The sequence below is a fragment of the Ruditapes philippinarum genome, unplaced genomic scaffold (genome assembly GCF_026571515.1).
Source record: "Ruditapes philippinarum isolate M1 unplaced genomic scaffold, ASM2657151v2 ctg818_1_1_1_1, whole genome shotgun sequence".
Lineage (NCBI taxonomy): Eukaryota > Metazoa > Mollusca > Bivalvia > Venerida > Veneridae > Ruditapes > Ruditapes philippinarum.
Window position 1 is genome coordinate 146,459 of NW_026855621.1, and position 72,089 is coordinate 218,547.

The window sequence follows — 72,089 nt, forward strand, 5'->3', positions numbered from 1 at the left end:
AATTCCATATCCCACTGCAACTCCAACTCCCGATTAAGGCGATTTTGGAGTGTGACTGATTGATTTGCAGATGTCAGACCATTGCATATTGCAGTATTGTTTGCAAACAAGCAGACCTCTTGCCATAACTTGTCTGACAATGTAAGAAGGAAAATATATTAACAATGTATTTTGCATTTCTAAAACTTTCGAGAATTCAAAATATTATATACATTAAAAGTGAAAATGTTTACCCAAAGATGGTCTTTTCCTGTACACGCGTTTCACTTTTATTACTTTTTCCAGAGACATAGAGATATCACGCATGCTTGCTAAACTTAAAACATGTAGCAAGTAAAACTTAACAACCGGATATCAAAATCTGTAAAATAATACATTTTCTGAAGGCTTTTGCATTTGTCTATGGCTACAGGTAAAAACATTTACGGTTCCCATTTAAATAACTGATACCTCAATTTTTGTTAAAAAATATTTATATGAGGAAAAAACTTTTTCAAGGTCAATACATTCATCTAGTCAAAGACGAATAATTTATCAAATCTTTTTCATTAAAATTATACAATTTTAATTTAAGATTTAAGTGTTTAACAAAAGGAAATGATTGAAATAAATACATCTAAAACTCAATAAAAACGCCAAGAATTATTTTCTCAAAATCAAATTAAATTATTGTTATTTTTTTTTTAATATAAACCAAGGAGTTGATCATGAATAAGGAGTTGATAAGAACCTGGGAAATATGAGGAATATTTGCGTATGGACACGACCTTGGTGAGAATTGTCTGCATCCTTTTCAGATTTATCCAGATGAATATAGCAATAATTATGACTTGATACTCACATATGTTATTTAAATTTCGATATTTAAAAAAAACCGTAACAGATCTATGTGGTGTATTTTGGTACAATATCCGATATTGTGGGTTTAATATCATTGTTGTTATCAAGAATTTCATTGGATTATACAAATTTATTACGCTCATTCCGATTGGCTAGAAAAGTAATCAGCTAACAATGGCTGCCTCCACAAATTTCTCATCACCGTCAACAATCTGGGTATTTATTTGGCCTGATTAAAAAGACAACTGTTATAAATATTCCTTTAAATGCTTTGAAAGCTTATATGATTTCAAAATGATAATTATGTTTGGATAATCAGTACCTTTTGTTATGTAAACACGTCTTGTGGAACTGTTTTCTATTGAAACTTTCTACTTTCACTTTGATTAATTTCAAATAAATGTGAGAAGTAGACAATTTAAAATATCTCGATGAGGAGCACGATAAAGTATAATGTTTTTCAGCTTGAGTTTTCGAAAAAAAAAATTCTGAGCAATTAATTTCAACAGTCGGGTTTTCGTTCCAGAAAACTTAACAGGCAAATTATGTCCTAGGTTAGACCCCTATTTATTAATATGAAACAGGCAAAGCCTCAAAGCGAGTTGGAATTTCTGTTACTGTAAAATAGTTTAAAATAATCATTCATTCTTATTTTACATTTTCCGTTTTAAAATTGTCATTCGGCATTTTATACACTGCTTCCGTTTATTCTGGTTCCCCCTTTCTATTATGGTTCCCATAGAAGTGCACAGGACACCAGTCTACACTTCTGTTTTTAATCAGATTACATTGGCTTTTATCATTATCTTGTAATTCGAAAAGTTGCGATGTGTCAATTTGGTACTCCTGACGAAAGTTTTCAAAACCATCACTTTCTAGCAGGTACTCACGTTACTGTAAAGCTGGCTTTGTGAGCAGGCCCTTTGGGCCAGCTCGTCGAGCTTGCTATCATACATCTATTGACAGTTTCTGAATTAGTATATGACAGGCTATTCTTATACGTGTATCTCACTGTATAAAACATATAATGGTGCCTCATATTTACGGGGTACTTAACTGTTTAACATAGAAAACAAAAGTAAGAAGAATAAAATTCTGGAAAATATGTTGAATAATGTAGGAAAGACATGTCAGTTACATCGTAGTTTATTCTTTTTAATGTTTGCATGTAAGCAATTATGTACACAACATGGCAATAAACACCCATCTGCTGCCTAGTGAGTAAATTACATTTAAACAGTTTCAAAAGCAAAACCAATAGTAATCTTTATTTTTAGTGTATCTATACCTAGCCTTGTTTGAAAGTGGGAATTTTCTCTTTGGCATTTATCAAATATCTCAATGGTTGTTTAACAAAGACAATTGTCTTAAAAGGTACAAAAACTGAATGTAAAATGTTGAAATAATTGACTTTGCTCTTAATCTGAATAAAATAATAAGTTTTCTGAGTTGTATATGTTACATTTCAATAAAAATACAACAAGAGAGCGAAAGTAAAACTCCTGGCAGGTTCATGAAGTCTATGAGGCAGTTAAGACTGTTAATGCCTATTACCTTGGAAATATGAGTACCACGGAAATATGAGGCACCAGTATATGTAAGATGATCTGACTTGTGGTAGGTTTAACTGTAAATATAAATACCTTTACTGTCAAACAATGTGTTGAAGTATATATACTGAGACAAAGCTAAGATCACAAGCTTTTCATTGGTGTAATAAATTTTAAAATTAGATATTAAATAACCCCAAAGTAACGGTTTGAAAATGGCTAAACTTGCATTGTTTAAGCATTAGAGATATTGAATTTAGTCGAAGATAAGGGAAAGTCAAACAACTTATATTTTTTCACTCGATATACATCAGTTATTTAAGTAGTTCATATAGAGACTGTCAATGGGTGTATATATAAAGTAAAAAAGGAATGAACATTATATATATATCCTAGTTTGTCAGTAGCCTTTTGGCATTGGTCATTAATTTTTTTTGTTTGTTAATTTATTAAATGATTCCAAAACTTTATAGCGAGCTCGACAAGCTGGGCTCTTCGCTCGTAAAGCGAGCTTTACGGTAACGCGAGTACCTGCTAGAAAGTGATGGTTTTGAAAACTTTAGTCCCAAGTAACGAATCGACACATCGCAAATTTTTGAATTGCAACTTTTCGAATTGCAAGGTAACAATAAAAGCCAATGTACTCTGATTGAAAACGGAAGCGTAGACTGGTGTCCTGCGCACTTATATGGGAACCATAATAGAAATGGGGACCGAAAGCAGTGTATAAAATACCGAATGACAATTTCAAAACGGAAAATATAAAATAAAAATGAACTATTATTTTTTACTGTTTTATGTTAAAAGAAAATCGAGCTCGCTTTGAGGCTTTGCCTTTTTCATATTAAGTCACATTTTTGTTTTAATTTAGATGCACATGTAAATTTTGGATCAGATCCATTACAAAAGCTAACCAGAATAACATACATTGACCGCAGTTTTTATCCTTCTCTACACCGGTCCGGTAAACAGACCGTTCCCAGTCATCACAAGACCCGTCCCAGTTCGTACACGGACCTGGCCCAATTACATTTAAGTTATCTTTTCCCGCAAGTATTCTATATAAATACCATTCAAAATCATGCAAAATATTTTTTTAAAAATTTAACTCCCAATATAAGTGGCTTATACACAAGGTTCCTGAATCTGTAAACATTTCTAACAAAATTTGTTTTGACAGCCATTTTAATGTGGCTTGAGTTATTTTCAAGTTGTGATAATTACGAGGGTCAGCCGAAATGAATGAGAGTTTCCTTATTACGTAAAAACTACAAGTTTGACCTACATTGTACAAAATCTCTTCATAGTCCCTCAACATAATCTCCTGTGGATGCAGTGGTTGACTCCCGTCTTTTTGGCAGATCCCGGCTGTAAGTAAGGGAGATTATTTATATAGAATATCTGATTAGATGCAAGAGAGATTCCAGGCACAATGCCCAGAGGACACCTGAAAACTTCAACAGACTGGAATAATGCTCAACATGAAACCCTTCTTTACTACTCATTGTGACCTGTTGTCCAAGAAAGACATGCTCTGTTTTTGAGAGTTACTCCCCTTATACTATAGAAATGCAGGTTATAGAGGAGATTTTCACTGTTGACCAATTTGACCATGTCAAGGGGTATGACTGTTCTGATTGACAGATTAAAAAATGTCAGCATCTATCATAAAGAGTTGGGCTTGACAGACAGGAACTCTTTTCTGTTTGCATTAATCTGTTTATCCACAATTTAATAAAATAATAAAAATAACAAGGTTTTACTACATCAAAAACATGTGAAGGGACAAACTCATAATATCTTTTACTAAGCTAAATAAGTAAATATCCTTTAAAAGTTGTACAAAATTATGAAAGCAGGATAATATTGTTCTAAATGCAGTTAAATTTTACATGACTGACTGTCACTATAAGTCAGTCATCACTGATAACTATGAATATGGAATTTGCGTTTCACTTTTGGCATTTTTACTTGTGTATCTAAATAATTAAAACATGTATAATTCCTTTAAATTTTTCTCTCTTTTTTTTCAGTCAAGATTTCAACTTGCCTATGGAAGACCCCTAAATCAAAGATGCCTGGAACTAGAACAACTCATTAATAATTCAAGCAATAAAGTATGTTTGTGATGTATTTATTTCCTACATATCTACTACGAAATGTATATTATATGTGGAACACTAATTTCCATGGTTTTCGTGGATAGGCCAATCCTATATAAACCTATGATCCAACAAAATTTCATTTCATCTGCTGTAAGATTATTTTGCATCACATTATTTATATTTTACCTGTTGAAAAAATAAACAGTTCACGAGGGTAACAATCCACAAAATTGTTCTTTGTGACAAAACCATGAAATTTTATGCCCACAAAATAGATGTAATCAGGATCTTGGCAAATGTGGGTTTTTCTATGCTTATCCCCTGGTACAAACAAACTTTTACCATTTATAGCTTCACGGTGCACTACCCAGTCACAATAGATAAATTAACCTGTTGTGCTTATTTCAAGGCAGTAACTATAAAAGTTTGTTTGTACCCCCTGATAAGCTGGGAAAACCCCCAAAATATTCTTTATTCCGGAGTAAATCTATTAAGTGATTTCACAGTTATGCACATATTTAATATATTCACTAATGTTTATATTTAATTATTGATTAACATCTGTATTTTATTTATATAATTTATATCAACTCTTTAAAACTCTTTATAAGCAAAATAAATTTAATTTAATAAATTAATATAACAGATTGATCTATCAAATGTAAATATGGAGCTGATGAAGTGTATACAATTTTCACTGAGAGAAAAGATAAATGTGCATCAGTTTACCATATTTTGAAATAATCTACCATATACATGTAACATGCTAAACATCTTAATTTGACTTGTCATTATTTCAATCTGGACTATGTAATTCGTCATTTTCAGGGAAAATTTCAGAATATGTATTGACTGAATAGAGCTTATGTTTTTCGGTCTTTGTCTGTACTGGAGCCTAAATTAATGTTTGATTATTATTTGTTTTTTTAGGACTTAAGCAGTATACTGCCAGGATTATTAGAGAATATATTTGGATCAGGTACCGAGCCAGGATGGTCTTTGGATACAATAACAAAATCACAACCACACAGTGATTTTGATGGTGTATTTAGGTTTTTAGGTCCAGAGGGACCCCTGATGAAACTTGTTTGTCACCTTCAGACAGATCCCTACCTGATGTACGAATTTCCCTTTGCCAGTCTACCTGTAAGTAGTTTATTCCAGTAGAAAATTGTGTTTTTGTTTCATAAAGAAAGCAATTTATTTAAAGTCAGTTGACAAAATGTTAAATAGTATGCATATACATGTATATGTTCAGTGATGGCTCACAGAACATAACCATGTTTTTGGGTCATAACAACGTCCAAACAAAACAAAAACAAGAAGTAAAATAAAATATTGAAATTCTTAAGTCATCACAGTGACAGTAATTTCACTTGGGTATGTATTTTTATTACCCTTTATATGTGCCATATATGATAAAGGATTAATACAAAGCTGTCCAGTTAGCTCAATTGGTAGTGTGGACTGTGAATCAGGCGACCCAGGTTTGATTCCCAGATTGCGCAGGTCTCATTTGTTGACTTGTGACTGATTATGAAATCCTTTTTCCATCATTCGCACTGTACCATTGCTTTGGCAAGAACTTAAGTATATTAGTTCCTTGCCAAAGTGAAGGTACAAGGTTCTTATTTACACAGCTGCCATTTTTATTCTTTCATGTGAGGAAGCTATCTAGCTAGCTTACGGAACGTCGGTGGTTCTACTCAGGTGCCCGTTTGTGCCTGAAATAATGCACTAAAGAGCACCTGAGGTCTTTCTCCACCAGTAAAGCTGGAACGTCGCTATATGACCTATTCTGTGTCGGTGTGACGTAAAACCGAATCAAACAAACAAACATCATGCACAGTATGATTTTTCACAAATAGGATTTTATCGAGAATAGAACAAATCAGATGACAGATATTGACACTACATCAATATATTGTGTAAAATCTTTCTATTTTTCACTTCATACCTACATGAATTAAGTAGAACAGATGTTCTGTACATATAATTATGATATGTATTGTTTATAAATGCTCACTGTATTCCCGTAATCACTGCATGCTTTTTTTCTGACTATCTTTAGTCTGTCTGTTTTGGCAGACAGTTGAGCTATTAGGCCACCCTTAATAATATATATGTTTGCTATTGCCGACCCAGAGTTATAAGGAGTGGGTCGGTAGGTAGGCTTTTTTTTTTTTTTTTTTTGATATATGATTTTTACGGAACGTAAGTTAATACGCTAAGTACGTTGTAGCAGATTATGGAAATTTGGACTACATTATCATCATCGGCAACGACAAAACTGACATGTAAAAGACAGTCAAAAAATCAAAAACATGTTCACTTGTAATCATAACATGAAATAAAAAGATGACTATGTGGACATAAATTCAAGCATGGTTAAATTACCGATGTGATAAACTTATCCTGCGTAAATATTCCCGTACGACCTGGAAAATTATAGTGGATCACCGGGACATTTCGTTCTCTAGGGTGATCATTACTCAATTTATTACACGTCTGTAAAAAATAACACACGCAAGATTTGTCTCCTATAATTTCTGAATGGCGGATATTTGCACCCCTGTTTAAAAAATGTTAAAATATTTAATTGTTAGTTACCCAAAATTATCGCCGATTGTTGAAATTCCATAGCGCTAAAAGACACAAAAACACTCACGCAAAAAGTAGCATCCATAAATAAAAGGAATTTGTGTGTGTTTGTGTTTGTTTACCCTCGCCACCGGAAAGAGACCATATGGGCGAGCATATACTTCATTTATAATCATTAAAAAAATGGGGATCTGATGTTTATTATACTTGTTATTATATCCGTACATGTGTTTATGTGCATACCATATCCCCCATGACAGGGTTGTCTCTACGTACAACCTCTGCCATGGGAGGAAGATGGGGCAATCCCATACTAAGTTTGAGAAATCTAAAATTTATTAATTAAAAGCACTTAATTTAAAATCGGCCAAGACGTTTATATAGATTACCGTCTTTTATAACAGGACTAATATTTATTTAATATAACTAAAAATTTTTAGAAATTTACTTATAATTGTAGAGTTCGCATACTTATGTGCGAGAAGGCATGTCAGGAACGTTTTCTGACCATTTCAATGTGGGCTGACTGTTGTTTATGTTGGTTTCTATTTACATGTTATAAACCGTATACATTGGGATGCATATAATTAATAACATGTTTGTAATTAGCAGAGTTTGTTTTAAATTTTGTAAATTTTGTAAGTTCTACCGAACACCCGCTTTATAAAGTTAATTTTGATTGGTTTAGAGAGGATTGCCTCCTTTGTTCTCATTGGTCTAAAATTTCTTCTATCTAAATAAGGAGGTCAATCCGATTTTCTTGAAAATTCTGCAAGTTTTTGTGTTGACCTATTTCGACAAGTTTGTCGCGAGGACTGGATAGAAATTTGCGGGTGCCCGTTGCATCCAATGTATACGTGTTTTTACCAACTTTATTTCAAAATTAAAACAGATATGATAATTAAAATGTGGTGGAAACAGCCTTATCTATTTATCACTGTCTCATGGTCTATGAATTATTATGCATCTAGATATCACACATAATAATTAATCTTCTATTACTTAAACAATTCATAGAAGAATAAGAAAAAATCTAAGTCCCAAATATGGCTAATAATAATAACTTGGTTACCCATAATGTGATGAGATAGTCTTTATGTAACATATTTAAGAAAATCTCATGCTTGAGTGAACCCGTGATAAACGTATTGCTCCATATGGGGGCACGGGTTCACGTTTACTAGTATTAAGGATACTAGTTTATATATACAGGAATAAAAAAGATAGATAATAAATAATAAAGGAATATAATGTTTCCATTGTTAAATAATAAATACAAAATTTACACACGAAATGACCTCTGACAAATGACTGGTCGGCACTTCTGAAGAATCTGTGAATCTTTGATGTTTACACACCTGTAGTTGTTGCCGAATCATCAAAGAAGTGCCGACACTCAATTGACTTCCACCTCTTTTATATATCAGAAAAAAAACAGTCATTTCTTTTTGTCAAGGAATGATTACACATGTTTAATTATTGCTCAAGTAAAAAAAATGTTGGATATTTATTGTGTCAATTATTGACATATTATAAATCGTAAGTGCATTTTGACATGGAGTTTAATTGGACGTATGTATATCTGTGATTTTGATTATGATATTTTATTTACATTTTTTATGATCTTGAAGTGCAATATTTGTGTCTGCTATCAAAACAATAAAGCATATGAAAGGACCACAGCTTCCAAAAATTTATTTTCTCTGTCAATTTTATGACAGAATCCCCGCTGCTACCATAAATGTTTTATTGCATGGGCTAAGTATTTAATCTGTGTCGGCAGTCATTAACAAACGAACATGTACCCAAAGCACATTAAAATTACCACATGGTAAACTCGTGACCATATAAATGCTTTACAAATATTCATTAATTGAACAAACATTAATTTTAATCCCGTTTCCACACCTTTATTTGATACGTTCTATTATTAGTTAATTCAACTTAATTGCCGCGCGCATGCAGTACTGCGTGACGTAAGGAAAATATCCTTACCTGGTTGGTCGCTATTTATGTGAATACTTTAAATAGTAACACCATAATTTTATGCACAGAATGGCCTCATGAATGATCACTCGTTACTTTACATATTTAATGTGTGACTTTCCTCCGATTTTTTTTTGTTTTCAAGGGAATTTTTTGGGTCAAATGCCCTGGCTGATTTGGCCGAAATAAAAAAAAAAATGATTTTTTTAAGCTGAAAAAAACTTTTGAGTCGGGGCATTTTCGCCGGGTCGGCCGGCAATAGCAAACAGATAATTTTTTAAGAGTGGCCTTATGATCACTGTACCATCATCTTTGTTGTTGTCGTGCAAAATGAAGCCTATTATTCAAACATTTTTAGCTTGTCTGTTTCAAAGTAAAAGTTGCGCTATTATGATATGATTGTAACAGTGCTTTTTGTTGTTGTCATGCAAAAACTTTTATGCAGTCTCATTAAAATCATATCATTGTTACCTAGCGAGGGATATTGGAGCGACAGTTAGTATATGATTTTAACTTTAATGTAGCCTGTTACTTAACATTTTTAAAGATTCCAACATTAAACTTGGTATACTTATATATCTAATGACAAGATGCAGTTGTTAGACAAGGGGAATATTTCTTAAAGCTATATTTTCAGAGTTTTATGCACCTGTTAACTTTGAATTTTTGTCAAAATTACTTATTAAGCTGAATGATATCATAACTATTAAAGATATCAACATGAAAGTTAGAAGACTTGATTATTATGATGATGCACAGGCATAAGGAAATTTGGACCATGTGCAGTTTTAAATGTAAAATTGAACTTTGATATCTGCTGACCTAGATTTTAATGAAGTGACCTATTTTCTTGACCTGGAAATGATTCATACTTGGACAAACAACAAGTGTGACTTGAATAACTAATTTTTTTTTTCCTAAAAAGATTTGTTGAAAACATTTTATTTGTTTGCTTTTACAAAAAGTAAAAAAGTCAAGCGCTCTACAGTGGCTGTTGTTCAGTTAAATTAAAGTGGTGATAAGTTTTATTTGCTCATTGATACTAGGAGGTAGTTAGCGATTATTTATGAGGAAAGTCAAAGAACTGGAGTTATGAATTTTTTATTACTTTTTTTTTCATTATCTCTAGGGAATTGTAAATTTGTTATGAAAACTTTAATTTGATGTTCACAGAATCCAACAAGACATATGGTTGAAGAAGGAAGTTTGCCGATGTTTTATGTGAATAAACTACAGTTTCAGAGTTACTCTAAACCCATCCTTATGTTAGGTAAGGTTTTGTTTTTTACATATTAGGTTTGACTTTAATTGTTTTGTATAGAGGTGAATATCCCTTTCTGCCTTGGTGATTTGTAATCCAAAATTCTTAAGCTATTCATATCTGCATATGAAATGAAACTAATAATATTAAGGAAACCTCTGTGGCCTAGTGGGTTGTGTCACTGATTTCTGTAGCCAAGTGGTTTGTGTCACTTATTTCAGAATTCTATCATTTGAGAAAACTATACAACTAGGTAACAGAAGGTTGATGGTTCTAGTCCGGTGTAAGTTTTTGCATGAATTAATATGTGAACTTCTCTAATAAAACTGTACAGTTGCTATAATTATGTTATGGTTTGTCTAAAAAACAAAAAACAAATTCATATATAATTATATAATGATAATGTTTGGTAAGTTATAGTTGAAAAAGAAACAGATTGATATTAGTGCATGTCAGATTATGAACACATGAAAAAAGCTTTTATGCTGATAAGTTAACAATCTCTTAGAAATTGACAAAAAAAAAATGAATAAATCTGTCATATTTTCTATATCTTTATTACAATGATTGGAGTGATGCAGAGTTTGTCAGTATTAGTGAGACTGTTAATCTGTTTAAAGGTGTAACAATAATTGTTACTGCACCAGTTAACATAATGATCATATTTTTTCAGGGGCATTTGAGCTATACATGTTTCACTTCTCAGTGACCCTGGTATCAAAACAGTGGCAGATGAAATCTCTCAACTGGAACAACATGACAGAAGTTGTCTACCCTTGCCTCCTTGACAAATATCTTGACTATTTTTTACCCCTCAATAAAAAGAGTCTTCCAAAATTCCCACAGTCCATCAGTACACCAGTTCGAAGTCCCATGATGCAACAAACACCAACAAGGTAATACACATATGAGCCACATCTTGACAAAACCAACCTAATGGGTTTGCGACCAGCATGGATCCAGACCAGCCTGCGCATCCGCGCAGTCTGATCAGGATCCATGCTGTTCGCTAACTGTTTCTCTACTTGTTATATGTTATATTGCAAATAGCATGGATCCTGATCAGACTGCGCGGATGCACAGCTGGTCTGGATCCATGCTGGTCGCAAACCCATTATGTTGGTTTTGTCATGGCACGGCTCATATGTCAGTCTTTGTGAAGCACATATTAAAAGTTATCTATACAAGTTCATAAAAAAATGAAAGATGAAATTACTTAATAATGTATCTGCCAGTTGTAATCACACCCATACCCCAGAAGGGGAATACCCAAGAATTTTACTTTGATTTTCAACCACTGGTGAAGGCCCCCTTTCAGGTTCATCAGATCATTAAGTCAGGCATTTTGTAGACAAAACAAAATCACAGTATGTCTGGGCAGTGAAAATCCTGTTCATTTACCCCACCCATCTCTGGGGATTGGATGAGCATGGTTACAATTGATAATTTTTCCAGCCCTTCTCCAGGGATGGGTGGGGCATGGTTACAATTGATCATTTTCCCAGGGATGGATGGATCATTGTAACAAACTTACAATTGATTACTTTAACTACTCTTGTCCAGGGATGGGCAGATGATGGTAATAGTTGATCATTTTAATCACCCTTCTCCATTGATGGGTGGAGCATGATTACAGTGGGCTGGTGCATGATTTGCATAGAAATATTTAAGAAAATTTAAGCACTTATAAGGTAAATAAAATGTCTTGTAGTATAACTAGACTGATATGATGGCTAATTCATTTGAGTGAATTGTTTGTGAAAATTTTTTAAAATTAAGTACAGGCTATTCAAATTCAAATCAAAAGCAGAGCAAATGATCAAGATGAATTGATACATTGTTCAAAAGAAATATTGTAGCGGATCATAGATACTTAATATTAGGGCTAGTAAAAATGTAAATACTAGGGAACATAAGAGCAAATATTGGTTTTTATCCAAAAGTGGTCAGAGAGGTTGATTTCCCATATGTATATTTGGGGATCCGTATTGTGGCTGTTTTTTACCCAATAAGTGACCAAATTTAGTTTATGCATGTTATATATTTTTTAAGTGTACAAATGTATGTCTTTAACTTTTTTTTCTCTCTGTGTTTTTTTTTAAGCCAGAAACATTCCCTGGAAGGGGTCACAGAAAAGGTCAAGGGTTTTTTGGGGGTTTTCTGAAGGCAAATTTTTAATGAACAAAACCCCACACAAAAGTTCCCCCGTTACTAAAAAATTGAGGGAGACTTTTGGGTGGTCTGCCCCCTTTTTTTTAGGTGAATAATTAACATATGTTATTACATTTTCAACTTACATAATGTATTTGCATGTACATGTATTAGAATAAATATAACAAATATAGTTTTCACTTTACATATATAAGATAAATAATATTTGGTGTTGTGACATTTTTTGACAGGTCTATAAGTAATTAAGATTGGGGCTTTTTCCTCAATATTTTGCAGGGTCCTGAAACACAGAAATGTTGGAATTCAATACACACAAGTAGTCTTTCATTATGTTTGACATATAACACAGGATAGTTGATAAATACAGAATATTGAATACCCAAATAGATTTTTGTATTTCTTATGTCGAAAAATAACTGTATTTTCTCTAGAAAAGATATAGGTATATAATAAATGTCTTTATTAAACCCTAGCATTTACATTACTCAAATTAAAAAATAGGTTTTTATTAAGATATTTCCTAACTTCTATAATATTATATCCATAAAAGTCCAAATATAATTCAAAATACTCAAATAAAGACTCAAATTAAGTTCAGATTCTTATAAATGAATTTTTATATTGATTTTTAAGAAAAGGAGATTTACGACTGGTTGCCATGATAATTAACTTGCGAAAATGTCCTTGATTCCGTAGACAATGAAACATTTTTAGGAGCGTACATTGTTACAGTGTACATGCACTTATGATTTTTATTGAAGGTAGGTTTGAAGGTCTGCAAATTTTAAAAACTTACCAGGAACATTTAATTTAAATTTTGTATGTAGTTTTATACCATTTAGATATTGCTGCCCTGTTAGTGCGTCATTTATAAATTGTATAAATGAAAAAGCCAAACCTCAAAGCATCATCCCTCTATCATGATAACTTTAATGAAAATTTTAAAAAATGTCTGAAAAGTGAAAAGTAAACTATTAAGAATGTCATAAAGTAAGAAATTTACTCTTTGGAAACAGCATTTGCAATCAAAGTAAATTACCGAAAAGAGGTCAAAATATGCAAAAGTTATGCAGTAATAATATGGTAAGATTTACTGTAAATCAGTCATTAATAGCACATATCACATTATACTATAGCTTGAAAATTAAGATTTTTTTTTTACTTTTCTTAAAATTTTAGTATTTTTATTTTACTTTCCTTAAAATATTAGTATAATTTCTTAACTTTGATTTTCTTGAAGTAATTTTGCTCATCTGGAGGCATGCAGCTTTCAGTTATATAATGTAGGGTTTGATGCTGTTTATTATTTTCTTCCTGATTTTGATTATTTATTGTTTTCCTTCCGCAGAATTGTTAATATTATATAATATAGAAATAGTCAAATTTATACCCTTGATCCTGGAATAACAAGTTATTTTGGTGAAATATGGTAAACATAATATTAGGAGAGGCTGTGTTATTTGTTTTATGAAAATAATGCAGGGGTGGTCTTAAATTTATCCCCAATAATGTATAATTTTACTGTTGAAACTGGTAGGGAACTAATAAGTGGTTCATGCAACACCAGTTGCTTGACATAGTTTGTAGAAAAAAATAGTTTACAAACATTATTAAAAAATGAATGTAACACAAGAAATAGAAAACATGTGATATGAAATACACCAAGCATGATTTCAATAATGGGTGGAAAATATTGTTTATTTTGTAAGATTGTTCATCAAATGAAGACAGTATATTGTATTAGTTTTACATGTTTTAATGGGTTATCATATACATGTACATTTGTAAGCATATATAACCTAAGTTGAAAAGAAATGGTTATATAGGAAATAATCATTTACACACAGCCATATAACCTGTCAAGAGTCTTTATAAGGAATTAAAAATGCTAGTGGGGTGAGACGTCAAGTCTCTTCTGTAAAAAATAGTGCAAATGGTGATACAAGCATGAAATGATTAGGATACCTTGGACTATGTACATGTCAAAAGTGAAGTGAGTCTAAAAATTTCTCCACTCATTCAAGATGGCAACCCTTTTTCAAAATGGCTGCCATGTGACTTTGATGTAAATTAGTCTTACATTGGACAAAGCAGTGCTTTTTGCTATAGTTTTCATTTTATGTTGCAAATAATGCTTATGCATGTATTTTTTTAAATGCCTTCTGTGATTAAAAAAATGTAGCTGTTTATATAAATCATATGAACATTTGATATTATCCAATGAATATCTGTGATAATATAAATCTGCAGTATTTTAATAGCAGGACTTATACATGTACATTTTACATGTGATTTATAAAGTGTTATTTTAATTTAACAGATTTTGGCAGAGTTCTGGTTGAATCAAAATACCCTAGACATTGAGAAGGGTATATCACCACAAAATTTGGTAAGTTACATTTTATTTTAGAAATGATACAAATAACATAAAATGCAGATATTTCTATTTTGTTTTCGCATACCAGTAAAGTTATGTTAGTTATCAGCTGATACTCTGGGAAAAAAAGATAATGCTAATTTTCATTTTTAAACGTCAAAGGTAAATTTGGTCACATGGACAATTAGTGTAAAATCCTTGGAGGCTCAATTACTTGAAAACAATAAGCCTACTTAGGCTTGTGAATCTTTGTAGGGACATTGCTCACACCTGTAGGTCTTGTGATCATTAGTTCAAAGGTGAAGGTCATATTGATATTAAGTGTTTGCATAATCACTTGATAAACCTTAGTTTGTGAAAATTGGTAGTGTCATTGCTGATGGCAAGTTGATTTTGAAGTCATTAAGCCAAAGGTCAAGGGCAGTGAAACTTGTGAAAAAAATTTTGTACAATCATTAACTTGTTCTGGTTGTTTTTCTTCTATTTTTCAATTGAGTCCACATTTTATATTGTCCATCTTACGACAGCACCTACCACGGGCTTACAGTGCCTAAACACGCCAAGCTCGTGAATTTTATTTGATTTTGAATCTAAATATCTGAATACTTTCTAAATATCTGAATACTTTATTGTAGAACTAACATTGGTTTTAAACCTTGAATCTATTTGAAATTTGAATGCTTTATTGTAGAACATATATTTATGTTTTGAACCTATGAATTTGAAAACTTTATTGTTGAACAAATATTGGTTTTCAACCTATATATATATATATAAACTTTTATTGTAGAGTAAATATTTATTGGGATACTTTATTTTAGAATAACTCATGGTCTAGTTCCCATGTGTCAGACTCATTTATGACATTTTATGTGAGTATAAAAGTACTTGTGCATTTTGTATAGCAAGCTGTTACTAGATACTATATATTTGCATATCATTTATAGTTTTGTTTATTCTATAAATTTGTTTGTTTTTAAAGTGCATTGAATTCTGATTTTGAAAGCTGCATGTTTAGGAGATGGAAGGAAATAGATTATTGTGAAAAATGTACATATTGTAAATTCGAAAACCTTGAAGCATTTTGCTTAAGGGCTGAAAGATATTCTTTTTGTTTGTGATAAACTTTTGGAAAGCCTATGAAATGCCTCTGCTCAATATTTGAAAATATAGTAAAAATATATCTCAAAATAAATCATTAACTGATGCATAATTACCTCAATGGCCAAGAGTAGGATAAAATCAGATAATTTTTTATACATTGTTGAGTGCAATACTGAATTTTATTGTACAAGTACACAACAGTCAAACCTATATCGGACAAGGAGCCAGTATAATATGAATATGATATGGACTTTTTTGGACTGGAAAAATTTAAAATATTACAATGCAAAATTGATAAGACTGACTCTAATAATGATTTAATAATGCTTAAGCCTATAGCATTTTTCCTTTTCGAATAACAGGAATGTAACAATCATCTTGTGTTTGTAGCATGATGTACAAAATAACTAAATTTAGTTTAAGTCATATGAATCATCTCTTCAATCACAATATACTATACATTACTTTTACATTCCACAGACAGCTTATATATGGCTTTATAATACTGCACGTTTGTAAACGTCGCTTTTCATTTGATAATTGTTACGTTTATATAGTTTTACATACACAGCTGCTGTCGATTTATGAAAAAATCTCAGTTTTATTCTCTAAAGAGAAAAGGATTTAGTTTGCTGTATTTATACCCCCGCACAACAAAGTTGTAAGGGGGGTATACTGGAATCAGCTTGTCCGTCCGGCCGTCCGGCGGTTTTTTCTTGTCCGCCCAATAACTTAAGATTCCTTTGACCCTTAGTCTTCATATTTTGCATGGAGGTTAGTCATGATTAGTAGATGACCCCTATTGATTTTGAGGTCACTAGGTCAAAGGTCAAGGTCACAGGGGCCTTGACTTCAAAAAGCTTGTCCGCCCAATAACTTAAGATTCCTTTGACCTACAGTCGTCATATTTGGCATGGAGGTTAGTCATGATTAGTAGATGACCCCTTTTGATTTTGAGGTCACCAGGTCAAAGGTCAAGGTCACAGGGACCTTGACTTCAAAAAGTTTGTTCGCCCAATAACTTAAGATTCCTTTGACCCACAGTCTTCATATTTGGCATGGATGTTGATCATGATTAGTAGATGACCCCTTTTGATTTTGAGGTCACTGGATCAAAGGTCAAGGTCATAGGGATTTTGACTTCAAAAAGTTTGTCCACCCATTAACTTACGATTCCTTTGACCCACAGTCTTCATATTTGGCATGGAGGCTAGTCATGATTAGTAGATGACCCCTTGAGGTCACCAGGTCAAAGGTCAAGGTCATAGGGGCCTTGACTTCAAAAAGCTTGTCCGCCCAATAACTTAAGATTCCTTTGACCCTTAGTCTTCATATTTGGCATGGATGTTAGTCATGATTAGTAGATGACCCCTATTGACTTTGAGGTCACCAGGTCAAAGGTCAAGGTCATAGGGGCCTTGACTTCAAAAAGCTTGTCAGCCCTATAAATAACTTAAGATTCCTTTGACCCTTAGTCTTCATATTTGGCATGGAGGTTAGTCATGATTAGTAGATGACCCCTATTGACTTTGAGGTCACCAGGTCAAAGGTCAAGGTCACAGGGGCCTTGACTTCAAAAAGCTTGTCCGCCCCAATAACTAAGATTCCTTTGACCCACAGTCTTCATATTTGGAATGGAGGTTAGTCATGATTAGTAGATGACCCCTATTGATTTTGAGGTCACCAGGTCAAAGGTTCAGGTCACAGGGACTTTGACTTCAAAAAGTTTGTCTGCCCAATAACTTTAGATTCCTTTGACCCACAGGCATGGATGTTGAATCATGATTAGTAGATGACCCCTTTTGATTTTGAGGTCACTGGATCAAAGGTCAAGGTCATAGGGATTTTGACTTCAAAAAGTTTGTCCACCCATTAACTTATGCTTCCTTTGACCCACAGTCTTCATATTTGGCATGGATGTTGATCATGACTATAAGGTGACCCCTATTTATTTTGAGGTCACTGGGTCAAAGGTCAAGGTCACAGGGACCTTGACAAAAAAAGCTTTTCTTCTCAATTGCTAAAGAATGTCCTGTCCGAAATGTATTGATTTTGACATTTTCACATTTGAAGCATGTAGAATACATAACTTAGCAATGCACTGGCTTAGTAACCTCAGATTTGACAGGGAGATTGTTCTTGAGCTCTAAATGGCCACTGTTGATTCTGACAAAGTGGTATGCGGGGGTATTCACGCCATGATAGTGGCAGTTCTAGTTTATATATATCTGTTATGAATATTCCTGACAAGTAAATTAATATGGTTGTTTGAAATATAATACCTGAGCCGCTATTTCCAGACAATCTTTTCTATAGGGCCATATACTAGTAACCTATCAAAATTCTTAATAACTAGTATTATACACTTTTTTCATTATATTTCATAGACAGGGATTTTGCTTTTTTTCTCTATTTTCTTGTATTATTATATCACTTGATTGACAAAAGAAATTTTGATCTTGTCATTTCTGATCACAGACTGCACTGTTCACTATTGTACTTATATCTGTACTTATTTTGAAATTTTCCCTAAAAATGATGAATGGTTTGTCCAGATTGAAAGATGGACTAGTCCATTTAAGATATTTAATGTGGTTAGCTTAAATCTCATATATATATTCTTTATTTGAGTCTCATCCATACATAATATAAAACAATTCAATGACATAATTTTACAAAGTAAAAGTTATTTATGTACGGCCATTCTTATCAGAATTACAAGAGACTATAAAAATTTTTAATCTAATGGAAGGGAGGCAACTCTTGCAAGAATGTCCAATGTTACTTACAGAGTTACCTCTCTTCTCATTCCATATTCATATGCATGTTACAATTTAAAATTGCTAAAATAAGAAACTATTGCTAATCTTGTTCTAAAATACTTAAAATGTTTTCTGGTAATTTTTTGCTTTACAGTAAAAATCCTTAAAATGTTCTCTTCCTTAAACCCGTAAAATTACACTGAATAGCAATAGATTCTTAAACTATAAAATCATGTAAATAAAATTATTTCGCATCATTGGAAAGATAAAAACCTATACAAGTAAAATAAAACATTATTCACATTTAAGTGACTTTACATATAATGTATTTGCCTAAAAATAAAATAAAAACGATCAGTTTACTAATTATTAACTATGAGTATGTTTACCATTTCAAGAGACTCGAGAGTTTACAATTACCCTTGTCTAATGATTAAAAGTATTAAAATATTACATTAACCATAAAATCAGGCTTATAAATACCCTGATTAGTACAATTTCTCAAATAATATAATGTAAGACTCTCAGTTTGTTGGATAAAAAGTTTAGCAATTTACATTAACATTATAAGAGACAGTTTCTCATGAATATAACCAGTTAGTTCTACTTTTAAGAATATTGAAATAGGATTTTGCAGCACACTTTACAATTTCAGTATTGGAAAAAATGAACGACAATTTATTATCATCAGACAGCCTTAAAAATTGATCATTTACATTTTCTGCTTTGGCAAATAAATCTTTCCTAATATCCTCATACCTTGGACAATATAAAATAACATGTTTCTCATCTTCAATTCCAGTTTTACAGATTGGACAGATTCTTTGGTTCAAAGCTAACCTTTCATATCTCATACCAGAAACGTTTAATGTATAAAACACTTTTCTGGATTTGTTAACTTGTGTATGTACATATTTGTTAAATGAAATTCTTCAGTATATATAAAAGGGAATTTTTCTAGAAATCTGATTGAACCTAGGAAATGCAGACTTCAATGCATATGAGATATTACTTTTGAAATGTTCTTTTAATTACCTTATTGTTTCCTAATTGGTGTTTCCCAGGCAGAGTAAGTTTCTCTAAAGTGGGTTGCTGATTTTAACCACTAAAATATGATTGTCGTTCAAGGAAGCCATTTAAATTATCAAGATTACTGCCCATGGATATATCAAGTAACAGTCATTGTACTGTAAAACCCAAGATTAACTTGTAAATAAGTAATACAGTCAAGTTACTGCTTTGTTATATGGTAGAAAATAAGAGAAATCATTTTTTATAATAATTTTTGAGAGTTTTCTGGAGTTACAATGAGTCCAACCCCTTTATTTATGATGAGAAAATATTTATTGTAAATAACTGACATCATAGGCACAAACATGGTGGCACTCATTAGCTTTGTTAATGTTGAAACATTAAGTGGTTTGCATTTTTTCATATAACAGTAAATATTGGATATCCTTTCATGCTGAAATTTTGCATACCATATAAAAAATTCTGCATTGCATTCCTGTTTAATCCTTCAATTGCTGAATTTGTGTAGTGAATTTGCCCAGCTTGTATTTGGAGCAGCCCATTTAAAGTTTAATGGATTTTATATTTTAAAAATTTTAAATAAAGAAATTGAGGTACCAACAGTATAAAGCCTTTCAGTGGACATACAGGCTGGCCTGGCTCTATACTGGTGGCAATCACTTTTTGAAGTCAAGTGTTGTGGTGATATTTCCTTCAGTAAAAATACTGGGGGACCCTTTTTAGGATGGGAAATGCTAATTGGAAATAATACGGTAATCATTTTTAGGTTCCTTTTTATTTACAATGTTTATAAGTTGTTATTTTGTTATTTGTTTTAGATTTAAAGGGACTCCACTGAGGTTTTTGACATGATGCGACTGTAAATAATTTTTGGAGATTAATGTTCCAATTTATGATTTAGGTCTAAACCAAAAATTTGCGAGCATAATTTATTGTCATTGCTCACTTGGTTTTTCTTTTTTGTTTATTCTAATTGTAAAAATGACTAAAAACTGAAAGGCGTTGCAACGCTTTACACTCATAATGGGCTAAGAAAATCAAAAAAATATGATTTTCAATTTATTTCTGTATGTCATAATTATCTTTTGCAAACCTTTCTGTTTTAATTCCCTAAGCTGACCTACATGTATGTAAGAAATTTAAATTTTACTTTTTAGGCTTTTGGACCTCAGTGGAGTTCCATTCTGTTTTGAGCCTTAAGTAGCTTTCATGTGGAATGGCAAATATTCTTTTATCCATAACCACAGTATACATGTACTTGGTTATTTTTTCATTATATAGACAGAATATTTGAAACACAGAATATATGAAATAGAAAATAAACTTTATGATTATTTCTATACAATAATTTATTTCCTTATTCAATGAATCACATATACATATTATGTGAAGTTTGTTACAATTATTTCATGAAGCTGAAGTTCAGATAGTTTTCATGAAAAATTTTATAACGATCTTGAGTACAGTGGTGCTTCTGGGAAAGTCTTAAATTGTCAGAACTTTACATAATGTGTAGTTATGGCAAAGTTTTTAAGTAATTAATTTGGTGTGATTTAGCCTGTTCTTGGTAGGTTTGGTGTGATTTAGCCTAATCTTGGAGGTTTTAGTGTGATTGAGCCTATTCATGTCAGTTTTGGTGTGATTGTGTCTGTTCATGGCAGGTGGATGTGATTTAACCTATTTATTGAGGTTTAGTGTTTTTGGGCTGTTCATGGCAAGTTTGGTGTGATTGAACGTATTCATTTAGGTTTGTTGTGAGCCTATTTGGTTTGGTGTGTTTGCGTCTGTTCATGGCGGGTTTGTTTGATTTAGCCTATACCTGACAGGCTTGGTGTGATTGAACCTGTTCATTGGCAGGTTTGTCTTGATTAGCTTATTACCTGACAGGCTTGGTGTGATTGAACCTGTTCATGGCAGGTTTGTTTGATTTAGCTTATACCTGACAGGCTTGGTGTGATTGAACCTGTTCATGGCAGGTTTTTGTTTGATTTTAGCCTTATACCTGACAGGCTTGGTGTGATTGGAACCTGTTTGTGTCAAGTTTCTTGTGATTGAGCCTATTCATGACAGGTTTGGTGTGATTGTGCCTATTTCTGGCAGGTTTGGTGTGATTGAGCCTGTTTATGGCAGGTACTGAAGTGCAAGCTTCTGTTCATTTATGGTCATTTAACTTCAAATATAAGAAGCTCTTGTATAAGAAACTTTTTATAATGTGGATGCACCTTGATGAGTTCTACCAGGTCAAAATGTTAATGGTTAAGGTCATTCAACATTGAAATGTAACAAGTTTAGCACCCTTTAACACTATGTTTGTATATAATGCAAATGACACCACATCACTCTTGCGCCATGGTTTATGTGATAAATTTAGATAATGAACCTCAATGAATTTGCATATTTTGATATTCTGAAGTTAGTAATAGCACTAGTGCTATATTTAATGTAAAGCAAATTGAAACAATAGAAAAGAGTTATATTTCTGTGTAAGCCTTAAAACAGCTGCAGAAATTTCAAGACCTTAGTAATTATACATTTTATTTCCTCCAATTATTTTAGGGGTTCAACATTTATTTTCAAAGGAGCAAGTCTAACTGAAAAACAGGAGTGGCAAACTATAAACCTGCTAGAACCAAAAGTGAATAGCCTTTACCACAAATAGTAATTAGAGCTAGATGAACTGAATATCCTGTCAGTCTGGCAAGGCTGAATAATTTTGGCTAACCTGAACTTTGCATTTTAATCTTGATATCCCTGAAAATGATAACAAACTATTCCAAAAATGAAAGCTGGAGAAGTCCATTTAAGAAATTCAACAGGTTAATTTTGAAAAATATGTAAGTGATTTTGAGATTACTAGTGAGTTTGTTCACCTTACTAACTGGGAGAGCACTTACATTAAATCAATATATTTAAATTATATCAATGTATTTAATAATGAAGGAAAGGTTATAATTATTTTTTCCTGTTCCGATCCTGAAGTTAATAGACTTTTAAAAGGTGATAATTATTTTTTCCTGTTCCTATCCTTAAGGCAATAAACTTTGATCATTTGATTGACCCTTAGGGTAGACTTTAAGGATTGTTTTGTGTCCTCAGTTTGTTTGTCTGTTTGTCTATCTGTCTGACTGACTTGAAATATTATTCTTACAATAACTTAATACATGTACATGTAGTTATATACTTTTGTTTGTTGAAACTTTGTATAGTAATAGTTGGGTAGTATCGTGAATATACATGTACACAATTTATTGTGTCGCCTCTACGGAGTAGTGGCGACATATAGGGATCACTTCTCCGTCGTCTTTCTGTCCGTCTGTCTGTCCGTCACAAAACTTGTCCGGACTACTCCTCATTAACAACTGGTGCAATTTCATCCAAACTTTACAGGAATGATCAGTACCAAGTCTAGTTGTGCATATTGTCAGCATTTTCCGGTTCAATGATTTTTGGCAGAGTTATGGCCCTTTAATAATTTTTAGCTCGACTATTCGATAAGAATAAGTAGAGCTATTGCAGTCACCCAAGCGTCGGCGTCGGCGTAACCACTTACGTTAAAGTTTTTGTAATAGTTCAAATATTTTCAAAGTCCATAGACATATGGCTTTGAAACTTTGCACACTTGTTCACCATCATGACCCCAACCTGTAGACAGGAGGAGGTAACTCTATCAAGCATTTTGACAGAATTATGCCCCTTTTTCGACTTAGAATTTACGTTAAAGTTTTTGTAATAGTTCAAATATTTTCAAAGTCCATTGACATATGGCTTTGAAACTTTGCACACTTGTTCACCATCATGACCCCAACCTGGAAACAGGAGAGGTAACTCTATCAAGCATTTTGACAGAATTATGCCCCTTTTTCGACTTAGAATTTACGTTAAAGTTTTTGTAATAGTTCAAATATTTTCAAAGTCCATTGACATATGGCTTTGAAACTTTGCACACTTGTTCACCATCATGACCCCAACCTGGAAACAGGAGGAGGTAACTCTATCAAGCATTTTGACAGAATTATGCCCCTTTTTCGACTTAGAATTTACGTTTAAAGTTTTTGTAATAGTTCAAATATTTTCAAAGTCCATTGACATATGGCTTTGAAACTTTGCACACTTGTTCACCATCATGACCCCAACCTGGAAACAGGAGGAGGTAACTCTATCAAGCATTTTGACAGAATTATGCCCCTTTTTTGACTTAGAATTTACGTTAAAGTTTTTGTAATAGTTCAAATATTTTCAAAGTCCATTGACATATGGCTTTGAAACTTTGCACACTTGTTCACCATCATGACCCCAACCTGTAAACAGGAGGAGGTAACTCTATCAAGCATTTTGACAGAATTATGCCCCTTTTTCGACTTAGAATTTACGTTAAAGTTTTTGTAATAGTTCAAATATTTTCAAAGTCCATTGACATATGGCTTTGAAACTTTGCACACTTGTTCACCATCATGACCCCAACCTGTAAACAGGAGGAGGTAACTCTATCAAGCATTTTTTTACTATTAAGCACTAAGAATAGTCTAGCGTTGCTGTCCTACCGACAGCTCTTGTTAATTTTAAAGTTTGTCCGGACTACTTCTCTTATACCACTAAAGCAATTTCAATGAAACTTTACAGGATTGATCTGTAGCTCAAGTCCTTGCGCATATTGCACAGGTTTTCCGGTTGAATGATTTTTGGCCGAGTTTTGGCCCCTTAATAAAAAAGGTGTATTTTTCTGTGTGTTGCCAGATACACAAAAGCTTTTCCGGACTACTCCTCATAAACTACTGGTGCAATTTCATCTAAACTTAACAGGAATGATCAATACCAAGGGTAGTTGTGCACTGTCCGTCTGTCTGTCCGTCTGTCACAAACTTTGTCCCAACATGAAATTGGCCATCATGAGGCGACACATGTGATTACTGATCGCTCTTGTTTTTATCTTTGGTCAAACTTTTTGAAGCCATGGCTCTAGGACTTGTTACTTCCTACAACACCTGTGACTCGTTACTGCCTACAACACCTCTGACTTATTACTTCCTACAACACCTCAGATGTGTAACTTCCTACATCACCTCTGACTTGTTACTTCCTACAACACCTCTGACTTGTTACTTTCTACAACACCTCTGACTTGTTACCGCATGCAACACCTCTGACTTATTACTTCCTACAACACCTCAGACGTGTTACTTCTTACAACACCTCTGACTTGTTACTTCTATCAACACCTCTGACTTGTTACTTCCTGCAACACCTCTGACCTGTTACATGTACTTCTACAACACCTCTGACTTGTTACTTTGTGCAGCACCTCTGACTTGTTACTTCCTAGAACACCTTTGACTTCTTACTTCCACATAACACCTTTGACTTGTTACTTCATGCAACATGTCTGACTTGTTACTTCCTACAACACCTCTGACTTGTTACTTCCATACAACACCTTTGACTTGTTACTTCCTACAACACCTCTGACTTGTTACTTCCATACAACACCTCTGACTTGTTACTTCCTGCAACACCTCTGACTTGTTACTTCCTGCAACACCTCTGACTTGTAACTTTTTACAACACCTCTGACTTTTTACTTCCTGCAACTCCTCTGACTTGTTACTTTCTACAACACCTCTGACTTGTTACTTCCTGCAACACCTCTGACTTGTTACGGCATGCAACACCTCTGACTTGTTACTTCCTGCAACACCTCTGACTTGTTACCGCATGCAACACCTCTGATTTGTTACTTCCTACAACATCCCGGTGCAACACCCTTGACTTGTTACTACATGAAACACCTGAGTATTGTTGTTAATTTCTCAAAAACTAGCAAAGATACTCACTTTAAACTGGGAATAATTATTCACTATAAAAATTGTACGATTTCATAATTTTCTCAAAAACTTTCAAAGATTAGATTTTGTTTTTGAGTCAGGACTGAGTTTAAGTAAATGGGGTATTAGGGTGATCCAAGATTGAGTGAACAAAGTTTACTGATATCATCCAGCATAAAGAAATATTGTTTTTACTTAAACTATTTAGACATATTATATGTATTGTAAACATAGAATAACAGGGCTTTATAGTGTTTTTCATTATGATATCTTAGACACATTCTGACACTTTGCCTAGGAGGCAAAAAAAAAGATTCAAGGCAAAGTTTACACTTGACATTCTGACTTCATCCAGAACACAGTCCGGGGCGTCAGAGGCTGAGTGGTTTTAGTCGTTGATTTCAAACCACTTGCCCCTCACCACTGTGGGTTCGAATCCTGGCAGGGACTTTGGATTCTTTCATGTGAGGAAGTTATTCAGCCTAAGCTTACGGCATGTAACAGAGGTTCTACTTGGTTGCCAGTTTGTGACTGAAATAATGCACGGAATGGCACCCGAAGTCTTCCTCCATTAGTAGAGCTGGAACATTGCAGTATGACCTATTCTGTGTTGGTGTGACATTAAACCCAATCAAACAAACAGAACACAGTCTATGAGAGCATCAGTGGATGGTTATCTATCAAGTTTATTCATAGTGTAAGAACAATCTCAGTGATACATTTCAGAAGTCACATGATCAGTCATTTCATGATTAAATCATGATACTTCATCTTTACCAAACTGTATGTATAACTGGTACACCAGTATGATTTAAATGTTGTTACTGTAGTTTTTCCCCACTAGCTGGGACTGAATTTGGAACGAGCTAAAAAATTGTAAGATTCCTGGCTATCAGATGGTAAAAGTTTCTCTCCAATTTCTTTGATAATATCAACCAAGGCAAATTCAGAATAAAGAGTTATACACATCAACACCAGGGCAAGTTTACAATACTTTATTGAAGTCAATTTCAATGATAATTAATATTCCTATTGTTGTTTTGAAATTAAAAAACCACTGCTTAAACCTTGCAAATCGTTATGTTTTAATTATGTATTTACTGTATTTTTGAAATTTCTGCTTCTTATAGGAGTTGAATGTTGAATTATAGATAATTAAGAAATAACAAAGAATGAAATGTGAATAATATGGCTGCTTTAAAGGTTATAGCACTTTTCATATCAATACGATCACAGTGCCTACACCTTGTGTCTTTTGTGATTATTGTGGAGCAATACAAAAAGACTGTCCATTTTGTATTTTTTGCCATGTTTTAAATATTTTATTAATTTTTTATTGGGTAAAGTGTAAAGCTTGCTTATTATAGTGAGGGGACTTATTGATTGCTTGCAATACTATGATAATTGCTTGTTATAGTGAGGCACCCGCACAGAATGCATAAGGGGGAAAATGACATTATTTGTTTTTGTAAAAGTGAAATCGTTTCAATAATCTGACTATTTCGAAACATGTGGTTTCACTTTCAGTAAAAAAATACTGAATGTTTCCCCCTGAATCATTTTATGTATAATTTTTATGGTACTCACTTGAATTAGATGGATCTTGACTTCCTCAAATTGAAAATAATTAAATATTGAAAAAGTAATAGAAGAAAAAATATTTTGGACCGTCTGTTGTATTGTATTTTTTGCCACATGCAAACCATAAAATGTCACATGGTTTAGGCACCATGAAGTCATATTTGTCTCCTTTTTAGCTCGACTTTTCTATGAAAAGGGGAGCTATCCTACTCGCCCCGGCGTCGGCGTCGGCGTCGGCGTTAGCGTTGGCGTCACACCTTGGTTAAGTTTTTCGTACCACCCCACTTTATTTCAGAAGTATTACAAGTATGGCTTTGAAACTTACCATACTTGTTCACCATCATAACCTCCATCTACAGACAAGAGTACATAACTCTGTCAAGGTTTTTGACAGAATTATGGCCCTTTTTTGTCTTAGAAAGTGTATTGAGCTTGGTTAAGTTTTTTGTACCACCTCACTTTATTTCAAAACCATTGGAGGTATTGCTTTGAAACTGACCATACTTGTTTACCATCACGACCTTCATCAACAGACAAGAGGACATAACTCTGTCAAGGTTTTTGACAGAATTATGCCCCTTTTTGACTTAGAAAATACATTGAATATGGGTAAAATCCACTTATTGCCTTAACCCTTTGAGATATTGCTTTGAAACTTTTAATGCTATTTCACATCATTACCCCATCTGTACGCAAGAGAAGGTAACTCTGTCAAGGATTTGTTTTTAAAAATTAAGGCCTTTTATCGACTTAGAATCTTGGTTAAGTTTTTAGTACCAGTCCACTTTTTGACTGAACTGTTTGAGATATTAATTTGAAAGTTGGAATACTTGTTTACCATCATGGTCCCAAAACATGGGCAGGAGAAGGTAATTCTGTTAAGGATTTTATTTGAATTATGGCCCTTTTTGACTTAGAAACTCAGTTAAGATTTTCATTCTTGTCCACTTGTTGACTTAACCATTTGAGATATTACTTTGGAAGTTGGAGTTCTTATGTGCCATCATGAGACCTATCTGTAAGCAAGAGAAGATAACTCTGTGAAAATGTTTCTTGATTTGTACTTAGAAATTCCTAGTTAAAGTCTTGTGTGCCCTTAACTGTCAAAGTTTTGTTTTATAGGCAAGCACTAAAAAAGTCGAGCGCGCTGTCCTTCTGACAGCTCTTGTTACTATTTGCATGTATGCTTTTTAGGGGGGTTATATTTTGTTTCATTTGAAGGGCATGTCATTCTTTGCATGCTTTTTATTGAAACAAGCAATAGATATCAACTTGTTTGTTTCTTGTATTAGATATGATGTCTTATTGGCTTATTGTAATGTTTATAATTATATAAACAGCTTCTGTAAATTTGTAAATGAATTTCCATTTTTCCCCAAGTAAGATAAACTTGTGCTGTATCTTAAAACTGTTATGAAATATTTTTGACAGGTTCTACAGCGGAATATAAACTGTTGTTTGCTATACAACATTTGGTTATATAACTTTACAACCATTTTTATGACCCATATAACGTGTAAAAATGAAAAAACTTATACTTTTAACACACATATTATTATAATTCATGATATAAATGAGTCGTGCCATGACAAAACCAACATAATGGGTTTGCAACCAGCATGGATCCAGACCAGCCTGGGTGGATTGCGCATCCGCGCAGTCTAATCAGGAGCCATGCTGTTCACTAACAGAACCTATAACAAGTAGAGAAACTGATAGCGAACAGCATGGATCCTGATCAGACTGCGCGGATGCACATGCTGGTCTGGATCCATGCTGGTCGCAAACCCATTATTATGGTTTTGTCTTGACGCGGCTCAAATGTGTTCTCATAGACTTAAAGAATGCATCCTTTGACGATGAATATCGAAAACTGAATAGTGTTAAACCTTATTATATAAAAGTTGTTATTAATATTTTTTTTTTTTTCAAAAAACTGTAAATATGGAACTGTATTTGAGCTCTTTGTAACCATTGATGCTTGCATTTTGGTGAAATGCTTTTATATATAGCTATATTGGTGCAAGGCTATGATAAAGGGTCATCCCTCTAAAGGATGTTAACTGAAGGCTGGTGTCTAAAAATACCACAGACTCTGGTTCAAAATGTAAAACAAATATCATCTGTGATTATTGTGCAACATAAAGTACCAGCGCCGTAATATCAGTATTGTACATACAGGCATTCAGGAGTTGTTTCTCTTTAATTGTTAAAAACTTTTAAAAAAAACAACAAAAAAACCAGTGTTACTTAAACTCAAAGATAACATTAAAACTTTAAAAGAAATGAAGATAGCCCATTGACACATGTTTGAATTCATTTATATTTGATTCCATTCTTTACAATAGTCAGTCCCCCCTTGTGGCTGAGGATTTGCCTAAATTGGTTGAGGCATGAGAATTGCACCCACAGTTAATCCCAGTGTGATCGTAAGAGGCGACTTAATTGGTTTGAACTACTGAAGTCTATGCATCTCATAATTCCAGCAGGTGAGGTGGTTTTGACCCAAAATCTTTGTTCTTGTTTTTTGCGCCATATGACCTATACTGGTTGGGGAGATAACTTCGGCTGGTTGATAAACTCGGCTTTTTATAATTAAATCGAGTTATCGGAATTTTTAATCTAATCAAGCTAACCATCTCATACTATCGCTGGAATTCGACAATATCTGGAAATTTTGTCAAGTTTGGTAAGATCTTTAAAAATTAACACAGACTTTTACCTGTTTGTTTACAAAACATGCCTGTAAAAAGAACGGGAATCCCATTATTGTGCGCATGTGCAGCAGATGCTCATTTTGAGGCCCACAGGGGTACTTTTATATATTGACCGACTACCGGTAAAGCAGACGACGATTACGTATACATTTTGTAGATGAAATTCAGACTCACTTTTGTCTTGCTAAGAAAAAAGGCTGATTACACAATTGTAATCTTTAAGTGGAATGGATTGAAAGACTGATGTTAAATGCTCCTTTTATATGTTAATGTGTAGGTTGAATACCACTAAATTAATTTCTTCTTCACCCTGTTAAGCTAAGCAAAAATAAATTTGAATCACTAATTCTTTAACTACATATTTCGTTATATATACGTTAATAAATGATAATGCATGTGTTTTTACGTAAAAATGATTTATATGTTACATAGTATGTTGCATATAAATATCGTGTTATCATAGATATGAATTCATTATACCAACGTAATGCTCAACAATTTTGGTAACCAATATTTTTTATTTGATATAAATGAACAGCAAAGAAATAATAAACTGTCTAAACATGTTATTTTATGTTTTAACTTACTCATTTAAGAAGAAAAACCAAGAGCCGGAATTATCTACTCGCGCGCGTTAAAAATATCCTTTTTACGTACCTCTTCCAGGGCCTCTCAAAATTACCCCTTATGTTTCTATACATAACTTTTATGGTGATGCCGGAAAATCGAAGAGCTGAAGTTTATTATGGTGCAAGATTCATCAGAATACGCAAACAATTAAATTAAATATGCCCCCAAAACACTGGTTTTCAGCCGAGTTTATCTCCCCAACCAGTACTGTGTCAGTGTGCTGTAAATAAAACTAATCAAACAAAATTAGTCAGTCATTATTAAACATATATAAATAGACATGTAAATTTATGTTCACAGGAAAGTTACATGCCAAGCAACAATCATGTGAGACTTGTTCGCTTATTCCTGAAGCATATACACTACTTTGTCAACACTGCAGAACCAGAGCCAGTTAACTCCCCTTATCAGACAGCAGAGTCATCTCCCCTAGATGAATTTAAAAGGTTTGTTTTGATAAAAGTTAGTAACACTTTGTTTCTCTCCTTTTGGAGATAAAATGACAGCAAAATTATCTTGATAGTTTTGCATATAAGTATTTGTATAGATCAGTTTTTTAAAACTATTAATTTTGTAGTATGAAGGTAGTCTTACTCAATTGTTTTCCTGCCCAAAAAATCTAACAATGGCCAATATCTTAGCAAATTGGTTATTTCCAGAATGTAACTTTTTTCAAAATCTTAGGCATTTAGTTATTAATCATCACTCATCCTTTAATCGCTATATACTATTGTCCAGTTGTAAATGGTTAAAAAATTATTTAATTTGAAGATTGTGAAAAAATAAGGTTCCTGAAATGACAGATTTATTATGATATTGGCCAATGTTGGACATTTTTTGGCGGGAAAGCATTACAGTAAGAATATCTTAATTATAACACTGATATTTCTATCATTCATATACTCAGACTGATTAATTGTTTTCTATTTCAATCAACATAAAAACTGTGCAGTATTACAGATATGAATCAAAAAGTCTCAATTTCATAACAAAATTTCGACCTGTTGACGTAAACAAGGAAGTTACAAATGGCATAACAATAGGAAAGGACAATAACTTAACCAGCTTTTACTAAATATTTTGCATGTGATTATCATGCGACACCGGGTCACGGAATTTCTCAAATGAATGACTCATAAATAGGTTTTTATAAGGAATATAAAGGGTGGAAAATCAGGACTTTCAGTTTACTTCGACACATTGAGAAAATCGACTAATCAAAGTTCGACTCATAGAAGTTGTACTGTACTTTATTCAGAATTTACAGCTTTGGATGTACATGATACTACCTAATTGAATTACAGATCTTTGCTACCAACAGTTTTACAGAAGAAAATCTATGGATTCCTCAAACATGGCTTTGAAAGATGGCCTTTAGATTCTTCATTTAGACTTGTAAGTGTGTCTTATTCTGTTCTATGTTTTAACATGAAATAATTGTTTACTATCAGGGACAGGTAAATCTGACAACACGACATACATGACATAAGCATAATTTCCATTTGGGAAATAGTCTGACCCATTGTGAAACTGGGGAAAGCCTGAAAAAGATGAATCGTCCTTTATTATAATAGATATTTTGATTGGTTATGCTCATTTTTGTGTGTGTGTTTGAGGGGGGGGGGGGGGGGGCTAGTAAAGACGCTATTATGATCTATACAGTGTTGGTGCAAAGTAAACCACAAAGTCATACTTTGGGATACATTGTGAGATTTATGAGTCACCTTACATTCCTGAATAACAGGAAGTGGTATTTCATTCAAAACAATTTTCCCAACTTTGGAAGTCAAGGACAAAGTAAAGTTTCAGGTAAATAACATATTTAGGGATGGTAATTGACAGCTTCCTGGCCATTCCTTTACTTTGTTTACTTAAATATCACAAACTTACTAATACATGTATCATGATTTGTATTTTAACCCCAAGCTTGTTATTGATGACTGAATCAAGTCGTGCAACCAGTGTAGATGAGATCTCACGGCATTGATCATGATCCTTATAGTTTGCTATTCAGTCAGTAAATATTTGAGATATTCCCTAAAAAATGATGAATGGTTGATGACCAGATTAAAAAACCTCCTTCCTTCCATTCAGTACATCACCCTTTTGTCAGTAGAATAGCTGAATGAAAAGTATCAAAGGAATTTATATTTAAACTTCACACATTGATACAGACCATTGAGAGCAAGTGCATTGTCCAAGAACCACCACTCTCTACCTTTCCTAATATCTGAAAGGAACTCCACTGAGGTTTAAAAGCCTAAAAACATAACATTAGAATTTCTTAGATTAATGAACTGGGGCACTTAAAACAGAAATATATGCAAAGATTGTTAAAAAATATACTTTAAAATAAATTGAAATCATAGTTTTATGCTTTTCTTAGCCTAATTTGAGTGAAAAGTGTTTAAACCCTTTTCATTTAAGGTCATTTTTTTACAATTTGAATAATTATTCTGGAAAAACAAAGGATCTGAAAGTTTGCTTAAAGGATAATGGTCTATACCTACATCAAAATTTAATGGTACATTTATCTGGAAAAAGTTTTTTCAGTCCCATCATGTCAGAAAACCTCAGTGGAATCCCTTTAATTATCTCCCTTAAGTTAAAAATGCTTTTCCGGAGAATACCTTCCAAATAATCAATATTCTCATTGAAACTACACACAGTTTTAGAGGATGAGTAAATGAGACTATTTTTGATTTCCTGTGATCAATGACTCATCTATCAGACAATGAAAACAGGAAAAGGAAGGTATCATTGTGATAGCCAAGCTAGGATTTCCTGTGAAAGTGTAAAAGAAATTATCTTACGATTAACTAAATAATAACAAGCATTTAGGAGTGTTTTTTGCGGAACATTGATGATTTTAACATTATGCCTTCAATGGTTAGTTCTTTTATTAAATGTGCTCACATTTCAGGCTTTGTAATATCTTTGTAGCTTCAATAGTTGTTAACATTCTAAACTAACCTCTTGGATCAACAAACCCCCCTTATTTGATGTGGTGCATCAACTAACCCCCTTAGGTCAAGAAATCCCCTGTAGCAGTTCTAGTAAGTCAATTCCAGGTTTTAATTATTATTTTATCTTTAGATAATAACCTGTTTAGATTTAATTAATTCAGAATATATTCTTATAGATGCTAGAGACTTGGTTAACATACATACAACCATGGCGTTATATAGAACCAGGACAGGGGGCTCAGGGTAAAGATTCAGACAAAGTGAACGACACATGGTATGTCTTATCTCCTTATTATAATACTTCATTATAGGCTATTCTAACATGACCCGCATTTTTCTCTATTGAACATAGAAGAACCGAAAATATGTGTTATTATGCAAAAAAATCACTGTTGACGTTCTATATTTAGACATGTGATGTAATCCTCAATGTGATGTAATCACTAAAATTGCAATGTACTGAAAATAAGTATGGGCAATTTAGCTTATTATTGGGTATGGCAGCATTTATTTTTGATGTAGGGTTAGAATCAAAGTAATATATCCAAATTTGTGATTTTATAGCTTGATAAAATCACTGTTTGTTGTTCGGATGCGCATCATTATATCACTGGGGTTACACCCTCATGATATAATTCCTCACATCCGAAATTCAAACGGTGATTTTATTGAGTGATAAAATCACTAATTGGGATATATAATTTCTTAATCATAATAATGATAATAACAACTTTATTTAAAGAGGCAACACAGTTAAGCATTACTTAGCTCAGTCTTCCCAATGTGCCACTATCAAAATGTACATATCGTATACAGTTACATTGATTTTATTAACAACAAAATATTAACAGATTGTTATAAGCATACAAAAAACAAAAGGTATAAGAAAACCTTTATATGAAAAAATGAAAAATAACAGTTTTTAACATGACATTAACTTTTATAAGCAATATGTCTGATTTAAATTACTGTATTAACTCTTTCGTTTTGCTTCAAAATGGCTTAACCAATCCAGGTTGCAAAACTTTTAAGATGGGAAAATTTCACAATATGATTGAATATTGTTTTATATATTTTTTTATAGGTTTTTTTATTCGGGTTTTAAAAAACAATTCAATGCGGCAAAATAATTATGTGCGAAAATGCAAAATGTGGACTGCTATATATTTCGAGGACGATTGATAAATGAATACTAGTTGCTGAATGATCCATGGGGATGGGGGTTAGAGGTTAGAATATTCCCGTAGTCCGAAATTTAGGACTGTAAAACTGTTATACTTGTTTTTTGTAGGTTTGCATTTATTCGGGACAATTTCCTGTTTTATACAGCATTGTTCCACGAGTTTCTACAGAGAACAAAGAGGATGCATCTGACATCTTTAACTAACGCTTACATGGTGTTCCGAGTTGCCAAGGTAAATAGTTCAAACTTATTGCTGCACAGTTGTTTGTTATTCTGTAAAGTTATTTCATGACATATTATAATGATAGATTCTGAACTCTCTATAATTGTCTGGAATGGATTAATGGATGTTAGCCAGGAGTTATAAACAAGACTCTTTCTGTACATGCCAGAGCAGAGGTACAGTGCGAATGACCGTAGAAAGGATTTCATGATCAATATCAACGAAAGTGACCTGCACTGTCGAGGAATCAACCCGGTTTGTCCAAATCACTGTCCAAAGCATTACCTATTGAGCTAACTGGATGGTATATTCTAGTGATTTACAGTTAGCACATTATATGATGTATATTTATTGTTGTTTTCAGGTGCTGACATTAACCAATCTACCACAGTTACTACGAGAAGGTAAGTTATACATACAGATTAAAAAATAATGTAAATAAAATAATTTCCATAGTGACAATATTGGGGAAGGGAGATAATTATAAGCAAAGACTGGACAGTAATTGTCTATCTTAATTGTGCATTGTAAGTTATAATGTTTTGTTTTGAAGCATCATTTTCGAAATAATCCAGAATTCAAACGTGTTCGAGATTTTTATTTTACTGTTCAGTTTGACTAACTCCAGATATATAATGAAAAATTGTTTATAAACAGTGAGGTCTAAAACAAATCATTCATTCTTTTCTCAATAACAGGGTTTTCATTATAAACAGATTGGTGATGCATTATCATCAGTTGAAATTCTGTTAAAATCAGTTTATATTCTCGGCCTGTAGATTAATGTTTCCCCCTTGATCAAATTGGTTGTTTTCATAGAAACATCTGTTGTCTCAGATAAAAATGAAAACCCTGAATTAATTGTGAGACATACTGAAGTTTCATCAAAATTTATCTACAAATGAGCCGTGCCACGACAAAACCAACATAATGGGTTTGCGACCAGCATGGATCCAAACCAGCCTGTGCATCCGTGCAGTCTGATCAGGATCTATGCTGTTCGCTTACTAATACAAATAGAGAAACTGATAGCGAACAGCATGGATCCTGATCAGACTGCGCGGATGCGCAGGCTGGTCTGGATACATGCTGGTCGCAAACCCATTATGTTGGTTTTGTCGTGACACGGCTCATTTATTAAAATAAACGTTTTCACGAATTATGGAGTATGCTTCTGTTTTATGTATAGAATTTTTAGATGCTCTTTTAACATCTGGATAGAAACTGATATTATTCATATTTCATTTTGTTAGCTGAGAAGATGATGTATAATTCAGCGTACAAACATATTCAGGACCTAGGTGGTAGTTACATAGCACCGGAACTTAGTGCAATACTTCGCTTCCAGATAACCGAGCTAGAGAGACCGGAATATCATTATGTTAACATGTTTGGAAGAGAGACAGAAGCAGAGGTTTGTAGTGCTTTAATGTTTGGGATATTTCATGTGGTCATGTTTAATGAAAAAATGGAAGAGCCTTGGATAGAATTATTTGATTCATAAAGGGCGAAATAGTGGGAATTTTAAAAACAAAGAAAATTATACTTTTCATGTGAACATTAGAGCTTTTCTCTTTGGTAGGTAACTTGATTTTCTTTTTTGGTAGGTTACTTGCTTTACTCTTTGGTAGGTAACTTTTCATGTTATCAACAATAAATAAATATTTTCACTGAAGGAGGCAACATTTTATGTTCATTATAATTAATGTTGTTTGTTCACACTAGTTGATGGCTCTTTATCTTACATGTATCTATAGTGGAACTATCCTGTTATCACTGTCAAGTCAGTCTTTCAATCAGTTAGGTAGTCTGTGTCCAAATTCCGTGTTCACATTATAAATCTATACCTCTTAGAGGATCTCTTCAAACATGACTCAGATGTACAACTAAACAAGGCAATGCCATATCTCTGTCAGGTCAAGGTCATACCTAAAGGTCAAGTATCAGACAATGTAGGATTTTCATCTATCTTGTCTTAGATATACATGTATTCACATCAAGAAGGGGATGTGCAGAACCCATACCTCAGCTATGCTGCCTCAAGATTACAATATCAGACAATTTCTTGTCTATCTATAAATCCTTTACCCCTTGATTGATTTTCTTCAAACTACACTCATGTTTATATTTCAAAGGTGATGTGCAGAACCATAATGTCTCTGTGTGGGGTCAAGGTCACCATTAAGGGTCAAATGTCAATTTTTTTTTCCGTTCTGTAAATGTTATACTACCTTTAAGGACTTTCTTCAAACTTAGCTTAGATGATTACCTAAAAAAAAAATAATGGTAAATGGACCTACATTGAATCAGGTGTCTTAGAGGTGGTTGGAGTATTCATTATTCCTGTGGCATGTCTAGTCAAAGGAATTATTAAAGTGTGAAATTTAATTAAAAAAAAAAAAAATAAAAAAAAAAAAGTTTCAAAGTAGAAGTGCCAATAACAAATTTCTAATTGTTTAACACTTGTATAGCACAATTAAAGTTTAAATATTTTAATAAGAGTTAATCAGATTATTTTTTTCTTCCCTTACTCAGGTACAGAATGTTCTACAGCAGATTCTGTCAGCTAAGACGATGGTCAGTTCTCAACAGCCTGAGAAAAAAGTAGAGAAGTCCGGCTTCGCATCTTTCTTTGATTTCTCAACATTGTTTGAGGATAGTGCCAAAGCTTATGGTGATATGAGTTCTTCAGAGGTGAAAAAATTAGTGTTGCATCTCGACCAGGCAGCAAGCAATTTATCATATCTCTTCTCTGTAAGTCATAGATTGAAAGAACTGCTAGTTTTACAATGATCTAAAATGTTAATTTAAATTTAATGGTATTGCAGAGAATTTTATTAAACTATGCATGATAAAAAGAGAATAATTAATATGATGGGGTTGGTATGTACAGAAGTCTGTATGTATGTCACATTTTTCTTGTCCAATCAATAACTGTGGTTAATGTAACATGGTAGGCACTTTTTGATAGATTTTGAGGTCACAATGTTAAGGTCAAGGTCACCATAGCTATAACAAGTAAAAGCTTGTCCAACCTGTAACTAGATAATGCTTAGGCCTAAAGTCCCAAGATTTTCTGTTAAGTTTTATCATGATTAGTGGATGACCCCTATAGACTTTGAGGTCAGTAGGTCAAAGAACAAGGTCTTTTTGGCCTTGACCACTAATAGCTTGTTCAACTCATAACTAGGGAATGCTTTGTCCTTCAGTCCTAAGATTTAGTGTTGTAGTTGGTCATGCCTAGTAGATAAACCCTTTTGATTATGAGGTCAGTAGGTCAATGGTCAAGGTCACAGTGACACTATAAACTATTTTGAAGGGACATTGCCATTGACCTGTATAGGAGACCCCTATAATAATTAGGTTATGGTTACAGTGTCTTACCAAAAACAAGTGTTCCCTCATTCATACCATTTGTGAAAGTTATTAGTTGTATTATTATTACCTGCTTTTATATTACTTATTAATATAACACTTATTGTTTTTGAAATATAGACAAGTATATAATTTTGCCACAGTTAGTATGAACACATATTTCCAGTAGGGTAATATATTATTTTGTATCATAACACCAAGTTGCTTGACATTTTGTTTAACTAGTTAATAAAATAATGTGTTGAAATAAATCAAAATTATTTTAATTTTATTTTTTTATTATAAGTTGAAACTTTCTGATCTCACTGTGCCACTGTCTCCCGGCTTTGACCACATGCACAGTCTACAGGCAGGGGACCAGTCTTCATTCTTCAACACAACTATGTCAAATTCTGCCCCGAGAACCCCTGACTGTGAACTGACAAGGAATGGGCCACACCTTACACCGATTGGCAGATATCAGGTTTGTGTAAAATTATTTCTACTTGGTTTTTAGCTCACCTGACCACGAAGTGGTCATGGTGAGGTATAGTGATGGGGCTATGTCTGGCGTAGTGCGTTGTGCGTCGTCAGCAATTTAGTTGTTAACAGTCTAGCAGTCACAGTTTTGATTAAATCATTGTCAAACTTTGTCAGAATGTTTGTCTCAATGAAATACAGATCGAGTTTGAAGATGGGTCATCTCCAGTCAAAAACTAGGTCACAGGAGCTAAAAATAGAAAAAGCTTGTTAACACTACTGGCTGCAGTTTTGATCCAAATATTCTGGAAATTTGTCAGGAAGGTTGTTTTGATGATTTCTTGCATAGCAGACTGGCGTTTCCGTGAGTTTTACCCATGCCGGAAATGTCATCTGGCATGGGGGGTGCCAGATGAGTCGCGTGCCAAACAACAACGTCATTTTAGCGCACTTTATGAATGAACCGCGTTAAAATGACGTCATTTTAGAAGGGAAATATGTGCTTAGGATGACGTCATTTCGCCGTTGTTATTTAAGTTGTAAGTTCATACACTATTGTAAGAAAATAGTTATGGATGAAATGACTTTAATTTCCATGAACATATATCATATTGAGGTAAACCATTTTAAATATGAAATAATATGGTAGAATATGCCAGAAAAAATATCTGACATATTTCTGCGTTTCGGATCGGAATATCCGTCTCTGGGGAACCCGCCCATGGGCGGTAACACGGCAAGCCTCGTTACCGCCCAATGGGCGGGTCCCCTCGGGACGGATATTCCGGTCCGAACCGCAACATATGACAGATATTATTATTCTAGGTCAAGTTCGAAGATGGGTCATCTCCGATCAAAAACTAGGTCACAGAAGCTAAAAAAAGAAAAATCTTTATAACACTGTAGTGGCTCCAGTTTTGATCCAAATATTCAGGAAATTTGTCAGAAAGGTTGTTTTGATGATTTCTAGTTCAAGTTTTATTATGGGTCGTCTCCAGTCAAAAATTAGGTCGCATTGCCCAAATATGGAAAACCTTTTTAACACACTAGAAGTCACATTTTTGACTCAATTGTCATCAAACTTGGCCAGGATGCTTGTCTAAGACATTGCTTGGATGCGGTTGATGGGTCAGGGGAGCGATCCAGGGCCATGATGGCCCTCTTGTTTGATATAGACTTGTCCCTCTTTGAGTTTTGAATAATTCATTCTTTGCTCTTAAAATTTCAGTTATTTGAATTTAAGAAATACAAGTGAAACTGGTAGTCATTTTTCTTTAATTACTATAACAGTTTTGCTAATAAATAATTGCAATGTAAATCATATAAAAGGCATCGCTTCATTCTTTATCCCTGCTATACATGTATATATATGTATTGATTTTACAGTTGATGAATGGATTGCGAAAGTTTGAAATAGGCTATAATGGTGACCCAGACTTACAACCAATCAGAAGCTTTGAAAACAGTACTCTAGTTAGAGTGTTGTATCGTATGTCGGCCTGTGTTAACAAGATGGTACTTTTTTCTCTTGTCTTTTTTTTTTCAATCAGTAAATATTTTTTAATTTCCCCTCAAAATTATGTGTATAACAGATTGATATTCCCTGTCTTACTCTAATGTTGTTGGTCCAAATTTCATGTCAAATTTTGTTGTCCTAATTTAAAATTTCCTATAAAATATTGTTGGTCTCATTTATATATTATTTGTCAAATATTGTTGATCCGATTTAAATATTTTCTGTACAATATTGTCGATTCTATTTTAATATTTCCTGTCAAATATTATTTGTCCAATTTTAATATATCCTGTCAAGTTCATGTATTGTTGTCCAAAACTTAATATTTCCTGTCACAATATTGTTGATCTGATTTAGATATATATCCTATCCAATATTGTTGGTCTGTTTTAAATATACTATCCAATATTGTTGGTCCCATAAAATATTTCCTGTCCAAATATTATTGGTCAAATTTTGTCCAATATTGTTGGTCCAATTTAAATATTTTCTGTAAAATATTGATGGTCCGATTTAAATATTTTCTGACAAATATTACTGGTCCAAATAAAATAATTTCTGTCAAATATTGTTGATTCTATTTGAATATTTTCTGTCACAATATTGTTGTTCAAAGTTTAATATATTCTGTCAATTATTATTGGTTGAATTTCAATATTTACTGTCAAATATTTTTTGTCCTAATTCAGTATTTTCTTGATGTAATATGTACCAAGAATCTTTAAATAACTATGATCAATTAAAATTGTTTTATAATGTTATTTTCTTTAGTATTTTGAAAAAGAAACTTCATTATTGTTTCTAAAATGACATTTTGTAAAATTGGTTATATATATGACTATATATATTTGGGGGTTGGAGTGTTATGGGGAAAAAAAGTCATGGCCACAAAGAAATCAGGGTCTCTTTCTTGTGTAAACTATGAAAACTGTGCTATAGTGTTGGTCTGTTTATTATAATTACATGATTTTACATGTAGTTTTTGTTACCTGTATAGAACCTACCAAAGAAAATTTTATTTATCTATAACAAAGGTAGCTGGGTCATGGGCTTTTTTTCTCTCAAATTTATGTATTAGAAAAAAAAATTGAAAATATTCTTGTCTTACAAACACTGTTGGTCATATTCTTTTATGATTTCTTGATACTTATGTGATTCTTTACCAAAATTATTAATTATATCAAAACCAAATCATCTTAACACGCCCCCCCCCCCCCCCCCCCCCCAATGAATTTTGTGTCCTCAGCAGTTGTTTCAGTGTCTTCCTGCAAAGTAATTTTTATTTTTTCAAACCATCTTGGCTAATTTTCCACTGTAAAGTACAGGACATAGATAGATAAATAAAAGTAATATAAATAAGAAGGATGGACATTGTAGATATTAATTTATAGATCTATGAATTGCAAAATTTGTAAACAGATAACATGTTTATTAGAAACACCAGATATATTTCATTGAAGGTATGATTCTGAATCATGGCGTTGACCTTGTATGTTGTAAACAATATGTTTTGTTTGATCGCATAAATAATGTGAGGATTGTTGCCACGGAATGTAATTGTTTCCTGTTTTATTGTAATGTTTTCCTCTATAGCTGCAGTCCTTAGATACTATTAAAGAATATTTTGCTTTTCATGCATATTTATTTTATTATTTTTTGTGCCCCCACGTTAGTGGCGGGCATTTAGATTTACCCTTGTCCGTCCGTCCGTCCGTCTGTCCGTCCGTCCTTCCGTCCGTCCTTCCGTCCGTCCGTTCACTTTTGTGTCGCACGTAACTCAAAAAGTAATTGACATAGAGTCATGAAACTTTACAGGAATCTTGATCAGCATGTGTTGTTGTGCACCTGGGTATTTTCGTCTGGATGTTTTTAGTATTTTCAGAGTTATTGCCCTTGACTTAGTAAAATTTTGCAATTTTCAACTTGTGTCGCATGTTACTCAAAAAGTATTTGACCTGGAGTCATGAAACTTTACAGAAATGTTGATCAGCATGTGTAGTTGTGCACCTGGGTATTTTCGTCTGGATATTTTCAGTATTTGTAGTGTTATTGCCCTTGACTTAGTAAAATTTTGCAATTTTCAACTTGTGTCGCATGTAACTCAAAAAGTATTTGACCTAGAGTCATGAAACTTTACAGGAATCTTGATCAGCATGTGTTGTTGTGCACCTGGGTATTTTCGTCTGGATATTTTTAGTATTTTCAGAGTTATTGCCCTTGACTTAGTAAAATTTTGCAATTTTCAACTTGTGTCGCATGTAACTCAAAAAGTATTTGACCTGGAGTCATGAAACTTTACAGGAATGTTGATCAGCATGTGCAGTTGTGCATCAGATATTTTCGTCTGGATTTATTTAGTATTTTTAGAGTTATTGCCCTTCACTTAGAAAATTTTTGCAATTTTCAACTTGTGTCGCAAGTTACTCAAAAAGGATTTGACATAGTCATTAATTAAACCTTATGGGCAGGTTGCTCAGCATATTTAGATTTGCACCTTGGGTTTCGCTTGTGGATTTATCCAGTATTTGTAGAGTTATTTCCCTTGACTTAGTAAAAAGATTGACAGAACAGTGGCGCGGTGGGGGCACCCATGTCCTATGGACACATTTCTAGTTTTACTTTAATTTGGCCTAATATTATTGTTATATTTTAATTAACATCAGTCTTTCAATTTCTATAGTATAATCAAACATTTTATTTCAGTTTCAGAAGGAAATTTGTAACCTTTACCAGAGGGATGATCTTATTGGTAGAATGTCTCAGGTATATTTTGCTGCCCCGTTGTCGCCGTCCAAGATTCCCAGCTCACCATTAAGTGCAGAAACATTGCGATCTTTACGTACACCAAGATTAAGCCTTAGATTTCTTGCAAGTTATCAGACGTTACTATATTTAGGTTTAATGTACGCAATATTTAGACTGGGTTTCGGATTTGGACCAGTCGGGTATATGGTAGTGTTGTTACTATGTGTCCTAGTTTATGGACTGATTCGAGCATTGACATCAACAGAGGAGGTCATCACAAACTGAGACAAAAAAATCAATGAAAGGAAGTCAACGGAAACAACAGTAAAAACATGTCTCTTACAGTGAAAGGAAGGGTACATAAAAATAAACTCCAAGGAAGGGTACAGAATAATAAACTCTAAGGAAGGGAACATAAAAATATGAACACTTTCATCAAAACATGTCCCCTACTGTCATAATAAAGATACAAAAGGTGCAAACGTGAGCGACTTATTACTACTGTTTTTATCAAAAGAAGTCTTGCAGTTTAATGTAAAATGATGAAATATTGATGAAATCATTTAGAATATTAAGCAAGTACTAATACGGCTGAATACGATACGAAAATTGCTGAATAACTTACCCTTTTAGTGATAATTTACAAACCTTATCATCAGTCTGTGGCATGGCAAACATCTTTGCATTCTGCTCAGATTTTTAAAATCTTGTTACTGCTCAGCCTTGATACTTTGATATTGGTGTTGACATTTTCAATTCATTTTTTCATCTATGAAAGTTTCAGTTGCAATGAACAATACCATATGACATAATTATAAGTAAATTAAATGATAAATTATGTGCAAACTAAAGTCAAATAGCCCATATGTGTTCAGGATTTAGTAACAAGGGGAGGTTATGCCCCTTTGGTTATTATAATTGTTATTATCATTTTTTGTTGTTGACATTTTGCTTATTCACATATTTATTCTCATTAGCTTTTTATTTTGAATATATTTTCCTTAGCATAAAACCATTGAATGTCAGTCTACACCATGATGTTGTTTAAAACAATCTTTGTCTTTCAGTGTTAAGCTTACCTGATAAACTTAGAAACCTAAACCCTGATAAGCTTTGAAACCTGATAAACTTTGAAACCTAAGAGCTTATAAGCTTTGAAACCTGATAAAACTATAAAAACCTTAAAAGCTTTGAAATCTGAAACCTGAAAAGCTCTGAAACCAGATAAGCTCTAAAAACCTGAAAATCTTTGAAACCTGATAAAATCTGAAACCTGAAAAGCTCTGAAACCAGATAAGCTCTAAAAACCTGAAAATCTTTGAAACCTGATAAAATCTGAAACCTGAAAAGCTCTGAAATCTGATTAGCTCTAAAACCTGAAAAGCTCTGAAACTTGTTAAGCTGTAAAAAAAACCTTGAAAAGCTCTTAAAGAAGCGTGATAATAGTTTGACAACTATTTTTCTAATCAGTGCCTTTTCTCATCCATTGCTATTTACATGACAAATTAATGTAGAGACATCTGCACTTCTTTTTTTTTTTTGGAAGAAAACAGGGTTGTCACTGTAAAAAGTGCCAGAAGTATGAAATCATGTTAAAGTGGTGAATTTAGATGGAAATAATTGTAACATACAGGCTGTTTTTAAATTTTAATTTTTTTATGTGAAATAAAAGTTTAATAATGTTTTCATTTAAATTTAAGTTCACTACACTGCAGTTAGTATTCTTTATTGTTAACAAAATGCTTATGATACAGAAACAGTGTACAGTTTTGAGATTTGTATGAAAAGTTGTTGTTGTTTTCTTTTATAATATGAAATAAAACCAAATCATCTTACAATAAATCATATGCTTATATAGACTTTGATAAAAAGAAAATATTTTTAATTAAAAAATAAAGAATTAAATCTTTGTACAATAGAAAAATGTTGTGATTGTTTTTCTTTTCTTTTTACTGCAAGACCATGCTTGAATATCATAAAACATTTTGTTTTAGTTTTGTCTCAAATCTCAGGATTTTCATTGGTCAATATACATTCTGTACTGGTTTCTGACCAATCAAATACCTGAGACCTGTGTATGACCTTAGAAACTTTTTATACCCTTGGACCCATGTGACATTTTAGTATTGGAATATGTGAATTTAGCACTTGACTAACTGAAGTTTATAGGCTTGGATCTAAGCCCCAGTGTGTTATACTAAAAATTACAGTCACATGTCTTAAAACACTGACAGTTCTAATTCTTCAAAATCAATTGGCTATTCATTTGCGAAAATAAGCCATTTCTAGGTAACAGAATAGATTAAATCATATTTTTGCCAGACTCTATGTTTTATTATGACTCAGTGTCTTTTTAGCACATTTGTTGTGGTTTGTCAAATATGTATGGACTTAATGCAAATAACGACTTTTTCTACAAAATGTAAGAATTTTACTTCTTTAAGGCAATAATCTTATTGTTAATCAACAGCATGTAAAATCAAAGCTGAAAAGTTGCTGTCAACATTTTTACATCTCAGACACTGAAAGTCTTTTTATTCATATCTTAAAGGAATATGATTCATATGAAACCTGCAAAAAAATTAACACACAGAAAAAAACAAGGAAAGCTGATAACACAATTTACAACAAAACTTCTGCAGAGGAACACCTTTTGAAAGACAAAAATTTTGGTTGTTGCCAATACATTTGTTGTTGACTGGATAGAGGTTAAATTTATTATGAAGTCTTGCTATGGGAAGATATGAAACTTTCAGATAACTGCTGTATAAAGGGGTTGCTGTGAAGTCAGAGTTTTCACTGTATTTAGTTAAGATAACTAAAGATTGATTTTTGCTGTCCCATGAGAACTGTGTATTTTTATACTAAACAATATAATATTGTCCCAAAAAATAGGGTTTATACAAGTAGTGCAGTGGTAAGTGTGAGCAATCACCATATTCAATTTTCACAATTATAATGTTTTATTCTAATTATAAGAATCATGTTACAAAATGCACTGCACACATATATAATGATAAGTAAATCAAAATGGTAAAATATTACATGTATTACATTACCACATAACTCAATAGTAAAGGTATTGGATTAGCTCAGTTATGAGGCAGATATCGCCGGTTCCCTCATGGGATGGAACAAAATTTCTCTGCGACAGTTGATTTTGGACATTAGATCTGATGGTCATTGTCTTTCACAGCTGATTCATCATTTTAGATTAGTTGTTGCCATGGTCACTTGTAGAGAAATAGTTAGTTGTAATCTGGCACTCCGCAAATATGGGTTTTTCCAAGCTTTTCCCCCCAGTACAAACGAAGCTTTACCTTTATACCTTCACAGTGTTTACTGTTCACAATGCGCTTGTTTTCGAAGCTATTACTGTAAAAAAAAATTTGTACCCCTGGATTAATTGGAAAACCCAAAATATTTTTAATTTCAGAGTAAGTCTGATGGTGAAAAGCTGTTAAATTATCATGGAAATAGATGGATCGACCACTAAGATATGACTAAAAAAAATAGGCTTAAAAAAAACCAAAAGAAAGACAAACATTACCAAAATATGTCTTAAACTGGAGTTGAAGGATGGATGCCCCATCATTTCAACCTGTGAGTGTTTTTATTGTTAAAAAAAGCTTTGCTGCTACACAAACAATTTTGATGAGCAAAAATGCTTAATACACATTATTATTGAGCAATGTGTAATGTAAAATGTCTCCTGGTAAGGCCACGTTGGTCTTATTTTGACATTTAAAAGATAAATCACTTGAGAATCTGTGAATAGGATTGACGGGGATAACACAAACATGTATTGTTCCTCTCAAATGTCAAAGTTAACAATAAATTATTGTATTTAGCATTACTATGTCCAAGGTTGAATGTGTTTTTACTGATGATATGCTCCATACTTCGTTATTGTTATTTAGATCTCTACAGGCATGGGGTCATGTGGTATGTAATTGTTATTTTAAACAGAAGTTAGTAATATTGCCAACAGCCAAAGATGTTTATTTTGTTGACAGTGCTTATAAATATGTAAATTAAGCAATCAATAAACTAATGCAGAACACTGTGGACAATCTTTTTCATATAAAATAGATATGTTACTTGTCTGCATTATAGTCTGATCTCCCTACTGTTATTATCTACTGTTTAGTCATCATTTCCACTTATCTCACATCTACATTACAGTAATTTTCTATCTATATAGTGGGGGGTGGGGTGGGGTCAATCTGACTGACTGTACTACAGTAAATTACTGCATGGTACTTAATGATAACAAACATTTGCTTCACATATAAAGATAATTTAATTATAAACAAAGACAATAAAAGTTGCAATAAATAAAAGTTGCTGGAAAGAAAATCTTCATCTGTACATATCACAAAAACTTGCTGCCTACATGTATATGTCAACACTAGCCAAACCTATACATATCTTTAAGATACATATTTTATTTACTGGGGTTTCTTTCCCCTCATAATTCTTGCAACTAGATATATTATTGTTCTTTAATATTGGCAATAAGAACTACTTTCATTTCAAATACACCTTATTGCCAAGATTTTCATATTTGAATTTTTCATTGTCAGAGGGAACTCTGCAAAATAACAACTCACTAAAACAAAAAATCTTGTAATATAAAAAACCTATACCAAAAATATAACACTTGATAATATTTTACTCCTAAGAATATCAGTATCGCCTACAGAGCAATAGAATATTCATTAACATCTGGGTTGGTCCTTTAATGTAAAGAAGTCACATCCCTATATTAAAATGATATTCTATTCTTTCACATAAAGCAAGTTATTTCAAGCGCCTCTGTAAGTTTTATTGTAAAAAAAATGGATCCCTGACCGGATGCAACAAGAATTCCATCACAACATATCTGTTAACAAAACAGTATGTGTTAATATTAAATCTATTGCTATTCAAATAAAAAGTCAGAATAGGGATCTATCCTAAGAAACATTATTTACCTGAACATCAAACAATTACTAGTATCTTAATAACAAATATGACATACATTTATTGAGCTGATATAGTTGCAAGACACCTTGTATAAAATAATGAATTCTGACACATTTACAAGTTTACATCTAGAATATCAGTTAAGATGATGGTTTTCCTGTGCCATCTATTTAGAATCTGGCCAAGTAGTTTTATATCATATACCCTATATTCCCAATCATGATGACGTATTAAGCAATTGCTGGAAAACTTTAGAAATATTGTCATTTTAATTAAGTGTTTGTCTCAAATTATGTAAGCACAAAGGGTCCCTTCACCAAAATAGTATCATCTTGAGTTTAAATACATATAGTTTTTTTATAGCTCTTGTAGTATGTTTGTATTATTGAGAGACAAGGCTGGTTTCTTTCTCAGCCAACATGTTGCTGTGCTGATTTCTCTAAAATGTCCGTAGATAAAAAGAATAACCACTAAGTTTTGTACTCTTCTGCAATACAAAAGATGCCAGCATATAAAATCATAACCATCATCACTTGGTTATGTATACTTCTGTCATACAGAATGACAAAACAGATCATATATTTCCTATCTAGTGTTGAAAGAAACCATAAAGATCACCAGTAAGTCACACCTGTGTATTATCCATATATTTTCACATCCAAGCTTGTTTTCCATGGTGCTACAAAGGAGAAAATACATGTACAGTGAAGTTTAGAATGTACAGGGAAATAAAATAAACAGAAATTAATTTTAATAGTTAAACATTTATAAAAACATGAAGTTCCTAAGCTCCTTGCAAAAAAAAGTCACAATCATATTATAATTTTATCTCTATAAGACTGTAGTATTAGACCAGCTGTAATTTGTGACCTTATTTTTATGGTCCAATGGAAGTCACATGACAGTTTCAACTGTACTGAGAAAAGCTGAAGAATCAATTTCAACATTTATCTCAAGAAATTGGTGGTAAAATAAGGAAAGAAAAGCTAAACAAATAATGCTATTAATCATTCACAGCCACTATTGTAACTATATGTATTTAATTAAAAACTGTTTAAATGGCACCAAAACCAACAAACCACTACAAACAATTTTCACACCATCATTGATAAAAAAAATTGTTACACATAAAAAATATAACTATGACACAAAATTCAAAATTACTGTTAAGTTAATCAGATATTTACCCTAGGTGTAAACCCTCGTAATTTTAATCTTTCTGTTTCTTGTCGTAAAAATTCCTCGTATTCTTTATCTGCTTTTTGTTCTTCATCTTCCTCTAACTTCAACTTTAACTGCATGTCTGCTTCCTCCATCTTCCTAGCTGTCAACTGTAATAAAATCATTTCAAATATACACTTTTATTTCTCTTGTCTTCACGTCTCTATTGTCTCCAATGACCAAACAATTTTTAAACACAAGCTCTGCTGGCCACCAAAGGTTTAAATTGCACCTTGGTTTACCATACAACATTTACCAGTATACAAATTATATTATTTTGGGTTTATCTAATTATTATATATGTAGCAGCAGTTTGGAAACTTGATCTTTCTCTCTTGTATTAAAAGCACATTTACGTTTATCTCCAGAAATGCTCTTTTTCTTTTGTTCTGTTAATAGTTTGCAACTTTGTTCTTACCGTTGGCTTAAACCACAAAAAAAAAACCGGACAAAATACAAAAACTCACCTGTTGTTTAAGATCAAGTTTTAGTTGTTCCCTTTCTGCCTCTACCTTTTCCTGATCTCTACGTGTAAGCTGATTGGCTATTTCTAGTTCCCGTAGTAACTGTTCCCTCTGTTTTATAGATTCTTCATGACGTAACCTCACCTCCTCCATTCTACCTTCAATCTGTTGTGTTCTTGAGTCTAACACCTGGAACAAATCAATCAATCTTATATAATCATAAACCAATAAACTTAAGGTCAACAATTTGTTACCAATAAGTTCTACATAGTGCTAAACAAAACAAGAGCTGTCCGTAAGACAGCGCGCTCGACTTTTTTATTGCTTGCCAATAAAAAAAGTTTTTGCAGTAAAAGGCAATACAAGAATCTCTGTATTTTTAAAGTGAACTAGTTGTTTGATACCCTTGAATATTACAGCAATGTTTATATGACATAATTTATGGTAAAGTGAACAAGTGGATAGGAATGAATTTTTTTAGATTTTTTAAGTTTTTTAGTGCTTGCCTATAATACAAAACATTGACAGTTAAGGGCCATAATTCAAATAAAATCTTTGACAGAATTACCTTCTCCTGGACATGTTTGGGAATCATGATTGTAAACAAGTATTCCAACTTTCAAATTAATATCTCAAACAGTTCAGTCAAAAAGTGGACTGGTACTAAAAACTTAACCAAGATTCTAAGTCGATAAAAGGCCTTAATTTTTAAAACAAATCCTTGACAGAGTTACCTTCTCTTGCGTACAGATGGGGGTAATGATGTGAAATAGCATTAAAAGTTTCAAAGCAATATCTCAAAGGGTTAAGGCAATAAGTGGATTTTACCCATATTCAATGTATTTTCTAAGTCAAAAAGGGGCATAATTCTGTCAAAAACCTTGACAGAGTTATGTCCTCTTGTCTGTTGATGAAGGTCGTGATGGTAAAAAAGTATGGTCAGTTTCAAAGCAATACCTCCAATGGTTTTGAAATAAAGTGAGGTGGTACAAAAAACTTAACCAAGCTCAATACACTTTCTAAGTCAAAAAAGGGCCATAATTCTGTCAAAAACCTTGACAGAGTTATGTACTCTTGTCTGTAGATGGAGGTTATGATGGTGAACAAGTATGGTAAGTTTCAAAGCCATACTTGTAATACTTCTGAAATAAAGTGGGGTGGTACGAAAAAATTTAACCAAGGTGTGACGCCAACGCCGACGCTAACGCCGACGCCGGGGCGAGTAGGATAGCTCCCCTTTTCATAGAAAAGTCGAGCTAAAAATTCAACATAGATCAGCTAATTCATTATTTCAAAAAATAAGGGCAAAAGAATGTCTTATTTTCATTTTTGATTTAAAATTAGAGTCTCCTATATTATAATCAGTTAATAAGTCTAAAACTTCTATTGTTATGATAGTTTATTCACGACTTAGTCAAGAGCAACAACTCTTGAAATTGAAAATGACCTAAAAGAGCCACTAACTTTTATGGCACTGATAACTCAAAAATTTGAATATGCCCCCATGTTTTTATCAGTTTGTTTCAACTATGAATATACTTATAGCTACATATCTTAGTTATAGAGCAGTCAATCATTGTCAAAGATGGAGCATGGACTAGACTATATTAATATGTAGTTAACATTGGCATATAAAAGTCTCACCTCTTTCATCAATCTTTCCCTTGCCCGTCTTTCCTTCTCCCACTCGGCTTCCCTCTTCTGCCACATACGAGCTGCTTCATCCCTACAAAACATGCATGTACTTGTATACTTATTCTTTATTATAATCTGTCATATACTTTACTGTATGTCAATTTGTTAAAAAAAAATATATTTTTAGTTTGCCTGTTTTATAGAAAAAGTCAAGCTTTTATGATTACTGCTATGTTGTCATCGTTGTTTGTTGTTGTCATGTAAAAACTTTAATGTAGCCGTCATTCAAACATCTAAATAGTTATCAACATGAAACTTATCATGAACAGACATTGTTTGTAAGACAATGGGCATAACTCTGAAAGCAATATCGTTGGAGTTCTGCCCGTTTTTAACTTGGAATTTTTAACAGATGAGCATTAACACACATTCGGTGCTCTTGTTATATACTGCACTCACTCTGTTCTGCATTCTGTAAATGGAAGAAATTTAACAGGTTTTCCCAAAGAAAAATTCTGACATGGGTTCCATGGACCCCCATGATGGAGATTTTTGGAGTCTGTTGTAGTTTTTAATTTGTACCCATATCAGAACTTACTATCAGCTATTGAAATCAATAAAACCTGTCATAAATGAGAGTCCTTGGGATTGATTCCTTTTGAAACTGACAGTCCTGGACCGGAAACACTGTGTCAGGGAAAACCCTGGTTAATTACCAATATGTCTTAAGTGAGCAGCCAGTGGTAAAAAGTCTAACATCAGATTGTGAAGAGGAAGCTATATAGATTTTTTACTAATGTCATAGGCAGATCATTTACACTTCCAGTTCTCTTACATGACTAATTTAAACTTACTGATACAGTAGATCCAGCTCTGCCTCCCTAGCTTTCTCCACTCGAATCTGCTCCTCTATAACCTACACATATATATATCACAGATCTAAATTAGCAATCTCTTGAAATAATAAGGCTGAATAGCATGGTTATAATACTGTTTCAATTATATAACAAAATTTAAACATTATCTGCTTAATCTGGGCACCCATGATATATGAACTGATGTAGTATGTATAATGGGTAACATAGTAAGCTTAATGTAAAATGTTAAGGATGTTTAATGGAAAATGCAGTATGTTTAACTGAAAATGCATTGTGTTTAAATTATAATGCAGTATGTTTAACTGAAAATGCCAAATGTTTAAAGGAAAATGCAGAACACATTTTTAATGGAAGTGCATTGTATACATTTACAAATTAAATAAATTGTTACTATGAGTATATGACCTAAATAACACAACTTACATGACAAATAAAATGACTTACTTATCTGACAGTAATAATGGAATACAAAATGACCTACTTATCTGACAGTAATATTGAAATACATATTAACTACTAACTCACCTTTTTCATCCACGTTGCATCAGCTTTTGCCTTTTCTTTTCTTGCTGTTTGTACCTCTTGCAATTCTGTATCTTTCTCTGCCAAAGCTTCTAAAATCTTTCTGTCTAATTCCTGAATTACAAAAACACATTTATCATGTTCATATATAAAACACAAAGGTGACCTCAAATTATGCTCTCAAATAATTGTTTTGATCAATCAAATACCATAAATGGTTGATGATGTATGATGTTGCATGTATAACTTTAACCAAAGTGTTACACAGACACTGAGCTATGTAAAAAAACTATGTTAGCAATTATATAAATACAGAAAGCAAGCATACTTTTTTCTTGATCTTAAAGATGATCTCAAAAACATACCAATTCTTCCTGGACTTGTTTTGAATGACGCCTCATCTGTGCAATATGTTGTCTTAGTAACACTCTCCTGAAATAACAGATATTTCATTGTACAGGGTTGCATAATCATAGATGGTAAACATATTTACTTCTGTATCTTTTTCTGATAATTAAAGCCTGAATCTTCTAATATATCATACTCATAACTCAAATAGTGAGCAAAATTCTGAATTGTTTTGTGTCTTGATGTTTTTTTCCACATAAAAAATAGCAGGATATAAAAATCCCCCCTTCCACAAAGCATAATAACATATGAGCCGCGTCACGACAAAACCAACATAATGGGTTTGCGACCAGCATGGATCCTGACCAGCCTGTGCATCCGCGCAGTCTGATCAGGATCTATGCTGTTCGCTTACAAACCCTATTACGAGTAGGGAAACTGATAGCAAACAGCATGGATCCTGATCAGACTACGCGGACACGCAGGCCGGTCTGGATCCATGCTGGTCGCAAACCTATTATGTTGGTTTTGTCATGACATGGCTCATTTGTTTTGAACCTCAGCTTTCATAAATTTATGCAACTGACTTGCCATGGTTTGGGATTTGAATTGTAAAAAAAAAAAGTGCCATGTTCCAAATAGCAAAATGCCTACAAAGAGGTATTGTGATGCTGACCTTTGAGCTCATCATTGACCTTTAAACTCATCATTGACCTTTGAGCGCATCAAGATGCAAAGTTTGGAGGCCTTCCCTACTATGGTCAAAGTTAGAGTTTTGTGACAAATACACAGACTAAAAACCAATAATGCTATCTTAATGTTTAGATCTGGAGGCTTAGAAATAGATAGCCAACTGGAATATAATATGATTAGAACTGAATGCATAAGTTGATTGGCTTTTATATATTGTTTTTATGTATAAGAAATACATGTGTATAAGGAAGTTATTATCACCTCTTACACTTGCATATTTAAGAAACACCATTTATGATGACATGCAGACAAAGAAAAATTCATCACAAAACAATTACTAGCACTTCTGTACACACATACAGGGCAAATCCTTATTTTTCAAAAACAATGGCCTAGTGATATCCAAGACTGTGTCATTGACAAAACTAATTTCTATCAGTAGCAAATTTTACCCAAAATCTTGTTTTTTCCTTCTCTCTTCCATCTGTTTTCTCTCCTCTTCCAAATCTTCAAGTTCCCATTGTTGTTTCTCTAATTCTTCTTCCTCTTTCTTCAATAGTTCAGCCTGAATCATAAACATATTATATCTTTATTTACTAACTTAGAACTATTTCAAATTAACCGATCCCTCATACAATTTATCAATAACAAAAGACATCATGTCCAATCCTTTCTTTTCTCAATGTTTGTATCTAAAAATACTAATTATATAAAGGTTGTTTTAATCTATTGTATGAAGGTTATTTACATGTGAACGAGGATGGTATCATAATTATCATCCTTTAAAATAAATCAACAAGATGCAGTAGTATTTTTGTCATATGATTTAGAAATATAAAATAATTGACAGGGAGTTTGATATGTCCAGTATCTAGTAATAATACCTACTTTTATATAGCTCCCGAATATTATTTTAATTATCCTGAAAATAGCCTGTCAAAGTCACAGGCATGTTGGATTTTATCATAAACCTTTTCCAGGTATACCATCTAAAATAGACATATGATATTTATCAAAACCACTCATCATTTTAGGGAAAAATTCTAAATATCTACTGACTGAACAGTACAAACCATGGTTAGATGGCTCAGATGAGCCAGCTTATCTTGATTTGCATTTGTCACTCTGGTAGAACTAGTTGTTGCCACCAGGCTAAAGGTTTAAAAAAAGATGCCATGTTTAGGAGTGGTGTGTAGATAGCTGACCTTTGCCCTGACCTTGACAAACCAAGTAATGTGTTATTTATTTCTCAGAATGAATAAAAGTACAAATGCTTGCTCTTAAAGCAGCACACCTCCAGATTCATGTCAATTTGTATGGAAATGTTTTTAAATTAATGTTATGGTAAAATATTTTGAGGTGAACAATAAAGCAATTTACATTTTCAATCGGAACTTACAATCCAAGAAAATTACCAAAAAAGTGGTCAACAAATGCAAAACAACCCTTACTGCGTTAGTAACGCAGTAGAAATATGGTGATTAAATACTGCAATATATGGCTTGAACTGCACATAACATGTAAAATATAATTTGGATCTTGAATGTCTTTATCTTTCTTCAAATTATAATGCGTTTTTTCTCAATTTTGAATTTCTTGAAATATTTGGCTCATCTGGAGGCGTGCATCTTTAAAACAACATTTAACTTAAATATCAGTCTGATTTAACATATCATACCTCAGCATCTCTGGCTCGTATTTCTAACATCTGTTGTTTTAACATTTCTTTGAGCTTCTTTTCTTCCTCAATCTTCTCCTCCATCTTCTCCCTGTCTCTAGCGATGGCGGCAAGTCGTTCCTCTTCCATTTCTTTCTCAAATTCTTCTTTCTCCTTCCTTGCTGATTCTAGTCTCTGTTAACAATAAATCACAATTAATAAGCAATGACAGTCTATACTTATCATAGCATATCACATTATCATATATGACAGAAAAATAAATCAGCAACAATACAAAACAACAGTCTGTAAGTCTGTATCATTACATATCATATCATAGTGTATACAATATATATGAATATACACTGACAGTCTGAAAATTTCATATATTATTATATCATATTATCAAAAAGAATAAATATGCAATTACATGTAGGATGGTCCCCTATGGTACCACTGTTCTTATTATTTCCAGCAAATTGTACAAATAAAAAGAACTTGTATTTACTATTTTATTGAATTGTGTTTTGTTGTCACATTTTGACATTAAAATACACATGTCATTGATAAAATAACTCCATGATTTAAATTAGAAACATCTATAGTCAGTCAACCATGTTTTGAATGGGAGCTAAAACGGAGAGCACTATGGTACCGTGGTATGTTAATTGATGGCCCTTTTTGGATTCAGTATAATTTTTGTAACAGAACATGATGTCACTACAGTTTGAGCAGCAACCTTCACTTGTCGGAACATGAAATTATAAATTTAACCGATAAATATGGGGTAAAATAAAGAAGTATTTTTAACACAAACCGGTAGCTTTGGATTTTCCTATCAATGACAGAATTTATTTGAAATGAAAAAAATTCAAATTCACAAAAAGCAGCACTTCCACTTTCACTTTAATGGTGGAAACAGTATTTGGTGGCATTCAATGTGTAAAGAAAGAAATTTTCTGATTACATCGGAATTGGCAAGGACGCGGTACCCGCGGGGAGTACTATACACACAGTGTAAACTCTGTACCATCATGTCACATATCATAACCAATACACAAATACAGTGTGAACTCTGTACCTGGTTACCATCATATCATATATCATAAGCAATACACAATGACAGTGTGAACTCTGTACCATCATGTCACATATCATAAACCAATACACAATGACAGCCTGAACACTGTACCATCATGTCACATATCATAACCAATACACAATGACAGTCTGAACACTGTACCATCATGTCACATATCATAACCAATACACAATGACAGCCTGAACTCTGTACCATCATGTCACATATCATAAACCAATACACAATGACAGTCTGACCTAAGAATAAGAATACACTATGTAACTATATCTAGTTACAAGTTACTGGACAGAATAGCTCTTATAAATACTATATATAGTTTCCACTATTCCATTTCAATTTGGGAAACATATTTCCCAATTTTACTGACATGGATTGTATTCTGTAATTGATGAGAAAAAGACCTCTAGTAATTTTATTCATGAAAATCATAAAATACCTGTTTAAATAGCATTAGTATACTAACAGTGATTCCCCACCTGACTGATTTATTTTACATCTATGATTGTTTGAAATTATCTTTTGTCCAATAGGATTGCAGTATTTCAAATAAATCGTAACACATTGACTTTGGTAAATCGGCGAACTGTTAATCAGTCTTGTAAATCAACTGTTTATAGAAATAATTTAAAACACTAAGCTGGTTAAAATCTATAAGTACGTATTTACAAAAAATGACATTGGTCGCGTGCTGCGCCTGACCAATTTTATTTTGTAAATACGTACTAATAAACTTTAACCTATACTTATAAAAGTATGCACTGTTGTCTTTTTTTTATACAATTGTGCAGATATTATCAATAATCGGATCTTTTTTCAGACATTTTGATAATATTCTATAATATATACTATAATTCACTCACCTCAAACTTCTCCTGTCTCTGAGCTGGCCAATTACCCACAACATAATCCTTCAACTGCTCTGACTCTATCTGTGTAACAAAAACAACATATCATTATAAACTGACAAACTTATACATGTAATTATAGATGTGTATTTCAATTAATGAAGCAGTTATTTGCTGGATCTTAGTCTGATCTTAAACTGTTAAATGTCTCATCAAATATGACTAATATCATCATAATTCATACACAAGTTCATTGTCTTGTTCTTCTCCATCTCAATCATGACTATTGTTACGACTTGACTTTTCAACAACTGGGCACAGTGCCTTGCAGGGACAGTCTCCCTAACTATTTGATGTCAAAAGAAAACACTTTTATTGAGTTTATTTCAGAAAAAAATGGCTCATTTCAACTGCTATACCCTGCCACTGACTGGTGCATACACTGGCTTAATAATTAACTTTGATTTAATTTGGCTTAATTGAAAGATAAAAAATTGAAAGATAAAAATATCATAATAAAACCTGTCCTGGAAATAATAAACAAGCTTTACACAATTCTGTGAATGCAAGGTCATAATTGTGGACATTGAACTCCAACAAAGTTATCAAACAGTGCAGAAAATATTGCCTCATCAGAAAAATGTTATCTTGGAACTTTGGACAATAAAGTGGTTTCAGTCAAATTTTACCTTCATAATGCTGTCAATGGTTAACAAATAAACATACTTAATAACCTTTCTTTCAAATACACTAATATAATAATAATATACCAGTTCTCGGATTGACAATATCCTTTATCGGCCCAACAGCCATGTGTTATTAATATAATATCCCATGCAAAGTTTCTCATTTCTGTTACTATTTGTACGTTACCAACTTGATCCATAACAATGACCAGTACTTACTGACCTCTCTTGTACTCAATACTTCCAGATGAATCATTAACAAACAAATTGGGAATTTATAATAAAAAAACTTTATAAAGATTGGGAATGGGGCCTTATATATATATAAGGAAATGGCAAAGATTTTCTGCATAGAAAAATACAGCATAAAATAAACTTAATGATCACTTATTTCAATGAATAAGGTCTTAAATTAAAAATCACATATAGTACATTTAATACAAAATGTTTCTTTTTATCCGTTTTGTGCTATCTTATTTTATATATTTACAGTCCAACCCTTAGCCTGCTGCAACTCTTAAAGATATACTATGCTCATCCTTGCGTAAAATATTTTTCATCACAGAAATTAATCAAAATCTATGTTATTCTTACCAAATATGTCCAATTTGAATAAAAGAAAGAATAAATTATGTATTGGAAGTTGCGTTCCCTATTACAGGTCATGTAAAATTGGTATTTTCTTAAAAAAACTGCCAGTTTTTTTTAATGACACTATATATTCATATTGTAACCACCTATATTGTGTAGAATTTTAAAAACAACATATCTACTTTGTTTGAAGTTTAAACATGTTTATTTTATATCTACAAAGAGACAGTGTAGCAATTATAAATATTTTCAAATATAAAATTTGAGCATAGTATATCTTTAAGAAAACTATTTCGGCTTCCATTTTTGAGCTGTCAATTATCAAATAGGGGTATAGGTAGATGACTATATAAAGTATAGAGTCTGGTCAGACTGCATGGACATACAGGCTGGCCTGGCTCTATACTTGTGACAAAGGCTTATCACTTCCAGTTACAGCTGATTCAGGGTCAAAGTATTTATTTTCTTGTTATTATAAATAAATGAAGTCCTGTATCAATTAAATAGATTGATTGTTTCTAATGGATTATTCAAATATTCAATAAGGCATGTTGGCACATTGTGTATTTTTTGAGAACATTCACACCTTGAACTAACCTTTCTAATATCTGGATTATTTTGCCTCCAATGTTCATATAGTTTTTCCTGAGCAATCTGAAAAAAAAAGTAACAAAAAGTGAAACATTTTTATATTAAACAAACTAAATTCTTAGTGACGAAAAGCAGCTATGTGTATAAGCATTAAAATGACTGCAGTAAGATTACTATGAAAATTTTATATACTACTCATAATTAAATCCTGCCTCCCACCCAATCCGCCAACCACCAACAAATTATTCTATATCTCAATAACACAAGACAAGAAAATTTACAAATCTATGCCATATTTGTTGTACATTTTCCATGTAATTTCATTGTGAAATTATTGCAATATTATGAAAATCATGTCATACATCTGTCTTTCTCTTTATATGAAATTATTGCAATATTATGAAAATCATGTCATAAAACTGTCTTTCTCTTATATGAAATTATTGCAATATTATGAAAATCATGTTATACATCTGTCTTTCTCTTTATATGATATTATCTGTGGCAATATTCGGACAGTTAACAGCATCAACTGGAAAAAAACTATATACTGTCAGTGTTCAATCTAGAGCGCGCCATTGCGCCATTGACCCCCTGAAAAGACCGCCGGCGCAAAACAAATTCAACTGTGGGCCCGATGGGCGCACTCATAGAAAATGCCCTAAATGACATTAGAATGTTTTCTTAAACCTGATTAAGTACATAAAAATGTTTCTTGTGAATTATATTAATAAATACTGAATTAAAAACTGAAGTTTGTATAGACTAGAACTCCACGAGTCGGATGTGTCGCCTTGTGAACAATGTAGTTTAGGAGAAATGGCCAGGACAAAAATGAAATATGAAATATAACAAAGGGCAATAACTAAAAAAATAATAAGTGCAGAGCAGCATATCTGTGCACTGCATTTCTAATCAATAAGATCTATCATTCTATGATGTTTCAAGTCCATAGCTTTCATACTTGAGGAGAAATGACCAGGACAAAAATAAAGTAAGAAAATCAACAAAGGGCAATAACTCAAAAAATAAGAAATGCAGAGTATCAGTTCTTATGCACTGCACTTTTTCTTAATGAGATCTATCATCCTATGAAGTTTCAAGTCCATAACTTTTATACTTTCCGAGAAATGGCCTGGACAAAAATTAAGTATGAAAATCAACAAAGGGCCATAACTCAAAAATTAAGAAATGCAGAGTACCAATTCTTGTGCACTGCACTTCTTCTTAATGAGATCTATCATCCTATGAAGTTTCAAGTCCATAGCTTTTATACTTAAGGAGAAATGGCCCGGACAAAATTAAAGTATGAAAATAAACAAAGGGCAATAACTCAAAAATTAGGAAGTGCAGAGTACCGGTTCTTGTGCACTGCACTTCTTCTTAATGAGATCTATCATCCTATGAAGTTTCAAGTCCATAGCTTTTTTAGTTTTAGAGAAATGGCCCGGACAAAATTAAAGTATGAAAATTAAAGGGCAATAACTCAAAAAATAAGAACTGCAGAGTACCGGTCCTTGTGCACTGCACTTCGGGTTATTGAAAGAAGCATGCATACCAAGTTTGAAGTCAATCAGACTTATAGTGACTGAGTTATGCTCCGGACAAAGCTTTAGGGGACGACGACGCCGACAACGACGCCGACACATACGCCGCCAACGACGCCGACACAGACGCCGCCGACAAAAGTAACCCCTATATGTCACCTTTTCAAGGCGACACAAAAAACAAGAGCATGTTGGTAAGATAGTTACTTACTTGAGTCACAGTTTTATAAACAAAACAAATCCTCACAGATAATCCAATACGTGCGTGTAGTTATAGTTTTTTCACGGTCAAAACAAATAACTATGTCATAACTTTCCGGAGGAAAAAAACTGTATATTTGTGAAAAGTGCGAGTTAATTATAGAGAAGTGTGCATAAATTAATACGAACACGCCTTCATCCAATTAAAAAGTCTTGAAGATGGAGCTAATCAAACACGATTGGCTAGGGAGTGTCTGACAATTAAGTAAATAAACTTTGATTGGTCTTGGGCTGGTCGGCGCTAAAACATTGTGCATATCATTAATCAATACAGACATCTTACGCGTGACGCAAGAACTGCTGCCCTGACAAAAGATCAAAGGTACCGGTATGTCAATATACATTGTCTTAGCACCTGTTGACACTTTGTTTTTCGCTTGGATATATTGAGAAGGGTAAATGTTTTAGCGACTTTCTTCATCAACAAAGCTAATTGGGAAATATTATTTTCTTTTATATATCGGGCGCTGATTAAAAAAACTGAACATTATTATCAAATATCCCTGGTAACATTAAAATATGATTCATATGTTTCTTTGAACATTATGTCAACGTTTCTTTACCAATCAGTTCTTAAAATTGAGCCTGTATCAACGCTAACAGAACTCTCAAAAAAGGTCAAAATAATGTCATTTTTTTAGTTAGTCGATTGTTTTGGAATTTTGCAACCGTTTTTGGTCTACATATTATGATACGTGAACAACTAACTTAAAAGATACAATACCTTATTTGAATTTGATGTTCTTTTAAGTGTGGGCCCCCATTTTTCTCAAATGACCCCCTTTTGAAAAGTTTATGGGCCCGCAGGGCCCCCTGGGAATTTGTTCTAGATTGAACACTGACGGTTGAGCGAGGCCAGTTTGCACTTTTGTGCATGTACAACCAGACCCTAGGGAAAACTGTTTAGTGTTTATAAGAATTTTCATACAAACCCTTAACGTAACATGTTTACCCTCCTTTGGATTTGGAACAGTCCATTTCAAGTTTATGGCATGTTAAAATCAAAATACAGTAATTGAGATATAAGCTGCTTAGCAGTATACAGCCTGGTTAGAGGTATGGATGTGCAGGTTGGCTCTATACTGGTAGCAAATGCCAATCACTTTCTGTTCTAGCAGGTTAACAGGTAAAACACTTTTAATCACTTACTTGCATAGTAAATCATATTGACTCCAACAAACATATGTGCAAGTTTTAAATGTTTAAATGAAGCATGTTTGTCATGGAATTGCCAGTTCATTCATTTCACACTTACATTTTTTCGTTTTTCTTCACGGGCACTCCTGAGTGTTTCTGCCCTGTCCTTCATATCATCCAGTCTTGAGTGGTTGTCCCTCGAGTACCCCTTTAATTCTGCCTATAAATAAATGAAAATCACTTGCCTATATAATTATATATCTAGTTTTAGGACAGGATAAACAGGAGAATAAGATCCATATAACCCAAAGACTTTAGCTGAGGGATAAATCATATATAAATCTAAGATGGCAACATTCCATATATCAATCTATAGCATGAATATATAATATTGCAACATTTTTATTCACTTTTGGACACTAGTTATTAAGAAATAAAGGAAGAGTGATAACTCATAATTTATTTTTAGACTCCATACAGGGTACATCATTACATTGTATTTGAAATGTGTTAACAAGACTTTCATGAAAATTAGTAAATACATCAAAATATATTATACTACAACAATAATGGCAATGATTGATTTATTGATTTTCTTTAGACCGGGCGGTCAAGGATAACCTAGGAAAGTGCAAGCACTTATTTCCAGTAGGGTCCTTACCTCAGCAGACTCCTAGAGACAGCTATGAGATACAAGGGAGTCCGGGAACCAGTCCCTAGCTCTTATTGAATAGATCCCTTTGTTCATGCCCAGTGTATAGCACTGATACATGTGAGGATTACCTGGGTTTCTTACCAGTAAACCTCTAGGTAGGTGGGAAACACTGAAAGTGTCTCTGAAAAATCCCAAAGGTGTTACCCAGGATCTAACCCGGAACCTCAGGAGTGACAGTCAGTGGTCTAACCAATTGAGCTATCGCGCCACCTTTTGATCATACTGATCATAGCCTCAAAGCAGACAAGCTGAACTAACAGCTATTTACATTTCCTACCAGAAATATGTGGTCAAATCCATTATAATTACAGTAAAAGAAAATCAAAATACTGGCCTGAATGACAATAATTTAACTCATTACACATTGGCTGTAGGACAATAACAACCATAGAAGTCTTTAACTAATTTTTTTAATCAAACTTTTACCTCATACTGATTCCTTTCCTCTTTCAGCAGATTAGTAAGTTTAAGTCGCCTTCTTTCAAGATTCTTTTTCTTTTCTTCTTCCTTTTTACCTTTTCTGTATGCTTGAACACTGAAAATAATGGAGTTTTTTTTAAATGTATATATCATGATACAAATCTTTAGGCATCCATGAAAAGCCGAAAGTTATATACCAGATTAATGACCTTTATTTACATACATGTGTGTATAATTAAAGTACTTATATTCTAATTTTAGATTGTTCATTCAAGTAATGAAAATAGCATAGTTTTACTAAAATCAGTATTGCATACAATACAAACTTTCTTTTTTCATTTGGTTTGGTTTTACATCGCACCAACACAGTATAGGTCTAATGGCAACTTTCCAGCTTCAGTGGTGAAGGAAGACCTCAGGTACCTTTCAGTGCATTATTTCAGGCACATGAGTAGAACCACTGAAGGTCATTAAGCTAGTTGGATATCTTCCTCACATGAAAGAATCCAAGTCCCTGTTGGGATTCGAACCTACATCTGTGAGGGGATATTGATTTTAAGTCAATGACCTCAACCACTTGGTGATGTTTCAAGTACATTTTAAGTACAAGTTTCATATGCCTACTCTTTGTCATATTTCAATTCTATTCACATTATACAAACATTAGGAATTCCTGTAACAGAAGAAACACAGATATATAGTATATTCCTGCATGTATTTAACATGGCAAGTATTTTAAAACACTTGTCATATTATACCTATCTTGCATGCTTCTAGGGGACTCCCAGGCTCTCTGTTTTGTCATTTCAACATCGTTTTTGAGGAAATAATTTGCAGTATTTGACCATTTTTCTCTAAAATCTGTGTCCTGATTTCTACGTCTAACAATGTTCTGTTCATATACATTTTTCCTGGTAGTCCAGTAGTGTGGCATGGTGGGAAGTGCCATGTTGCCTTAAATCTGATTTTGCCTACAAGGAAAGATATATAATTATTAGAGCCTTTTCATTATATCTAGTTCTTCATGAAGTTTCTAGAGAGAGAATGGATGATCTGATCATAAAATGTAGTTCTGTGACATCACTAGTCAAGCTGACCCCTTACCATTGTACAAGAAAGGTAACTATATAACAAAAGATTAAGTTATCAATACATACAGAACAGCTCTATCAGAAGAATAGTGCAAATGTCTATATTAGTTTGACCCCAAACCAAAAGGGTAGCAATCTATGCAAATTATCTACATTAAAGCTGTACAGACAGTTTGTAGACCAGGCTGAAAATAGCTTTAATGTCATTATATAAGTAATCAATATGATATTTTGCTTCAGTATGTATTTGCTACATATTTCTTAATTAATAAACATGATTACACTTTGTGCTTCTGGTCTTCGAAAAGATATAACAAGGTGAACAAGTGCTTTAAGTAATATTCGTCAGCAAACAAATACTTGTTAACATGTCTGGCACCTTTTTTAATCATAAGAGATGTCCCCCGTGGCTCCAAAATACTATTCTTGGTCCTTTGTTGTTTATGATTTATGTGAATTATGAAATGTCAGCAGAATAAGTTATTCTTGTATTTTGATGACTCTGCTATTTTTGTTTCTGATAAAAAAATATCTACTGTTCAGAGGATTGTGCCTGTTGAACTGAAGTAAAGTTAGTGAATGACTAATTGACAATAAACTGTCATTGCACTAAAAGTCTATTCTGTATAGTTCATTGCAAAAACTAAGGACACAATCAAGTTTAAATATTTCTTGTGATGATACATGTACATTTATTTTATAGTACATCACCTGTGAAGCATTTAGCAGTCACTATTGAATTTAGAGCTGTCATAGATTCAGTGCATTAAAGATGATATATCAATATCGGATAATTCAAATAATGAAGATTCACTGGCATATCAATTATGACAATAATAATTAATAATAATCTACTTTTCTTGTCTATAATTTATTTTATGATTTCAGTAAAATACATGTTCTGTTCATACAATGCTTTGGGTAAATTTTCATAATTTCTATTCTTAATTAATAAAAAAATTTTGATAATATTTTTTTTTCAATTGTGCATCGCTTTAAAAATTGATTGACAAAAAAATATTGGCGATACATTAATATTGTTTATGTCAATGACAGCACTACTACTGATCAAAAAAATTTTTCACTTCTATTGCAGTCAGTTATCAAGGAGTTAAGGTTATATTTTGTAATCGAAAAAAAAAAGGACTTCTTATCTAGATATACAAACAGGCTTATAATCATGACACTTTGACTTTGCTTGTTTTGTTGGATACAACAGGCAAACTGGATCCAAAGTTAGAAGACCTCCAAAGTTATGTTCCTTGCAAATATGAAAGACTTTGGTTAATAAATAAAGGCTGTATAAGACAATAGCCCAGTTTGAGCCTGATGATGCTCCCCGAATAAGTTTGGGACACAGGAAAGTACACCTCTTCAGGTTTCAGAGTTATGTCCCTAGGAAAAGTTCAAAGTGCAATAATTCCAAAATAAGGCAAGGCAGATTTACTGTTCTTTGCACTGCACTTCAATGCCATCTATCAACATAATAAAGTTTCTTGTTGATACCACAGATAAACGTCTCGTGGCCATGACTTACACTAAAGCCCCGTTCCCCCTCTACAACCTAAAACCCTTAAAAATAAATTTTATGAAATTTGTAGATGGGGAACGGGGGTATAGTGTAAGTCATGGCCACGCGGTGTTTACCTATGGTTGATACCTCTTATGGTTTCCAAGTAGCCTGGTATTCAGGCGTTAATATTTTTTGCTTATTCATAACATAAGCAATATTTCATACTCAATCTTCATAGATAACACAACATCTCTAGTTTTGATAATATCAAAGCCTGGGAATACCTGCGGAGTTTCCCATGTAATTATTGACTAATGATAATCCTATTAAAAGACCAATTAGAATGTGACCAACAAATTACATGACTAAATCGAGGAGACGATGATTATTGTTAACAATTTGACGCCATTTACTATTATAAATTGCCTCCAGCACAATTCTCTGATGCTCACAAACTTTATCCACTTTAACTAATTGAAACTGTTGATCAAAGTCACTCATCGTGCAATAAATTTTGTCAATGAGTGTTAGTTTTTGATCGGAAATGGTGTTTTGAAAGCTAGTCTCTGTAATAGTTTGTTGAACTTTGGGTCATTTCGTGGAAATTCCGTTTCTATTTTTAGAAACTAGTTTGTCGTTGCATGAGTTATCGTTCTGTAAATTACACCCGTAATTTTAAGGGGGGCCCCGGGGGGTTGGTTTTGGGGGAATACTAGGTGGCGCTGTGATTGAAAATTGTATTTCCCTAGGCTGTTGATTTGCCGAACAGAAGCACAAAAAAAAATCCACAGACTGGATCCCAGCCTAGTTTCTGAGTTTAGTCCCGGACAAAGTTCAAAACATAAAAATGAACAAAGGGCATTAACTACAAAATTTGGCAAGGCAGAGTTCAAGTTCTTAAGCACTGCACATCTACCCTTAGAGATCCATCTACCTAAAAAGTTTCATGTTGATATCTCTTGTAGTTTTAAAGTTATTTCCCGGACAAGATTTTTTTAAAAGGGGAGATAATTAAAAAATTGGGCAAAATAGAGTGTTTTTTTTGTAATGCACTTTTACTCAATGAGATACATGTATATCTACCTTCAAAGTTTCATGTTGATATCTCTTATAGTTTTTACAGCTATGTCCTGGACAAGATTTTCCTAAAAGGGGAGATAATTCAAAAATGAGGCATAACAGAGTTATGGTTCTTTTGCACTTCACTTCTACTCAATGAGATCTATCTACCTAAAATGTTTCATCTTGATATCTCTTATAATTTTAGAGTTATGTTCCGGACAAAGTTCAAAGTGTTAAAATTAACAAAGGGCAATAACTCCAATATTAGACAAAAAAGAGTTATGGTTCTTGTGCACTGCACATCCACCCATTGAGATCTACATACTTACAAAGTTTCATGTTGATATCTCTTATAGTTTTAGAGTTATGTCCCTGACAAGATTTTTCTTAAATGAGAGATAATTAAAACAAACAGGCAAAATTGAGGTTATGGTTCTTCACTTCTTGTGCACTGAACATCTACCCATTGAGATCTATTCACCTACAAAGTTTCATTTTGATATCTCTTATAATTTTATAGTTATGTTTGGACAAGATTTTTCTATAAGGGGAGATAATTAAAAAAAACGGGCAAAATAGAGTTATGATTCTTTAACACTGCACTCCCCCTCAATGCCCTCTACCACTGTATGCAGTTTAAAACAAATTAACTCCAATGGTTTCAAGTTATGCTCCGGACAAGACAACAGACGGACGGAAGGACAGATGAACGGACAGACAGATTGACAAGGTGGCACCTATATGCTCTTCCTTTGGGGAGCATAAAATCTGTAAAAATCTATTTCAGCACCAGTGATCTTGATCCCAATGACTCCAACATAATTAAATGACACATGCCATATTTCTGCAACACTTTTTCATGGAGATCAGCAACGTTATTGTTTCTTAAATTTGCATAGTGGCATACAACCTAGATCAGTAATTTTCTGATATTTACAACTTGCAAATATCACAATAGCTCAAAGCAGACAAAATGCCGAAAAATATTGGCAGTTTTTCTACCTTTTTAAATATTAATTAGCATCAGATTCTGTAAATTTAATAAGTCACAGAATAGCATAAGGCTATGTTTAGTTTGGACAATATGCCATTTGTTTTGGTCAAAATAGCTAAAACATTTCTCGATAACAGAAGACTTGATTGCGTCATGTTCAGCGGTAATTTTCACAGCACTTAAGCACTAATTGGAGAATTGGTGCCTGATGGTAGAGTTAATTACTGCTAGCTCGCTGTTAATTATAGTTGTTGACACCATCACCAAGCAAACCAAAGGGAGTAATGTCCTTAAACAATTAATCTTTTAATGGATGTTAATTATTGTTGACTATTGATAGTTGTAAGGGCCACATAAATTTGTGCAGATATACCATTGGAAGGCTTAGTGTCATCATTTCCTATGTATTACTTACTAAACTGTCTTGGGACAATCATTACAATATTGGCCTGCTAGAATATTTCATACATGTACTTACTTAAAAATAACAATAGTTCCTGCTGCAAAATTGATTCCAAATTTCTTTTTGTTACAAGGACATAAATTGTTACTCCCAGACATAAGGGATGTTATGAAATGAATGACTCCAAACTCAAGCCAAAGTTCATAAAAGAGAACTATTGAAGTAATCTACCAACCAAATATGAGAGATCAGTCAATAAATAAAGGATGTATGAGTAAAACCATATTCTATTTTTAGCACTGGTGACCTTGACCCCTAACTCTATAGTGTACAAAATTAAGAGGACCAAATTGGTACATTTGAGGTACATGAATATTAGAGTTTTGTTCAGTCAGAATGATTAATACGTTTATAATATTTGTATTGATACAAAATGATCAATATTCTATATCCAGTGTTTGTCTTTTCCAAAATATTCGGCGAAATTCTCCCTATTCCCTACTCAAAATAGTATGTTTTTCCCCCCTCAAAGCTGAAATTTCCCCCTATAATATGGCAGCCCAAGTTTGCCTGCAATAATATCATTTTTTTGCAACTAACTGCCAAAAAATGCTTTTATTTTATGCCTGTAAGACTTACTGTTTAGCAAGGTTTTTCATATAGGTAAGGGGAGCTACTCCTGGTATCCCAACAAGTTAATCATGTGACACATCAATATTTTAGATCCGTATAAAAATCCCCCTCCTATTGCATTTTTCCCCCTCCAATGGGCACCGACCCCCTTCCCTCAAAAGTGAAAAAAAACACTGATATCTAAATGATATCTAAAATGCCTTGTCTTTACGTCTTAACAGATCATTTTTTTAATTTAGATTTTTCAACAAATTAAGACATATTCAACACAGTGAGACCTTTGAGTCTGAGCTTTGTGATGTTTGTTAAGCTTTTTGAATTTTAGAATTGATGAGCATTTGCTTTCTCAAAGTGAACTGCAATTTTGTTTTGATGTCAATCAATTGCACTAAACTGTAACATTGTGCTATTACCATTTTCATAAGAAACAACCTTATTTGCTTCACGACGACATGTACTAAACAATATATTTACAGTACAGATAACGAGGAATATGCAAAATCCTTGGAGGATCGAGGAATCTTCTCGCAACTCCGCGAGAGTATTTGTCCATAAAAACGAGTGACTCCGCGTGAAAAATTTATGGTGAGAATGACAGCTGCATCCTTTTTACCATTTCTAAGCCAGCTTTGTTTTTAACTTTTATCTCAGTCTTGTCGTTCTTTTTAACTTGCTTTTACCTTGTGTCTTACTCTATAAATTTGCACTTAACATATTTGTTTTTACAGCTATTCCCAGACATCGAGCCTGCTTAGTGTAATCAATTACCATTTTGAAGCAGTATGATGTATCAAACCCAGGACTTCACTAGTGACAGTCAGTGGTCTGAACTCTGAACAAACCTATTGCGCCACCTAAAATTTAACCGTATGATGTTGTTTTATTTAACAATTCAGCATTTCTTTAGATATTACAATTTTGAATCGTCCAATTAAAATTCCACTCTACTATAAATACCCAGTTATTTGCCTATCGACTCGACTTGTCCTAACTAGATCCAGTCGAATTCTATCTCGAAATAATTATCACGAAAATATATTATCATGTAAAAAGGCTGTACGTGCTTTATTACTATATCTAACTTACCACACCGTAAAACACTACTGTATCACACTAATTTGATAAATAACAAATAAATTCGATAATTTGGTTTGTAACGAATGTAAACAGGAAGCATTTATTGGGCATGCGCGACAGTTAACAGTGATGCATTTAATATTTCTCCCGTAAAGGTAAGATTATTAAGGCAAAACACGCATAATAATTGCCTTGAAATACAATTAACTTACGCCTTTTAACGCCCATTTCCCCCTTTATGGTTGTCTCAAATGGTGAAAAAATGCCTTAACACTTCTGTTTGGGGGGTTTGAAGGGGACAGCAGTCCCTCTCATCGCCAAGAAAATTTTGGACTTGTGAGAGGCAGGGTCTTTCAAATAGAAAGACCCTGTGAGAGGCTAAAAATGACCAAAGATCGATCATAAGGTAACGTGTAACTTTATATAACGTTGAAAAGCATTTGACTCTATTTTAATCCATTGAGAAGCTGCAGCCCTTTAAAATCAGTTTTGATAGAAAAATAATCAACGCAAGATAGTGATTTTTGGCAATTTTGGGATGTCCCCTCGTTGCCATGGCAACAGGAAATTTAACCTGGACATGATGTTAGAGTCAACATTTGTGCCAAGTTTAAGTATTGAAGCAGTTTTTATAGTTTTTAGCAATTTGAACTTGTAACGGGAGACTTCTCAATGAAAACAGCCATTTTTCACAAAATGCTCATGAAGTAATGGGTTAAGCATGTTGAACCATTTCGTGTCCCAAATTGTAGTCTACTTAAACTCTTTTACTGCAAAATTTGCTTTCAAAGATTGTTTACACACTACTAAAGACCTGCATGATTATGGATGAGCAGCTGCAATGTCTCTTAATTGTAACATTGGGATGGTTTTAAAGTTGTTCCCTTTTTCAGAGTTTTAAAAAGGAAAGGTTTTCAGTTTCTATTGCAAATAAAAGTCAATTAACATTTGTAACTATGCTACATTGTATTTAGGCCACACACACGCACGCGCGCGCACTCTCTCTCTCTCTCTCTCTCTCTCTCTCTCACACACACACACTCATACACACACGCGCATATACACACGCGCATACACACACACATACATACATGTACTTTAAATCAACAAAAATCTTAACTCATATTTTGTTCATATTATAATGATATATCAATATATAGTCTTTCCACCTTACCAGTATCCAGTAATTACAAATTGTATCATTAGTTACCCGCACTGCAAAGCATGCCCATTGATTAGTTCATTTTGTCTGTGGTTTACATATTGTGACGTAGGGGAAAGGGAAAGCGATAGAATTATCATATTCAGATGCTCGTTCATTGGTTCCTTTTTTCTGGGGTCTCGTATTGTGACATCAGGGAACGTGTTTTTATATTTGACTATGATACAAAAGAGAAAGAACATCAAAACACTCGGCTTCGCCCCTCGTACAAATCAGATAGCCTCGTGTTTCGATGCTCTTTCTATTACTTATCCGCTACTGACTTGCTCTAAATCCAATATAATTTGTAGTACTACCATATACTCATATGTAAACTCTCCCAAGGAAATTTTCTGATGTTTAATGTAAAACGGATTTTAATTAGAATCATTCATAATTCAAACTCTTAAGTAATATTTGTAGTTCTTGTTTCTTTTCAAGTCAGATACCAAATATAAAAACATGTTTCAAATGAAAAATACTGCAGTTACCATGGTTTTGAGTTGTAGGAGGGTGGGTGAGGGGGGGGGGGGGGGGGTTAGTGACCAATCAACGCGCCGAACACCTATGATTTCGACGACATTTGACGGCGCCATTTTGTTAAAAAAATATGATAAATAAAATAAAACACCTTTTGTTGAATTTTGCTCTGAAAACTATTCAAAATGATAGAAAATGGCCTGACTAAGAAAATAAACCCGAATATCTTTAATTTAGTCATTAACGCTGTACAGATGTTTAAAGTGTTGTTTGCGTGTTGCTAATCTAGCAACATATCAATAAATTTAACCATGCTAGGATGCCAATAGTAATAACGTGGTATATACAAT

The 72,089-nt window shown here is 33.1% G+C and overlaps 2 protein-coding genes across 2 annotated transcripts; one reads left to right on the top strand and one right to left on the bottom strand.

Moving 5' to 3' along the window:
• The first annotated feature begins 975 nt into the window (after window positions 1-975).
• LOC132743926 (sphingomyelin phosphodiesterase 4-like) lies at window positions 976-44,541 on the top strand. The gene is made up of 18 exons (XM_060732524.1): window positions 976-1,056; window positions 4,424-4,507; window positions 5,426-5,641; window positions 10,256-10,352; window positions 11,017-11,239; window positions 12,447-12,480; window positions 14,836-14,904; window positions 15,714-15,764; window positions 30,838-30,983; window positions 31,842-31,932; window positions 33,680-33,777; window positions 34,795-34,918; window positions 35,274-35,313; window positions 36,163-36,323; window positions 37,445-37,663; window positions 38,571-38,747; window positions 40,130-40,258; window positions 42,963-44,541. Exons 1-18 carry the CDS (start codon window positions 1,015-1,017, stop codon window positions 43,287-43,289), a joined length of 2,328 nt encoding a protein of 775 aa, XP_060588507.1. The 5' UTR covers window positions 976-1,014; the 3' UTR covers window positions 43,290-44,541.
• A 2,742-nt stretch (window positions 44,542-47,283) lies between these two features.
• LOC132743923 (trichoplein keratin filament-binding protein-like) lies at window positions 47,284-70,197 on the bottom strand. Its single transcript, XM_060732521.1, has 15 exons — window positions 70,068-70,197; window positions 64,044-64,256; window positions 63,292-63,400; window positions 62,269-62,370; window positions 59,212-59,268; window positions 57,353-57,421; window positions 55,412-55,585; window positions 54,186-54,298; window positions 53,058-53,124; window positions 52,696-52,806; window positions 52,147-52,208; window positions 51,302-51,383; window positions 49,661-49,846; window positions 49,160-49,303; window positions 47,284-48,651 (listed from the first exon to the last, which is right to left on the bottom strand). Exons 2-15 carry the CDS (start codon window positions 64,232-64,234, stop codon window positions 48,625-48,627), a joined length of 1,494 nt encoding a protein of 497 aa, XP_060588504.1. The 5' UTR covers window positions 64,235-64,256; window positions 70,068-70,197; the 3' UTR covers window positions 47,284-48,624.
• Between the last annotated feature and the right edge of the window lie 1,892 nt (window positions 70,198-72,089).

Bases quoted from the DNA above. Each gene is read 5' to 3' on its own strand.
- LOC132743923 (XM_060732521.1), bottom strand. From the start codon at position 64,234: ATGGCACTTCCCACCATGCCACACTACTGGACTACCAGGAAAAATGTA. The intron at 62,371-63,291 runs GTAAAAGTTTGA...ATTTATTTATAG, and splicing joins AGGAAAGGAATCAGTATGAG to GCAGAATTAAAGGGGTACTC. The intron at 52,807-53,057 runs GTATGTTTTTGA...TTTGTAATTCAG, and splicing joins AACAAGTCCAGGAAGAATTG to GAATTAGACAGAAAGATTTT.
- LOC132743926 (XM_060732524.1), top strand. From the start codon at position 1,015: ATGGCTGCCTCCACAAATTTCTCATCACCGTCAACAATCTGG. The intron at 14,905-15,713 runs GTAAGTTACATT...ACTTTATTTTAG, and splicing joins GTATATCACCACAAAATTTG to AATAACTCATGGTCTAGTTC. The intron at 34,919-35,273 runs GTAAATAGTTCA...TGTTGTTTTCAG, and splicing joins TGGTGTTCCGAGTTGCCAAG to GTGCTGACATTAACCAATCT.